This window comes from Fusarium falciforme, chromosome 13 (genome assembly GCF_026873545.1).
Source record: "Fusarium falciforme chromosome 13, complete sequence".
NCBI lineage: Eukaryota > Fungi > Ascomycota > Sordariomycetes > Hypocreales > Nectriaceae > Fusarium > Fusarium falciforme.
Window position 1 is genome coordinate 925,974 of NC_070556.1, and position 55,236 is coordinate 981,209.

The 55,236-nt window shown below is 51.2% G+C and overlaps 9 protein-coding genes across 9 annotated transcripts; 4 read left to right on the forward strand and 5 right to left on the reverse strand.

The window, feature by feature from the left end:
* Positions 1 to 2,198: 2,198 nt before the first annotated feature.
* Positions 2,199 to 2,999, reverse strand: NCS54_01480200 (Hypothetical protein; the record flags this gene model as incomplete). Its single annotated transcript, XM_053159930.1, has 3 exons — positions 2,199 to 2,301; positions 2,354 to 2,665; positions 2,731 to 2,999. 3 exons carry the CDS (start codon positions 2,997 to 2,999, stop codon positions 2,199 to 2,201), a joined length of 684 nt encoding a protein of 227 aa, XP_053015905.1.
* Positions 3,000 to 3,816: 817 nt separating this feature from the next.
* NCS54_01480300 (MARVEL domain-containing protein) lies at positions 3,817 to 4,695 on the forward strand (the record flags this gene model as incomplete). Its single annotated transcript, XM_053159931.1, has 4 exons — positions 3,817 to 4,101; positions 4,184 to 4,369; positions 4,439 to 4,518; positions 4,587 to 4,695. The coding sequence occupies 4 exons, from the start codon at positions 3,817 to 3,819 to the stop codon at positions 4,693 to 4,695; spliced, it is 660 nt and encodes a 219-aa protein (XP_053015906.1).
* Positions 4,696 to 5,995: 1,300 nt separating this feature from the next.
* On the reverse strand, positions 5,996 to 6,521 carry NCS54_01480400 (Hypothetical protein; the record flags this gene model as incomplete). The annotated part of the gene is made up of 2 exons (XM_053159932.1): positions 5,996 to 6,099; positions 6,158 to 6,521. 2 exons carry the CDS (start codon positions 6,519 to 6,521, stop codon positions 5,996 to 5,998), a joined length of 468 nt encoding a protein of 155 aa, XP_053015907.1.
* A 2,295-nt stretch (positions 6,522 to 8,816) lies between these two features.
* NCS54_01480500 (DUF2263 domain-containing protein) lies at positions 8,817 to 9,848 on the reverse strand (the record flags this gene model as incomplete). Its single annotated transcript, XM_053159933.1, has 1 exon — positions 8,817 to 9,848. The coding sequence occupies one exon, from the start codon at positions 9,846 to 9,848 to the stop codon at positions 8,817 to 8,819; it is 1,032 nt and encodes a 343-aa protein (XP_053015908.1).
* A 4,673-nt stretch (positions 9,849 to 14,521) lies between these two features.
* Positions 14,522 to 16,273, reverse strand: NCS54_01480600 (Aldedh domain-containing protein; the record flags this gene model as incomplete). The annotated part of the gene is made up of 6 exons (XM_053159934.1): positions 14,522 to 14,817; positions 14,871 to 15,174; positions 15,242 to 15,335; positions 15,391 to 15,606; positions 15,659 to 15,891; positions 15,941 to 16,273. The coding sequence occupies 6 exons, from the start codon at positions 16,271 to 16,273 to the stop codon at positions 14,522 to 14,524; spliced, it is 1,476 nt and encodes a 491-aa protein (XP_053015909.1).
* A 10,584-nt stretch (positions 16,274 to 26,857) lies between these two features.
* NCS54_01480700 (RGS domain-containing protein) lies at positions 26,858 to 28,337 on the forward strand (the record flags this gene model as incomplete). The annotated part of the gene is made up of 4 exons (XM_053159935.1): positions 26,858 to 27,743; positions 28,069 to 28,169; positions 28,219 to 28,239; positions 28,293 to 28,337. The coding sequence occupies 4 exons, from the start codon at positions 26,858 to 26,860 to the stop codon at positions 28,335 to 28,337; spliced, it is 1,053 nt and encodes a 350-aa protein (XP_053015910.1).
* A 2,765-nt stretch (positions 28,338 to 31,102) lies between these two features.
* On the forward strand, positions 31,103 to 31,999 carry NCS54_01480800 (BZIP domain-containing protein; the record flags this gene model as incomplete). The annotated part of the gene is made up of 1 exon (XM_053159936.1): positions 31,103 to 31,999. One exon carries the CDS (start codon positions 31,103 to 31,105, stop codon positions 31,997 to 31,999), a length of 897 nt encoding a protein of 298 aa, XP_053015911.1.
* Positions 32,000 to 41,108: 9,109 nt separating this feature from the next.
* Positions 41,109 to 41,966, reverse strand: NCS54_01480900 (Helitron-like-N domain-containing protein; the record flags this gene model as incomplete). Its single annotated transcript, XM_053159937.1, has 3 exons — positions 41,109 to 41,123; positions 41,296 to 41,773; positions 41,839 to 41,966. 3 exons carry the CDS (start codon positions 41,964 to 41,966, stop codon positions 41,109 to 41,111), a joined length of 621 nt encoding a protein of 206 aa, XP_053015912.1.
* Positions 41,967 to 47,533: 5,567 nt separating this feature from the next.
* Positions 47,534 to 48,897, forward strand: NCS54_01481000 (Hypothetical protein; the record flags this gene model as incomplete). Its single annotated transcript, XM_053159938.1, has 3 exons — positions 47,534 to 48,030; positions 48,100 to 48,670; positions 48,754 to 48,897. The coding sequence occupies 3 exons, from the start codon at positions 47,534 to 47,536 to the stop codon at positions 48,895 to 48,897; spliced, it is 1,212 nt and encodes a 403-aa protein (XP_053015913.1).
* Between the last annotated feature and the right edge of the window lie 6,339 nt (positions 48,898 to 55,236).

Consider the following 55,236-nt stretch of genomic DNA (forward strand, 5'->3'; position numbering starts at 1 on the left):
GCAATTGAGACTAAGTTCGACCTAGGGGTGCCAGAAACAAAACCCAGCGAACAACGGCTATTCAAGAACGCACCGTAGATAGCGATTAGAGAAAGAGTAGAGGAATGGCTCCGATAGCTGCCATGGGATAGCGACGTGCAAACCTAAACGGACATGCTCATGGGAGTCGTACTCGAAGCAATCAAGAAGCTCGTGCCACTAGCAAAGCCATCCCCGTATACAAAGAGGTGGTAGACAACAGACCTAACCCAGCTCCGACGGGCGTACACGTACTAGAGGAATCAGGCGAGATCGCGATGTCGAAGAGGTCAACGGTCGCCGGAACTAGAACAGAGAGCCAAAGGAAGCAGAGAAAGAATTTCATGACGCGATCAGGAGGCAGAAGAAGGCGCATTGGGACGGCTTCCTCGAGGACGGAGCCAACATTTGGCAGTCAGCAAGATATCTCAAGCCGGGAGGCGATACCATAAGCGACAAGATTCCACCTCTCAAGAGGCCGGATGGAACAAAGACAAGGGATAAGGCAGAACAGGCAGAGGAGCTGCTCACTGCTATCGACACTAGGCAAGATTCTCGAGGCGGTCGTGGCGGACAGGATATCATACGCCGTCGAGACGTTCGGACTCCTACCCACAAACCACTTTGGAGCAAGAAAACGACGATCGACAGAGCAGGCACTGCTGCCCCTGCAGGAGCAGATCTACAAGGCGTGGAGAAACCGCAAGGTGGTTAGCCTCATCAGCTTCGACTTCAAAGGCGCATATCCCTTGAGTTGTGTTGAACCTCCCGGCCGTACCAGGCCCCACATGCCCACCATCTTCTAGGAGGTACATGGGTGGAACCTCGTGATAGATTGGGAACGTGAGCAGTGTGATGTAGCGATTTGTAACTCGAGAGATTGCTGGTACTTCTATCACAGGCTGAAATAGGGGGGTGACAGGTATCTTTTGATTGACGCATTTTAATTGGCTACACCTCCTTGCCGCGACCTGGCGGGAGGTTCAACACAACTCAAGGGATAATGGCGTATTTAAGGATCAACTTTTGCAGAGACTGGAGGCCAGAGGCATACCACAGTGGTTGGTCAAATGGATTGATGCTTTCTGCTCGAATCGCACAGCAAGCATTGTGGTGAACGGCCATACCTCGGAGCGACGGTAGCTACCCCAAGCGGGCCTTCCGCAGGGATCACCGCTGTCACCGGTCCTGTTCCTATTCTTCAACGCAGATCTGGTACAGAGCAAAATAAACTCAACGGGCGGCTCGATGGCCTTCGTCGATGACTACTTGGCCTAGGTAACGGGGCCAACGGCGGAGACAAATAGGGCAGGCATTCAAGCCATCATAGACAGAGCACTAGACTGGGAGCGGTGCAACATTCGAAGGCGATAAGAAAACCATCATACACTTCACGCGCAATGCCGAGCGCACCAGCGACACGCCATTTGTGATCAAAGGGAAAGAGGTCAGGCCGACACAAAGCATCAAGATCCTGGGAGTGGTGATGGATGGGAAGCTACGGTACAAGGAACACATGGCAAGAGCAGCAGCCAAGGGCCTGTCGGCGGCCATGTGCCTGAGGAGGCTCAAGATGCTATCACCTCAGACTGCAAGGCAGCTCTTCACAGCTATGGTGGCACCAACCATGGACTATACCTCCACCGTGTGGGCGCATGCGTGCGGGATAAGAAAACTGAACTGGCTAAACAGAGCGCAGAAGGTAGATGCCCAAGCGATCACCGGCGCCTTTCGAACGGCAGCGACGGCGGTGCTGGAAGCAGAGGCAAGTATCCCCACGATAGGGGAACGTCATACTCGAGCCGGCACTAGGCTCTGGATCAACCTGCATACCCTACCAAAGACGCACTCACTCGCGGGTCTCAAGATATCAAACAGCCGGAGATACTTGTCTCTGAAGAAGCAGCTCGCCCTGGCACAAAAAGGGAACACAGTTGAGCGAATGGAGACAATCCAGGCATGTACACTACCACTATGGCACAGCCGCCTACCCATTGGGTACGACCTCGACCAAGATATGGCGACAGAAACCGCCAACAGGATGGAGGGCATCCTGGTGGCAACCAGTGCCTCGGAGAAGGCAGGAAGGGTAGGGTTTTCGTAAGAAACTTCAACGGGAACACCTAGAGACCGTCGTTGCATTGTTGTGAGAAGAGAATTCATGAAGTCATAGATATGCACTACCAAACTGTATTGGATGAACCCCGTCGACTTTGTTGAGATTCAGAACGTCGTGATCGTTGCGATTCGAGCAATGATGAGGTGGCAAAAAGAAAGATTACTCTATAGCTAGGTTACAAAACAATGGTAAAAGAGAACCAAGGAGGGGGCTCACATAATTCCAGCGCGGCACAAAGCCGTTGCTTTGATTAACCTGATGCCAACTCTGCATACCGGCTGCTTTATCGTCATATCGTCGTCCTTATCACAGGAATTATCGTTGACCATTAATACGACTAAAATACTCGTGCAAAATGGACTGGCAAAGAGAAACCAAAACCACGCTTGGAAGAATTTCTCTTGCCAAGAGCTGGGGCGGCCGGTTTGGGCAGGTTCGGCGTTGAAGGACTCAGGGTACATAGAGGTGCAGATAAAGACGACAATGATGCTAAGCACCTCCAGGGTACTAATCATGCCGGCCAGCAGCCTGCGAGCCTTAGGATCACTCCCAAGAACAACCGCCATGGGTAGTTGTTCGAATGGTGTACTCACAGAAAGTTTGGCGCCTCGGAGACGCCGATCTTAGTGAATGGAATCCAAGATATCAACATGCTTATGACCCATGGCAGAGCCAGCGCCAGCGGCAGGGCTTTCTTGTTGAATAACCGTCTTAGACCCATCTCAGTTGGCACCATCGAGGCTCCTTTCTCGAGTAGAGGCTGTGTTGAGTTATCGTCGTGGTGTCCCGAGGACTGCTGAGAACTTAACGAGCTGTTTCGCCATATCGGCAGTAGAGATCTTATATCGGATGAGAGCTCCATGTTTCTATCGTGGCGTAGACGCTTGTCGCTTAGGAACATTGAGTGGTGACAGCACACATGCAGGGGCGGTGGCTATGCTGTTGACCCGTGGCGTTCGGTCTATGACGTTGTGGTCTTCGCCCAACGCTCGGGTGTGTCGAGAAGATGGGGCAATGCAGCAATAGCAAACACAGCATGAAGGGTTAGCCCAAGGTTTGAAAGTGAATGAAAGAAGGAGAAAGCAAAGAACCAGGTTCTTGGGTGTCTTCCAGTTCAAAGTACGCAGCAATGACCGAACACTTTGTTCGGACACGGCTCCATGCGCTCCGCTCCCATTCGCTGTTACCATCGCCCAGCTCCACTCCATTCCATCTGGATCTTAATCTCTTCCCGTTGGTCCTTCGCCCCTCACCAATGGGTACAATAAACTTCAGCCCACATGAAGTAGCTAGGTGCCAGTGACCGAACGTTTCTTCAAGGTTTGAGTGAGGACCGGTCTAGACCTTCACGGTGACATTCTGATTTCATATTCCTCGCCTCCTCGTTACTCTGTGGCGGTTATGTGGCGGCCAATTCCACCTATCAGACGCAATTAAGTTTCTTGCGTAAACGTCAAGGTTTAGCTTAAGGCAGACACTGGCGACACTCTTGCGTAATGAGAACCTTGCATACAGATATCAGTCGTCTCAGGAATATATACACCACGGTTCGCTTTGTATTTTCATTTCAATCCTGCCGGCAAAAACATTAGGCTACGCCGAACACACAACGGTTTTAAACCTCTGAAGTACCCTATTAACCTCTTATTTCCAATCAACTACTCTTGCTCCACTCCGAAATGGCACACACCGGTACTGCGCACAAAGTCATTTCTGTTATCCTCCGTCTTGGTGAATTTGCCTGCGCTGTGATTGTCCTTGGAATTCTCTCTCGCTTCTGTTATCTCATTAGCATCCCGCAGGCGGAAGCCGATGGACGGATCATCTATGCCATGGTCGTCGCGGGCATCGGTATTGTCTACTCGTTCTTTTTTTGTCCGCCATTCAAATCTCTCTTTTTGGGATTCCCATTTGACTTTATACTGTTTGTGATGTGGCTTGTGGCATACTGCCTGCTTCAGACCGTATGGCTCCCCCTCCCATTTTTATGCTGTTCCTTGGCAAAGACCACCGACTGGTACTAACTGCAAAACTCACTTTGAACAGAGAACGGGTAGTCACACATGCTCTACACGCTGGTATTACGACTATTGGGGCTACTATTGGGGTCGTTTCTGGCGAGTCGGCCCCATTGGGACAGTGACCATCGATGGGGCGGGATGCGCGCAGTGGAAGACGGTCCTGGCCTTCTCATTCATCGCGTGGTTCCTCCACTTCACGAGTGGCATTCTCGTGAGTCTTTTCCCTATATTCGTCCTATATATACAAGAAGGCGGAAGAAATTGACGCAACTACCTCTAGGGGATATATGTCTTCCATACTTACATCAAGCTCGAGGAGACAAGGCGCGACATCAAGCATCATGCGGAAAAACTCACCAAGTAAGTTCCCTTAGGCATAAAATATGGCGTGATTCGGATTGTGGACTAATAATTCTTGCCCTTTTAAGAGGTCATCCTCAGGCGCATGGCTACGAGCAGGGAGTCGAAGGGCAGAATGGCGCGGCAAATACCCAGTCTACAGTGCCTACCACTACAGTGCCTACCACTACAGTATAACTTGGGCTAGAGCATACTGAGGAGTCCGCTGAGAAAAAAAGCCACAACTGGCAACACCCAACTCTATTTGGTGGTTAACAAGATCTATCATAACAAGTTTGTAATTGGAGAATTCCCAGGGAACGAAGGGCCAACCAGACTGAACTAAGAATGTACGAAAGAGAGTGACTCGGACTGGCATCCCGCCAGATCATTCCATGTACCTAATGTACCGGATTTCGTCTTGCGCACCGGAGAGATTGTACAGTCCACCAGAGCCATCGCGACAGTTGTCATCATATTCTCCCATTTCCAGTTACTCAAATCACATGTACAGCACCATGAAAACGACCAACACATTAGCTCCTATCGCCCTCATAAACGGCTCTTGGTGCCTTAAGCCACTAGTAATGATCTGCTCTGGCTCGTATATACCCGGCGTCGACGAGTTCGTCGTACCGTTCCAACAGTATCTCTCAAAACAGTCTACACATTTAGATGGCACATCCGTACCTGTGCGGACCAGGCTGCGTGCCAACACCGCACAACCTACACAGGCGGGCCAGTTAGTCTACTGTGCCGTTACCCATGGTTGCGACGTTGTATCCGTTGCGAATGATCTCGTTCCGCTCCGTATTACTATATTCGAGGTCAAAGGTCGTGAAGTTGGACTGCTATGTATACTGCGCGTTGGGGAGATGGACAATCAGCGGGCCTAACGAGTTGTTGGTGTCCGTGTCACACCCGAAGAATGTCGGACACTTATTTAGGCCCAGATTGATAAACGTGTTTTTATCTGGGATCTTTAGAAACCTCTGATATGTTGCCACGAGGGCCGTGCCGTTCGGCCAGCGAGTCTTAGTATCAGCGGAGCCGTCAACGGCAAAGGTGACATCGACTTGGTGGTCAGATAAGATCAATGGATGTAAAGGAATGTTTTGCAAGTCCTCTCCACCGTCGACGAGCGTCAGGACGTGGCTTCCGCATCCTCTTTAGGCTAGACATGACACACAGTTTGTTGCGACCGCTGCGGGTCATGAATACGAGGCCGAGAGAACCTCTATACTGGCCAATGGATTAAGGGTAGTTAGAGCAAAACTTTTTTATAATGTTATCGCCTGCAGTTGGGGTCTACCATTCGCCGGGACTCCGGTAGGGTCACTGGATCACTGGCGGGGTGGTCCCGCCCGATCACGATATAGTTATGGAGCATGCTTCTTTCAGCTTGAAGGTGGCATGGGTGACAAGTTCACTACGCATAAGAAGACCATAATTGATAAGAATTCCCGGCTACCAGACCGGGGCTTGATTTGATACTGATTTAACTCTGGGGCAAACTACTTATTGGAGCCTCGGCGCACTCCACGGGACCCTCGGTGACAGCCCCAACCACATTATAACCCGACTTCGGAGTCCGCGCTGGTTCTTATTGGAGCTATGAGCCTTTCAGATATCAGGTTTTTACCATCTTGGGTCAACCTACCTAATACGAAGACAACAACAGGCTGGGTTCCCCGCCCACCCAAGACTCTGACTGTAAAAGCGTCTACCGCGCAACTGCAGTCGAACCTATTTGGTCCGACATACGGTACGTTCCATACGAATGTCACCTTGTTGTTCGCTCCATAGCCAACGATTCCGTATGTGACAGACCCTCCAACCCCGACGCCCACGTGGCTCGACTTGCAGCGCAACATGCCGCTCTCTCCCGCCAGGATCTCCGGCGGTGGCCGTGAATCTGGCGTGTCCATCCAATGGCCATGGTCGAGACTGGGGGATTCGGGCTCGAGGTCGAGCTCCTCGTTGGTGTGATTTAGGATTACCACTAAGAGCTCCCTGGTGGTCATGTTGCTGCTGATTTGGGACATAAATCGCTCGACTGATTGTGCTAATGCGAAGTGGACAAGTAATCAGCAGTGAATAGAAGACAAGAGGTCAACCTTGAAAGGATTTTTTCTTTTTTTTTTTAAAAAAAAAAAAAAAAAAAAAGTTGTGGTGAAAAGAATTGTTGACCTGATATGGTGCCTAACGTTATGCGTGAGGGTGTCCAGGCTGGCCAGGCGCCGGGAAAAGCTATACCTGCGTCGGTGCTGCGTGACCAACACCCCCTAGGCATCTCCGCGGTTGGTCATTTATAAGAGAACGACATTCAAGACCGAACATTGTTGCTAGCATCACTTGGGACAAGGGTCACTACGAGTTAGCGTCAAATATTCACCCAGATCCCTAAGACGACACATATCGACGTACAAACAAGTGCCAATTTTCTGAACTTTCTTGCTAGTTTGGTATCACACCACCAGCTAGGTACGCGTGTGAAGTAGTCTGCTGTGGTAGCATCAGTGAACGTCTTTAGCCCACCTGAGTTGCAGCAAGGATATATAAATTGGGACTTGCCTCCAAAGACTTGCTCCACCTTCATCAACATGGACTACCACGATTATCAACGTGACCGAGGTCGCCACCCCAAGCAAGGTTGGCGATACCACCCTTTCCCCGATGATGAAGACGAGTCCAAGCATCATCGTACTCATGGGGGTCCACCGGGCAACAACGTGACTGGTGAATACCGGCAGCCAAGAGGGTGGGGACGCATTGGTGACCGGCTGAGTGGGGAAAGTTTAATTAGTGGGGTGCATTTACAAACTAAATCGTCTCACCATCGTCGCGGGCACAGCACCTCACTAGCTAGGGCGAGTCGGACGAGCTGCCACAGGATTGACCCCGCTCCAAAAAAGCGCAGCAAGAGCGAGCACGCCATGGGAAATGCTATCAGCACGGCGGCGGAAGTAGCATTCCGAATTCGAAATGATTCAGGATCCTGGGTTGGTGAGAAGGGGATCAAAGTTGCCAGTGCGGCCATAGCGTCAGCAACCATCGACTTATTGCTAGATACCGATCCAAAGAAGCATCCTCTAGCGCATATGGCAGTTTCGATGGTTCAAGGAGCTGTAAAAGATGGCATTACGGATAGCAAAACGAAGGTTAGAATTGCGCACCCGTAACAGTCTCGGTGGTTGAGAGTGTGCAACATTAGGTGTAGCAGAAGAGATTGAATTAAAGCTGCTTCTTCTATCTAAGGAACGACGAAGGTCGGTCTCTTATACTTGTGCTCAACCTGCCGATCTTCCAGGCAGCAGGCTGTTGCCTGCGATCTGGCGTTCACGCTGACCGTGAAGCTATTCACGATAGTCGTGATCCTTGTCCCACTTCTAACAAACAGTATCTGTCTTCTAAAGTATACCATTCGTGGTGGCCGTCTTGAAGCAGTCACTGCAGTTATTGGATTTATAAGGCCAGGGCTAAGAGGATGGTGGCTATTTTATAGGATGCGTAAAATAATCAACCATTCCTGGTGGGCAAATTCAACGGTCATGTTTTTTGGGGTGTTCTAGGGTTGCTTCGTTAAGTTTCCTATGCCGTCATACATTGCTCACTTGCTGTCGCATATCACCACTAGGTTCGTGCGACTGGATAATCAAACGCGGCCCGTACTTTGGGGTTGTGTATCCGGTTTCACATCCAACTTGTCGCATCAAGGGTTCCAATCCTAACGACATGAGCTTAAATAGCTCTGCCCGAACACATGGCTGTTCAATTTCTTTTGTTCTTTAGATAATTCTCATCAATTGACTGGTGCCATCGATGATCCCTGTGGAGCCAATTGTCTGACACCAGGTTTAATCTTTTAGGCAGTTCAGATGCAGCATGGCATATATCAACTTTATCAAATCATGTCAACTTACAAACCACTGGAATTGATTTGATTGTGGTGATTGATTGATTGAGTTGATTTATGATGAGCGCTGTCAGGCCGTCTGAGGATGCTGCGCCATTGCCGAGTTGCCAGTTTGATTTGTCCTGGAGACCCCTTCTTCTTGATGACACCTTTGAAGCGGGGATCATTTTCAGAGAGCCCTGACATTAGCATCACAACCGGCGCGACAAAGCGAGCTTGTAGAGAGTCTGCGAGGCAAGTTTGGGTCCCTACTAGGCTCTTGAACTATCGACTAACCCAGACGGCGCGCTCTTGAGGCCGGGCTTTCCTGGCCGCCTTCCGAGTCAGGGAATCCTCTCGAGTGCTGGTGGCCGAGTTTGTAGGTCTTGCCTTGGAAACCCGTTGGGAGCTGCTGAGAGCCAGATCACGTCGTGATCATGCCGAGTCCATACCGGGGATCGGGTTGCCGAAGTACTCGGTCAACCTCAGCGGGGCTGAAGACTTGCTCGAAGATGTGTCGATCGGTGGGAGCGCTGCCATCGTCCTTGCTTGAACTCGATGAACTCGAGGATCCAGCCCGAGGCTTGGCTTTGGAGCCACTCTCGTTCTTGGTGATCCCATCGAGAATATAGCGCGTCGTGCTTTGAAGGGGGTTCTCGAATACGAAAACCACATAGGCAAATTGACCGCGAAGATCCGGGTCAAATAGAAAGACATCCCGCCAAAGCTCCGCCAACTCTTGAGGTGGGTTGCGATAACCGCTGCCCAAGCCAAAGTCGCCAATGACCACACGATCATATCCATTGTAGAGGCAGATACGGAGCGTGCCACGGAGCTTGTCGCGAGTCATCTCGCGCTCCTCCGCAAAGGAATACTTATGGCCGTTGTCCTTGAGTTTCGGCCACCGGGTTGGTGGAACCGACACAACAGGTAGGTCAAACCAGCTGTCCAACCTATCATAGCGGTCATGAGGCCCGCGACAAACTACGACAACATCGGACAGGATGCCGCCCTGCGATGGGATGGGGTAGTTGTTTGGTTCCGGCGAATTGGGCCAAGGTGCGTTGAGAGTGGCTGAGAGGTTACTTCGTCGGCAAAGCTTCTCTTCATATCCGACACGACCAATCTCCCAATCTCCCCCAGGTCTTCGTTCATTGGCGGCACAGATGAAAGGAATTCGCACACGGGGGCCACCGACTGCCTCGCTCGCTTGCGTATCCATTGCAGCGTAGGCAAGGGCCTTCATGACCGGATCGCCAACCTCGATTCTGAAGGAGGGCGGCCGGGTACTAGGTTTTGAACGCTGAATGGTGAGCTGTGCGATAGGTTGCCGATAAAGGTAGGAGTAAGGTGGAAAGATGTCACCGTAGTTCTTCTTGACAAGTGGGATGAAATTCCTTTTGGTATCGGCTGCGACTTCGGAAGGCCGTACCCGGCTAGATCTGGGTGGAGCCATGGAGAGGGCAATTATTAACCAAGCTGGGATGGAAGTGACGTCGTTACGAGTAATAAAATCGTAGTTAGATGCTTCGTGGTTAATGATTAATGATGAAGTGAGGCTATATAGAGAGGTTTCAAAGAAGCTTCGCTGGCCAAGAAAGAGAAGCTGAAAGTGAGCAACAGCGATTTGAAGTGAGCACGGAAGAGCGGTGCATTGATTCATGCTGAAGGGTGGCGAGGCCCTTATATGCACATTGGGCAGTGAGGCTGAAAAAGCAACACGGTGGAGGAGTCTGTCACAAGACAAATTCAATGTCTCAGTCTGGTTAACTGGCTGCTCTAGCATAAGAGAGAAGGGAGGGATGGCCACGGGCTGTGTGACCTACTATGTCTAAGTTCTGAACCACTTGTTTAGGATAGACTCGGCCAGAGGCGAGCCTGTAGGCCAAAAAACGGAGAGAGGAGAAAGAAACCAGCATGGCTTTTACGGTTACGAGAAGACATAGGTACTGAGATGGGATCCCGTCGCTTGATGACCGAGCCTAATAAAGACATACTCTGTATATACAACTCGGTATAAGCAACAAAGTGCACAGCGCAAAGCCAGACATGGCAACGCAAAGTAAATGCAAGGCCAGACGAATTAAGATAAGCCAAAAGCAGGGACAAGGATAGGACCAATCAGAAAGAGGGCCCAGGGACTAGGGACTATCAGTCGCCAGCCGCGGGTACCAGATCGTGACCACCGTAGACGTAGGGGCGCCGGCATCTAAGTTGACGGAACCAGGGTGGGATACACTGAGTGTCAACTGTCGGGAACCGTGGAGCAGCTGTAAGATCTCACGGGAATGCAGACGACGCCGCCATTTTAGACGGGGCGAGTAATCATGCTGGTTGGGTAGTTTGACGATCGGGGCCGTGGAGCATTGCGATATCCATCGGCGGGCGTTAGACATGGTGGCCGGGATCTTATTGCGAATCAAGATCTGTGACGCCCCTTCATCTCGCCTGCTCGAAGTGTTCAAGCGGACAGTCGGGGCTGCGGAGCAGTTGTGGAAGACAAGTGTGTGGGTGGGGGGGGGGATACGTGACGAGGCGGCCCGGCGATGAGTCCGAGCACACGGAAGAGTCGAGAGACTGTGCGTTGGGAGACTGAGGGCATAGGAAGCTCGAGGTCACAGTCAGCACTACTCGATCTCCACCTCGCCTGGCGCAAGAGGCGGAAAAGGTGAGGAGTGCGCAATCGATCGGTTCACGATGTGAGACATGGAAGACCGCATCGGGCCCAGTCACGATGCTTGGTTTAAGACAGTGACGTAGCCGGCGCTCGAAATGGTGAGGGAGATGCGATGTAGACTTTCTTTTTCCTCCCGAATAATGTCGGGGCTTGAAAACTTGGGAGGAAATCGGTGAGTTTGCGTTTTGGCTTTAGCCCAGTTGAGAGAAACACGCTTGTGTGTAGGTGGACGTCTCGCTCAGTGTCTGTGAGATGCAAAGGTCTTGGGCGCCTCAACGTCGTAATCTGCCATAAATCGTCGGGGCTTCTCGACTTGGATGTGAGATCGCGAAGAAGATGAATTGTTGTTGAGGATAAGTTGCAAGAGAAAAAGAGGACCTGCATTGGTAACTGTCCATGCCGTTGAATCAGCGCTCGCAGGTGCTATAGCCCTGTGCGCCTGCCTTGCAACTTTGGTGCCTTAGCTGTGGTAAGCTTTAAGCATGGAAGGTCCGTCCCGGTGCATTGGCTTGTGCACCTGCGCACACTAAGCCGTGATCTGTATCGGGAAGCGGCCTGTTAAACCACCCACAGAAGCAACACAAAACATTCAGATGTTATTTTCGGACACTTTAATGTGAGGCTTTGGCGAGATGGAAAAAAAAAAAAAGGTCAGTTGCCCCTGAATAAGGAATCACATAAAGTCAATATCTTCAATCAAACTAGTATAACTAGCCAAATAAGAAAAAAGAAAGATAAAAATGGAAAAGAAAAGGAAGAGCCCCAAACAGTCATGAGACATGGTAAGGCTGTAACTAATGGAGCACGACAGAATGAAAGTTTTCCGTTGCCGGTGCAGGTGACAGCTGCAGATGTTGCGCGTGAGAGAAGTGAAAATTCGGTGCGAGGCCCCAACCGTGGATGGATTGATTACATAACAAGATGCCTCGTGGATTGACGTTGACGTGGGATGGAAGTCAAGAGATGGGAAAAAGAGACAATGAATCAAGTAATTACCTGCCGGCGATTTCGGGTGACCTGGGTGAACCCCATGGCGCGGTGACTCCAATCACCTAGCTGGTGGGGCAGACCACTTAGTGCCACATGATTTCACGGGGGAAGGGGATGAGTTGGTCCTTGCTACAGGGACCCTGTCATGAACGTTATCTGATTGGTAGCTGGTGAGCGAGACCACCCATTGCATGACCATAACCCCTCTCGTTCCAAGATACACATCGTACCCACGTCCACACCAATGGCATCTTGGCACTGGACATCCGCCGACACTTCAATCCCGGGCAAGACTATCTTGCACAGTCTGAATCAGGAAGCAATGACGAGGTGATCGATCAGCATCATGACCCGAAGGGCATGCAGACCGCCATACCTATCAATGGTACGGTATTGCTCTCACATTCGTAGCATCGCTCGAGTGCCCTGTAGCCAGCTTCCAAAGCTCTCAGGCCTTGGCTTCGACGCGGAGCGGGAGAACCAGGGACCCTGATGGGAGATCTACGTTATCTCCTCTCCGGGAAAAGAGAAAACTGCGTCGATGTATTGCCGTTTTTGGTCTTGATAGAAACCCTTGTCGAAGACCCCATTGACGGCTTGTTTGACCGGCCGCAACCACAACAGCCCCGTCGGAGGGGTCTTACAAGCAGGGCGGATATGAGCACACGCCAGATTGGTGCCTAATTGCAGGCGACTGATCAAGTCGTGGCGGGGACACATGGGTACCAGACCTTCGGTGGCGCTTGATCAACAGACAAATGGAGAGGTGAGCGACCCTAAAGCCAAGAAAGCGTTTATTAAGCTTGGCCGGTTACATACCGTGGTGTGAGGGGGTAAGATATAATTGTCTTGAAGGAAGGTGCACAAAGAAATCGTAGTGGGGCAGCGAGGGGAGAACCGTCGACTAAGCAACAAGTGCAGGTATTGGTTGTACCGAGCTTCCTGTCTTACCTCACCGGTACGAAGACCCATGGGTTGCTTGTCTACCGGCAGCAGCCAAGGCGGCAGGATGCGGTGTTTTTCTCAGCCAACGTTGCCGGAAATGCATTGACCCATGGCTGCCTGATGCTCAAACCTGCAGCAACAGCAAAACAGTCATGCACTTTGCCGTCCGAAATGCACGTTGCCTTGGTCGAGCTGAGGTGGCTTACTGTGGGGTTGCGGGGGCGCCTGATCGGCCGTGCTACGTTTGAGGGAGGCCCGAGCGGTGCTCTGTGTTGTTCCAGACGTGCATCCGAGAGAGGCCGGACCGCCGAAATGGACAAGTAGGGTTTTAATAAAAATTTATCCCGCCCAGCAGAATTAACCTCATCTCCTGAGCTGTCCGAACCCTCCAAGCCGGTCACGGCGGTGGGTCCAGACCAACCAGAGCACTCGGTAGCCACGACACCTTTATCATCTGCGATATTCTACCCGAGACAAAGGTAGACCTATAATAACACCTTAACAGTCACGCGCCTTATGACACCCTATAGCAGGTGCTAATCTGTTAAGGATCTAACAATGGGGCGAGGTACGGCTTGGAGAGCTCGGACAGCTCAGGAGGTAATGGGGTTCTGATCAAAACAGCGCATCTGCGATTAAAGGTAATCGCGATTTTATAAAAAAAAAAAAAAAAAAAAAACGTAAATTTAACAAGCTAAGCGTAAAATGGATAATTGTCAGACAGTACGTGTATTCGGTTCATTGGTTAAATCAGTGTATTCGTGTTGTGTTCGTGTTCTGGTTCAGTATCTGCCCCTGAAGGACCTGCTTTTCATCTTAAGATCCTTGACCCACACGTGACACCCCACATATTCAACAGGTATTACCGGCAGGTGGGTACTGCATGGTAATCGTAGGGCTGCTGGGCCACCAGTTTAAGCAGAACTCGGGCACCAGTACTCGCTGAATCCCGAACAAGGGGTCGCCATGATGAGTGCCTCGTACTAAGCGGTATAATATAAAAAGAGACCAACTTTAGTCATTCATTTAATTAGAAACGAGGAAGCTTCAATTTCAATCTCTTCTGGCTACACCCAATGTTGCACAATCTCAACCTTCGAGAAAACTGATTCTACTAAAGTTGATTTTGGTTTGCAGTAGTAGGCAAGCTCAGGTCCGCTTGGACAAGCTTCGTCTAAAGCAGGAAGCGCTCAGGGCAAGGGGAGGAAAGAAACATTCTCAATGTCAGTTTTGAAGTCGCGTGTTCGATGCTATATGAGGTTGCTTGGACCACAACATGTTTAATTTGCGGTGTTCTTCTGGATCGGATTGGGTCATCACTTATCCAGTTGTTATCAAGGTTAATCACATACACGAAGTACTTCAATATGCCACAACCAATCCCTACAGAAATGAACGATACGAAGAAGCATTACCAAACTGAGCTTGGAAACGAACTCAATCCGAAACAGATCAAATACCTCCCATGGAGACTGGGGCCCGTAGCAGATTTATAGCGCATCCTATCCTCCCAGCTCTCAAGCAACAACATGTTTGTTCAGAAAGAGGGTCTGCACATTGCATAGTTCCTTCAAACCATTCTTCCCCCATTCGACTCCCAAGCCACTCTCCTTGTGCCCGCCGAAAGGTGCCATAGGGGAGAGATCGAAGTGAGTATTAACCCACACGCTTCCGGCTTGGATCCTCCTCGCAACCCTTTCAGCCTTCTTAAGGTCGTTGCACCATACAGAAGCTCCTAGTCCCATGAGAGAATCGTTGGCTCGAGCAATGACGTCGTCTACATCCTTCCAGGACAGAAGGGGGACAATTGGGCCTGGTGATTTGATCGTTAGCTACGCTCTAGTGAACGATTGAGCAGTCCCCTACCAAAAGGCTCCTCAACCACGATGCGAGAACTGTCCGGCGGCCTGTCAATTACCGTTGGAGTGATGAAGTACCCCGGAGAGGGATCAATCTTGCCGCCTACAGCAACCTTCCAGCCCTCTTTTTCGATGTCTTTGAAAAATGTCTTCACTTTTTCGTATTGCATAGAATTCTGCAGGGGCCCATGGCTGATCCCTTCTTGAAATCCATCCCCCAGAGTATAGGCTTTGACTTGCTTGACCACGGCATTTCTGAACTGTTCGTAAATAGACTCATGGACATAGATGCGTTTCAAGGCAATGCAGATCTGGCGTCGACAGATGTGAGCTAGAAGTCTTGCATAAGGTTTTCAGCAGCGAAGGGCTGTTTCATACCTGGCCCGAGTTAAGGAAGGAATAGAAGGCGACTTTCTCTGCAACCTTATCCACGTCAACATCGGGGAATATAATAGCAGGGTCGTTGCCACCTCTAGGCATAGTTAGTATGACTGACAGTGCAAACAAAAGAGCGCATTAGAACGGACAGCTCGAGGGTAACTCGCTTCAGAGTTTTTGCCGCACTCTGAAGAACTAGTTTTCCAGTTGTCGAAGATCCTGTGAAGCTGATCTTGTCGATGCCCGGGTGACTTGTCAACCACGGGCCAAGCCTGTCATCTCCGCTCAATGACTGCGCGACTCCGGGCGGGAAGAACCCCTGAGCCAGCTCGACGAGTTTGAGTCCGCAATAGGGAGTAAATGGACTGCCGCTCAATGAGTATGTCATGCCGACATTCAGTGTTTGAGGGATCCCACGAAGGTTTGAGAATGGCCACGTTCCCCGTCAACAAAGCCGGGATGAGCTTGCTAGCCGCCAATAGAAATGGAAAGTTCCACGGAATAATAGCGCCAACGACGCCAATCGGGACGTAGCGTGTGATGACCGTCCGCTTGTCGTCGTCTTCGATTACCTCTTCTGGAAGCTCGATATGCGCAAGCTCTCGAATCAATCCAATGGTAAAATCGGTTTCCACATCAGCTTGAGGGATCTAAACAACGAGACTTAGTCAAGGTGTATCAATAGACGGGGAGACTTGCAGGCTTCCCCTGCTCGGATACGAGGAGGTCTCTGAAAGCCGTCTTGACTTTCTCTACGGCGTCCGCAAAAGCAAGGACAGCGGCGCGGCGGTCTTCGTATGGCACTTTGGACCAAGTTCTGAAAGCTTTTCGAGCCGCATCAACGGCACAATCAAGGTCGTCCTGCGTCGCGACGGGAACCTCTTCTTTTGGCTGCATATTGGCCGGGTTGACGCCATGACGAGTTTCCTTTGTTGTGGAGGGTTTTCCATCAATAATCTGAACAAAACTGCCTGTAAAGTCCAACATAGGATTTTTGGCAGTCTCAGAGTCGTCAATTTCTGCAGGAGCCATAGTGATAGGAGAGAAGCGAATCCGATAGTAAGTTCGTGAGGGTTCGAAGTCGCACGTTCACTTGCAGTTGGGCTCAGACTATATACTCGCCCTCTCTCTTGCCACCTAAACACACTCAGTCTGCCTGTGCCGGATTCCGAGGATGCGGAGCGTTGGCGCCGTGGGATGCACACAACCTCCGATAACCAGCGGGAAAGAAGAGCCCAGGATGACGTGGCTACTTTTTAGACAGCTAGATGTGATTGACTGATGTCGTATGTGTTAACCTTATGTCTGTGAAAGTTTCGAAGGCGCCACCGCTTCGGCTTCTGCCGTTGTCTTTGAGGCAGTAGACGCGTGATTTGACAATGTCTTAGACCTAACAGCATGAATGAATAACGTATGTGATAAGCGAGCGGCGCAGACAAGCGAGCGACGCAGTTAAAATTTCTTAGTATTTACACTTTAAGCTTAAAAAATTCTTAAAAATTGAAGTTAAGCTTAAAATAGTTATAAATTAGTAAGTAAGACTATTAATATATTAGTAGCTTAAAAATGATTTTTTTTAAAGTTTTAAAAAAATTCTTTATTAAGTTATTAGATAAAATTCTATTCGCACTGTCTTTATTAAGCTTTTTATTTTTTAAAAAATAATCTTATTTTTTAAAAATCTAAAAAAAATACCTCATAGTTTTCTTTTTAGTTAAATAGCTAAAAATACTATTTTTAAGTTCCTAGCAATTTTATAGCTATTTTTAAATACTTAAGGTTTATTATTTTTAAGTGCACAGTATAGGTGCGCCGCTCGCTTATCATATACGTTACACATAAAGGCGGATTTTTTATCCCAATTCCATGTATTTTACCCTTTAATATAAAAGTAACTTCCAGGCAAATACTTATGTTTGACAAGGGTACACTTGGTTGTTGTGACCCAATCAAAAATACGCGGCCTTGACGAGACCGGCAGCCTTCTCGCCGATTCCATACGCTAGCATCTAGGTGTGGCCATTGTTCACCTTGGGCATAATACTACAATCCGCAACTCGGAGGCCCTTGACGCCCTTGATTACTAGCTTCTCGTTGACGACGGTATTGGGGCCGGAGGCCTTGCCCATACTGTAAGTACTGGTCGCATGGTAGCCTTGTAGAGTAAGCATTGAATCCAGTGGAGAGTCCACATAAGTCAGATGACCGGGAACCCGCCACCCCGGGAACCCGCCAGCCCCACTTTAAGCCACAACACCAAGGACCACGATCATAACGATCACTCATATCATAACAAAGAGAGCCAATAATTAGCTAATTTGAGCAAATTAGTAATATAAATAGATCAGATGATAAGAAAATTAGCTCCTTAATAAGCGTCCTTTTCCTGCTCTTGCCGCATTAGGCTCCTTGTTGCATATACCTCCTTCAGCTCACACACAACCTGATGAGGCGGTTTCTCAACCTTCCGTCTCTTTGCAACACGTGATTGGCTCACACGAGCTTCTAATTGGTCGGCTCCATCTGATTCCATTACCCTTTTGAGGGTCTCTCTCTCTAGCCCCTTGCCAATCGTGCGGCAAAAAAGCCTCCTAGTTGGGGTCAATTCCTCAACGTGGAAGGTAGCCCTTGCAAGGTCAGCCACATCTTCGGTCCGCTTAGGCGTATGAAAGAGAGATAATTCAGGCTCCTGATTTGCTGCTCGTGGGGTCAAATTACCTTCTTCGGCAGCTTGAACCTCTTCTTCATCCGGTATCACATACGGGCTCGAGAGAGGTTTTTGAATATTAATTGGCCACAGGCCTGATCCTCGCCAGCCACTCTTGATATTGGCTTCCGTAAATGCAGCGGCCCGAGCCTTATAATAACACCGAAGGAAGGTTGCCTTTGCCGTTGGGCCTTCTTCAACCAATGAGGCCACAAGAGAGAGTTCATTTCGGTAATTCCTCTTGAGAATACCGAAGCATGATAGGTCAAGAGGCTGAAGGATATGCGATGTGTGTGCCGGCAAGTGACAGGGGTGTATATTCGCTCTGAAGCAACCAAAGATGAAAGCCTCAGATAGGTGGCTATCGTGCCCATCTAGGAAAAGGAGCCTCTCCTCATTAGCCTCTTCCAGCTCGGTACACGGGATGAAGACCTTCTCGAGCCACTCGGGGCTAATCACGTTATTGGTCCAGCCCTTTGGAGATGCCGTAAAGAACCAATTACTCAAAAAGGAAGGATCCTCTGGAAACCACTGTTGTTGGCTCCTTGGAAGATGCCAATTTCATCCATATTCCAACGATAACAACATCGGATAATAACGACCTCTGTGTTGAAGCAATACTGCGGGAGTAGAAGGTGTTATGTTGTTGAAAGGTCTAAGTTACATATGTCTCAGAGGAGCACAGCTCCTCACATAGTATCCACATCCCAGCCACCAGCAGATCGGACCATCTTAGTCATACGGTCTCAACACTCCCACTCGAGCTGCTGTTGGACTTGGTGTACATGCCTGTCGAGCCTCGTTAAAACCCCAAAAACACCTTCGTGGGTGAAAACTGCAGGGAAAGAGCTATCTCGACCCAGGCACTCGAAAAATTCTTGACAGCCTCGTGCAATCTTGGGACAGTGGGTCTTCTTCTATCCGCGGAAGATCTCCCACCTAGGTCCACCTTTGCACCTTTCTTCTCAGTCCAATGCAATCTTGAACCCATGGGTCTTCTTCCATCCATAGAAGATCTCCTGCGGAGGCCCATCTTTGCAAGGCCTTGCAATCTTGGGACCGCAGGTCTTCTTCTGTCCGCAGAAGATCTCCCTCCAAGCTCATCTTTGCACCTTCCTAGTCCAGCGCAATCTTGAACCGGTGGGTCTTCTTTCTGTCCACAGAAGATCTCCTGCCTATACCCGTCTCTGCAGGTTCTGCAATCTTGAGTCCATGGGTCTCCTGTCCATGGTAGGTCTCCCACTTCAGTCCATCTTTGCACGTTCCTCACGCTTCAGTGCAATCTTGGATCTATGGGTCTCCTATCTGTCCATGGTAGGTCTCCCATCCATGCCCATCTTTGCACCTCCTCACAAACGTCGTTCTTTAAGACCCAATGCTTCTCGAAATAGTAAGAAGCGATCCTTCGGCAAAGCCTTCATCAGCCCATCAGCGACCTGCTTGCCTATTGGAATATACTGGAAGTCAACGGTTCCATCATTAACCTTCTCCCTGCAGTAATGATATTGAATATCAATATACTTAGTTCTTACATAGAACTAGGGATTCTTCGACATTGCGATCGCTCCTTGGTTATCTCCGAAGATCACAGTCGTCTTCAGTTCTGGGACCTCCCTGTATTCTTTCAACAGTTCCTGGAGAAGGCTTCTCAACCAGACTGCTTCCTTTGCTGCTCCCGTTTGCCCCATATATTCTGCTTCACATGAGGACAGGGCAACAGTCCTTTGTCTCTTCGAGCTCCAGCTAATAGCGCCCGTGCCAAGGTTGAACACGTATCCAGACGTTGACTTTCGAGTCTCCAGGTCTCCCGCCCAATCCGAGTCGGTGTAGCCGAGAAGAGGTTGCAGCTTTCCTTAGTACACCAGTTCCAGATTATGCGATCCCTTGAGATATCAAAAGATACACTTGACAGCCATCTAATATTCATTGGTTAGGTTTCCCAGGTTTCAACTACATAAAGAGACGGCAAAGGCAATATCAGGTCTCATCCCAAGCATGAGATACATCAGGGATCCAATCGCCTTTGCATACCACTACTTAAGTTTATCAGTTGCCTTATAGTCGGGGTCTGGCTCTCCGAACTTGCTTATAGCGACTGGTATGGCATTAGGGGCGCATTAGTCCATTCCATTCCAAAGTCTCGAAGTATTTTCTCCAGGTACATTATCTGCGGCAAAGAAATCAATCAGTTCGCCCTATCTCTTCTCAAGGACATACCTAGGTAATATTTACACGGGCCCAAGTCTATCATCTTGAACTTATTGCACAGAGCTTGCTTAACCGCTACGATCTCGTCCTTGGAGGGTCCAGCAATAAGCAGATCATCCACATATACCACAATGAACATATGACCTTTCACGAAGATCCCCATGTCTAAAAGTAAAGGCTTAAACCCGAGTGTCTCGAGGAAGGTCGAGAGGGTCTCGTACCACACTCTTGGAGCTTGCTTCAGTCCATACAATACTCTCAAGAGCTTACAGACTCTCCCACTTCCATCGTTAAATCCTTCGGGCTATTCCACGTATATCTCCTCAGTTACGAGGCCATAGAGGAAGGCTATCTTGACATCCATTTGTTCCAGTTCCAAGTCGAGTGCCGCCGCAATGGCAAAGATCATCTTATAGCTCATCGGCTTGACAACAGAGGCGAAGGTCTCATTAAAGTCAATTCCTTCCTTTTGTTCGAATCCCCTTACGACAAAGCGGGCTTTGTACCGCAGAACCTCCCCATTTTCCCCTCGTTTGAGCTTGAATACCCATTTGCCTCGAAGGGCCTTACGTCCTGGTGGAAGCGTAACTAGGGTCCAGACACCATTCTCGATTAGAGATCCGTGTTCTTCCTTCAGTCCTCCCCACTAGAGTCTTCCATGAGGACCCTGAATGGCTTCCTTGAAGGTTCTTGGTTCTGACTGGTCGATATCGCGAGCAACTAGGTACAGTTGTCTTGCAATCGTTGCGAGGAAGGCGAAGTTTGTGCTGGCCAGTATGTATCTCGATGGTAGCTGTCCTCTGGTCGATCTTTCGGGCAGTCGAGACTCTGCGTGCCATTCTGTTGCTTCTGGTGGCACTTCGTGCTCGTCTGTGGCAACATAGATACTCGATCTGGTTGACTCTTGGTCTGGATCCCATCCTGGATCTCCCACCGAGGACCTATCCGAGGTCGTCTCTCCATGGCCAATCTCCTCGGTTCCATTGGCCTCTCTGTTGTTGAATTGCGCAGTGATGCTGGGTGTGATTGATAAAATCAAGGTTATTATTATTATTGTCATGGTGAGAGCTCCCTAGGGGTTTATATCCCATGCGATTCCATCTAGGACTTTCAACTTTCAATCTAGGACTTTGTGATGTGACCCTGAAGTGAGGGGGAAGCTCCCAATTATTCCAACACTCTCTTGACGCGATCGGAAGGGGCGATGGTTCTAGAATGAGAGGATTTTCTACGTCGGTGTTCTGTTCTCGGTCTACCCGTCGCCGTTGCGATGATCTCTGGTCACTCATCTGATGCGTGAGATTGTCGAGTGTTGGTTCGATACTTTTGATGTTTTTAGAGAAGACGACATTATTAGACACAAAGACTTGACCCCTTTCGTCAAGGAGAATATAGTTTGTATTGCCCTGATAGCCGAGAAGCTGGCAGGGAATACTCCTGGATTGCATCTTCTTTCGTTTAGAGGATAGAAGAAGAGCCTATCCTCGTAAGCCAAGGACTCGCAGGTGACTGAGGTCGGGAACATCTCCATACCAGGCTTGGTATGGAGTGGTGGAAGTACTTGCCGTGGGGCAGAGATTTCGGATGTGGTTCACTGCCTTGAGGAAGTATGGCCACCATTTCAAAGCAAGTCTAGATTTGAGCAGTGTAGGCGTGAGCTCTTCTAGGATGATTCGATTGAGAACCTCTGCCAATCTATTTTGTTCGTGTTGCTCTGTCGCCGTGTATGAGAGATGAATTCCTCTGTCCCGGCAGAACATAATCAGGATGTGGCTTCGATTTTCTCCTCCTCGATCAAGATGCAGGAAGTGGCATCGTCTTTCTGGTCTTTCGAACTGCTTCAATAGATGCTGGAAATATTCTTCGAACTCTGACTTTTCTTTGATTGGATATACCTAGGATATATGAGTAAAGTTATTAATAAAGTAGGCCTAGTACCGGCTCCCGTCTACTCCTACTTCCGGGAAGGGCCTAGTAATATCCGTATGAATGTACTCCAGGGGGTAAGTTCCTTTCTTGACCGGTCGAACGTGAGGGCATTCCTTGAGTTTGCCTTGTGCATAAGCTCTATATGGATTTGGTGTAGACTGATCCGGTCGAATTCCAGTAGACATCCTCATCAGTCTCGTAATATTTCTCTGTCCCAAGTATGCAAGTCATTCGTGCCAAAGATGTAGTCGAGGGTCTTCTACTGAAAAGGAGACTAACGCGGTTTGAAAGTGATCTTCCTTAGCTTCGTCGACCACATAGACGCCTGAGATCCTTGTTGCAGTGAGGACGACTTTTCCTTTGTTTGTGACCACTGCCTTCCCATTTCGGAAAAGAATTTCTGCCCCCTTTTTCTCTAGTGCTGACACGGACAACAGGTTTGAGTATCCTTCCGGAACGTAGAGAGCGTTATCGAGAGTAACATTCTGTGGCCCCTTGGGTCCTTGCACTCGGAGGGAGTAGGTTCCACGTCCTCCTGGCATAACTGTTGCGTTTGTAATGCCATTGATCGGGAATCCCTGGTACTTGTGGAGAACTGTAAAGTTCGTATGGCGGCAGAAAATGTGTGAGGAGGCACTACTATCTAAGACATGGATCCGTTCGAGGGCCTGAGCTTGGGGGGGTGTCTGGGATCCAGAGAGTCCGAATGACGAGCCAATTAATCCAAGGTGGCCTTGGAAGTCATTTTGCTAAAGAGCCAGTCTCGCTTGGTCGGGTTGGATGTATATAGGAGTCGCAGCCGCAGTAGATTCCGGTTTATCATTCGTCTTCTCCTTTTCTTTCTCTCGTCTCTGCGTTTTTTGTTGTCGTCTCTCGTGAGCCGTCCTTTCATGCTCTCTTCTAAGTTCCGGGTGAAGTTTCCAGTAAGTTGACTTGTTAGGTCCGTTTCTTCCATAGTGTCCATAACCTGAGGTATCTTGGGCCACTATGGCTCTATGTGTAATCCTTGTAGTGGCTCCTCTTTGTCTGTCCTCTTCTTGGGATGCGGCAAAGATAGCGGTTTCGAACATAACGGCCTCTTTGAGAATAACATTGCGATTATTTAGATCCCAGATAGGGAGAATATTATGGCTCTAATTAAAAGCAATGAGGAAGACTTCATAGTCTAGCCCAAGTCCGCAAAGGAACTTATTGACAAAGTATGGTTCCCCAATCTGGCAGATTTCATCCATCTCTAAGAGTTCAGCCCTTACTTGACGAAGCTTATTTGCATATTCCATGACTAAATCACAAGAGTCAAGGGTAAGTTCTTGATATCTTCGGTCGAGTTCTTAAAAGATGGCGCTTCCAACGGGCCGATAACGGGTTTCAAGGTAATTAATCATGCCCTGGGCCATTAGTATCCCCGTGGTAAATACTCAAGCGTTATATCCAAGCCGACTTCGGATGGCGCCGCATGCTCGATCCTGACGACTCCTCCAGGCCTCAATCTATGTTGTGAGGTTATTCCCTTCCATTAGTGGTTAAGCATTCCTAGTCAAAAGGTCCCCGTATCCGCACATGTCCAGTAGGTCCAGCATTTCTCTCTTCCAAGTCAGCCACTGGCTGGTTTGCTCCAGCTTTGGAATAGTGCTAGAATTGCTAACGAGGTTGAGCGATTCCTTTGAAAGTGACATGGCGAAATTTCGGAGAGGCTGATGTTCGAGGTACAGAGGGGACAGACAGCTTTCGACAGGTTTTAGGTCGAGGATTGGATAGTCTTCTTGTCTTCGTTGGGCGATGTCTGCGGCGAGAGTTTATATTAGATCGGAGTCGTTTGATTCGTCCCCCGACAGAGTAAGCTTGACAGTATCACTCCCGTTGTCTGAGGAGGGGTTGATAATCTGATTTAGACCATCTGACACACCACTTCAGGCGGTCTTGCGTCGTCTGAGTCAGCCTGACTGGGCTGGTTTTCCAGCCGTTGGCTGGCTCCGCCTCGCAATGTGAACAAAAATAGCCGGGCGTGACGCGTCTTCACGGGCGACTTCCGCGCCATACCGTTCATCTCGCGGTCAGGTCTGGCAGGTCGAGGGGCTGGCCAAGATCTGTCAGCTTGTCGGCCAGGCTGCGGTCTGAGAACCCCTCAGTGATTTGGGCCAATGGTGTAGAATTTGGTATCTTGGGCTGAGGCGTTAAAGGCTCCTTCTCGAGATACCTATTTCTAGACATATCTTATCAGCTGATTTGTAAAGTCTGCGAACACCCGAGAATGAAGTAGGTCCAGGTAAGCTGAATGTTCATGCGCAGTGGAAGTAAGTCTTTCGACTTCTTGTGCTGCCCAGGGAAAGTAAAATGAAAGACAGGAGACACTCAGCTTTTGCGGTTGAAGGATGATGGCGCCCTCCGGGCTCATAACCTGTTGAAACAAAAATGGGTTACTCCCAGAAGACTGTTGAGACTTATACTTCAATACGTTGGCGTTGAACTTCCTCCACCGAAGTCATCCACACGAGGTCGGGGAAGCCGAGACAGGGGCGCAGCCAAGGCCGCAGGGAAGAAGCCTGCCAACGAGGCTACCACAGAAGAGAAGCCTATCGCCTTGAACTCGACCCAGAGCGTCGTTGTTGCCTTAGCAAATCTACTACCAAAAGCGACATATCACGTCTTTGTGGATAACCTCTTCTCGTCGTCCGATCTCTTCCGCAGCCTCCGCAAGCATGGCCACGGAGCTACAGGCACCGCTCGCCCTGGCTGCGGCATCCACAAGGAGCTACAGCAGGATAAGAAGGCTGATGGGGGGGTCAAGACCAGCTACGAATTCAACCAGGTCAAGATAATCCCGACCCCTGATAATCAGGTACCAACTTAAGACACTTCTCATATATGGAATCCTTACTAATTTATCTATGTGCCGTACTTCTAGGTTAACCAAATAGCTTGGAAAGACAACCGGCGTGTATTATTCTTGACTACTGTATTCACCGGCGCCGACGATGAGCGAGTAGAGCGGAAGAGGAAGAGGCCGTCCTCACGGAAGCCAGAGGCCAAGCCAATACGCCGTTTTTTTTTTTTTTTGGTGACGAAGCCGTCAAGGTCATAAAAATCCCGGCAGTTGCTGCTGCTTATAACGACGAGATGAACCATGTTGATCGAGGTGACCAATTGAGGTCATATTATGCGTATGATCATCCCCTCCGCCGCGGCCCTTGGCAGGCACTCTGTTGGACCTTCTTTCTTGAGGTGGCCCTTGTGAATAGCTACCTTGCTCAACTAAAGGGGCCACAGCCAAATTGGAAGACATATATAAATCATAGGGAGTGGTAAGAGTGCATTTATAACGAGATATTCAACGCCTACGGCCAAGAAAGTCAGGCAAAGAAGCTTTATCGGGCCGGAGACGAGCGTGACTTAAAAGACCCTGGATTACAGCGTAAACACGCCAATCGCCAGGTCAATCATATCAACCGGAAGGTAAAATCAGATTGCCTAGCTTGTAAGGGCCTTCGGCAGGGGCAGTCAAGGGCAAAACGCCTGAAAAGAGACCCTCTAGGAGAGGTCAGCGGCAACAAGAGAAGGCATCACGAGGCGGGCAGATTGTGTACGGGTGCAAGTTATGCGATGTTGCGATTTGTAACAATCAATATTGCTGGGACTTCTATCATCATATACTTTAGGTGAAGAATTATGTACCCTTGAGTTGGCGTATTTTAATTGGACCGAACCCCTCGTCGAGACCTGTGCAGAGGTCCTTGCGCACTGAAGAGATAGGGGGCTTCAGGGAGTGTGACTATCATTGCTTTATAACCAGTCTACTCGTGCCTGGGGCGGATGACAGTGGAGACTAAGGTATCATCGCTAACAAGTGCTCTGATTGGACTACCCCCTGTCTTGACCGTCATGGAGGCTCGAGGCAGCCGCAGAGATAAACTACTTTCCCCTCCTTTTCCCCAAGATCCCCAAACCCAAATCAGAACAAGCCAACCAGCCAACAGATCTGCCGCCCTCAACTGAACCTTAGCGCTTCTCCGACGCCTTGCATACGCCCGCCAGGCCCACATCCCCTCGTTCTTCGCCTCACCTTCACCTGGGGCCTGGACGTTTATTACACTCTGGACCCCCCAGGTCCGCATCCCTCACATGCAAACTGTCTCTCGTCCCAAGGACACTTTGCTCCAGGCACTCGGCTGTCTTGTCCGATAGACCCGCCGGCGACTGCATGCCACCAGTCTCGTCGTCTCCGTCCACCTTGACCCTCGAGCTCCCCTCGGCGTCCGGCTTGTGCCAAGCCTTCTGGCATAAACCGCGATCCGCGATCCGTTCACGACCTGTCCGTGGCCATCCACTCCACTCGCCGATTCCAGTCGCTTGAGACGTCCTGGCAGCCTCGACACTGCGATATCGATGGCCTCGACCCAACCCTGCGTCATCTCCGCTTTGGGACTGGTTACCATCCGAACGTCACGCCGGCGAACTCCTCGACAGCTTCTTTACTGTCCCGTCTGATCACCAATTCTCCTGCCCTTATCGTCCCATAGGCAGCCCTGCTTCTAGACTCCGCTCCTCTTCCTCCCTCCATCATATGAGCTTCTGTCCCAATCTAAACTGGTCAGATATCCACTACCCGCTTCGTCAGACAACTTTCACTTCACTCGGTCTCCCTCCTCTATATTACTTAACCCCGTTTCCTTCCCACCTAAAGGCTCCAGGGCGCCGTTCCGATCCTTTACTCGATCTATTCACTATTCTGCTTCGCGGCCTGAGACGCACCAGAGCGCCCGAAACCTAGAATAATGGGTTTGTCGCGTTCGCGAAGGCAATCTTCTGAGTGCCTCAGCCCCAGTACACCACCGCCATCACCTCAACCTTCCTCCGCCTTTGAGGACTTCGAAGTCGACTCTCCTCCCTCGAGGCCTATGCGCGAGACCTTCCTCTCTGGAACTTCAACACCAAACGGGCACTTGAGCTCCCGACCTCCCTCCATGACCGAAATCCTCCTCGATGTCGCCTCGCCACCGTGGACCCTCAGCGCCTTCATGGCTTACCTCTCTAGGAACCACTGCCTGGAGAGTCTCGAATTCACTCTTGACTCACAACGATATGCTGCCTTCTACAACGAAATCATTACCGAGAACCCGAACCGCACTCAAGAAAGCCAAAACCACGTCTGTGTTTTGTGGGAAAAGCTCATGCAGGTCTACATCAACCCTTGCGCTTCAAGAGAGGTGAACCTTCCTGCCCGCATCCGGGATCAGCTACTCAACCTCCCCTGTGGCCTGAATCCTCCCCACCCATCCCAGCTGGACGAAGCGGGTCAGATCATCTACGAACTGATGAACGAATCTTTGCTTGTACCCTTCCTTCAATCAGTTGCTCTCATGCAGCTTGATGAACCTTCCGGTGAAACTATTTATGAACCTCGGCGACCCTCTAACACCAGCAGCCGCATTGGTGCGCCTGCTCGCTCAATGAACTCGATGCATCACATTGAGCCCGACTCTTTGACCGACAACAGCGACCGAAACTCGCCCCCAGCAATGGAACCCGTGACTCCTCCCACTACCCGGCCCACATCAGAATGGGCCTTCATCACCTCCCCTGGCGGTCTTCAGCGTGCCGTAGCTACACACAACAAAGGATGGAAAAAGATGGGTGCCAAGCTGGGCTTCAACCGCAAAAGTTCAAGAACTCGCTCCATCCCCACATCGTCCTACCCAGCCAGAGAAGGTCTTCACTTGCATCATGACTCCTTATGAGAGTCACAGGTCATGTCGTTATGCGAATGGCCCAGCCAAACCGGCTGGACCAACAAAGACTCGCAAGAGACAGCTGGGCCAAGGAGCTCGCACCCTGGCCACCCGCTGCCTGGCCCTATCCAGACAGACGACGGTGAGAACCACAATCCTAACCTCAGACAAGATGGTGGTCCCAGGGACGGCACGACCGTAAGACAGGACACAGCATAAAGTGGTGGGAAGTCGCCTGTTTTACAGAACAAGATTAGGGTTAGAAGTGGAACCCAAAGACATCGGAATCTTTGGCTACTTTTCAGCCGACTACCAGTACTTCTACGTCCAAGTCTCAAGAACACAAGTCGCCAGTCACGTACTAGCATTCTAACCCCACTGCTGCATCACTTCAGCCACTTCTCTAGCAGCGGGTAGCGATCAAGATTGTACTTTAACACCCTTGGGCGAAGTTTACATTTACCTACTAACTCCGGCCCAGAACTGTGAGGATATGACCTCCCCTTCGACCATTTCGGATAGTTGAGCATTTACTCCATGGCCTTTCTCATGGTGGATATACATGGATGGGACGCTGAACTTGGAAGTTTCCTCCCAGCCGTTCCTCTGTGAGCTCTAGGAAAAGTTGTTACACCATCGTTCTCAAGCTTATCGACAAGACAGCGACAGCAAAGCTCGTCTCCTTCAGCGAGGTTTTCGCGTTAGCTTACTCTCCTCTCTGAGCGAGTCGAGACTGCGATCTGAGGCAATGTCCCCAAGACTGTTTCATACTGCCTTTGGACGGGCATTGCTTCTTTCGTTCTTAATACCATTTTTGCTGATTTGGCACCCCCAAGCTGGTCCGCAACGGCCTTCCGGTTAGCATGAAAGTCATCCATAACCCAATGCTTGATAGTCTCATGGTGACTAGGAAGGGCGGCGTTGATCATGTCAATCGGGGTCCGTAGCAGGCGTTGGGAGGTGTCGTGGTTGACAACATTGAGTGGTACGTTTAACTCAACGATCCAATGGACCAGGGACTCCTTGAAGTCGGAAACAGCGTGGACCTTGGGCTTTGGTGGAGGCTTGGCGTGAGACTGAAGGATGGCAAGGGCCACAGAAGCTGCTGACGAGGAGGGATCCGGGGCGTAGCCATTCGTGATTGAGTGGTGGGTTTTGAGGTGCGTAAGCGCGGCAGTCGTAACTTTCAGCTTCAGCTTGAACAAGCCGGTCTAACCCCTTCCACGGGCATCACAGTATTTGCAGAGCCAAAAGGTGTCTCCAGCGGTGTTGACAATGACTTCCACAAGGAAATAACCGTGTTCAACGACGAAGGAACGCAGCTTATTCCGGTGCCACAGCCAAGAGTAAAGAACGCAGGTCTTTGCGCCGATTCGTAAGCGGGGAAGGGTATCGATCGTCATGTGCCTCGTATCATTGATCTTCAGCTCGGCTAGCTGCTGGGCAACGGAGGGAACTTTCGAGGATAATCGTACAGGCCCGGGGGCCCAGGGGTCGAGGAGGTTCTTGACGGCGCAGGAGCGGCGGGAGGAGACTCAGAGAGGAATAAGTCATCGTTTCCTCGTCAGAGGGGGTGCCAAGCATCGTAATTGACGTCATATTCGTTGCCTTTCGTTCCTCGGCTTACTGCCACGGATTACGGCGAGTAGAGACCCAGACGCACCGGGCCCCTATCTGCGACGTAGACTTAGTGGCAATCGGATCGGCGAGAAGATAATAAAAATGATGAGAATGATGAAGACGAAAATAATAGTGAAAAAGACAATAAAACGGCGCTCAGATCAGCCAAAAAGGCGGCCTTTTGGAGGGTTAAGAGGAGGAATTTCTGTGTGTAAGAGAGGAGGGAAGAGAGGTTGAAAGGGAGGGACGCGAGCGCGTTGATTGAATCGCGAAATCACGTGACCTACCTAAACTTTTTTCGGTCATCAAAGGGTGGTCAAAAATGAAGACTATCGGAATTGGCCACAACACCTAATTCTAGCTATTTTATCATTCAAAATACCTATCTGACTTAAATGACTTGTCAAGTCACTAAATCTGACTTGAATGGAGTAAGACAGAAAACCCGGCTTGATTTGGATTGAATTAGCTGACTCGCGCTAACTTGAATTGAGCGCAGCGCTGATTGGCACGGAGGGAGTCGTCTTCATCCCTCCCGTTCTTGTGGAGACGGCGATCATTACGCTCGAACAGACGATCGCCATTTGCTTTCCGGTCGAACAAACAGATGCAGCCGGTCAAACCTTTGTGAGTATTGGTGCAGATACCGGTGTGCTTCCCACGGTTATAGCAGCAATTGTAAGTACCGCTTTACGCCAACTGCGATGAGCTGTGCGAGGCAACACCTGATCCGGCCAACCAGAAGAACCAGGTTGCATGTCTGGCTCTGAAACAAGCAACCGGTCGTGGAAGCACGTGATTTTCGATTAAAAAATGTACACCTGGACGATCGCCGTTGTTTCCTCTTTTCCTGTCTCGCCGCCTGATCCCAATGGTGTAGTCGCCTGTTTACCCCCTCTCAACCATCCCGGCTAGTCTGGAACAACCCCGCCTTAACTCTATATCGGCCCCCCGATTCAAAGACAAAGTTCCCGCAAGGTCAATCGACGTCAAGGTTGAGCCTCACGCTAGGATCGCCTGTCCCTCAGTCCGATGTGTTCCCTTTCTGGATTAGCGAGAAAAGAGGAACGGCCTTAAGCCAGCCACGGTGAGCGCACGGACAGGTCTTGATGATCTAGATTCCATTGCAGCACGTCACTCCCGAATAACGGTAGGTAGACGGCCGGTGATGGCGCGAGAAAAGGATGCCAGATCGAGGGTTCCCGGTTCAGAGCCAGGCCACCCTTTCCTTGCTCTTAGTCTGGCGTTTCAATAGTGCCCGTGAGATTGAGGCAAGGGTGAGCCACGGGCTCTTCTTATTCACGTACCGAACACCATCAACTTTGTCTTCAGCCTTCCCTCGTCGGTCCTTCGTCCACCTGCATAATTCCAAAGGGCTCGATCATTGGCTGCTCCACGTTTTGTGTCTGTTCAGGTTATATTGATGAGGCTATTCTGTCTGCAATCACTTCTGCGAGTCGGGACAGTTTCTTCTTCCATCTCCAATCATCCCGAGCTTCTAATAGGGTCCACCATTAACTCGAACCCGCCATTACTAGCGCAAACAATAGGCTAGCGGTTTATACGATACGCCTCCAGGTGTTCAATAATTCTCTTTCAGTATTGTTCCACTGTCGTGGCCAAAACTCTAGCCTCTTGCACAGAAGCATACCATCTGATCCCTGCCATCCTATGGACGACAGAGCCCTAGGTTTGCTAAATCCCGTGGAAGACGACAGGACCTTTACGACACCCTACATCTCCCAACATCTCCTATGGGAGCAATGGTGCTCGATAGACCAGCTAGGGCCATTTGGTTCATCCCAAGATGAGACTAGCACGGCAGCCATTGTCTACACGCCGACCGGTCCCTCGCCTCATGATAGCTTCGTATATCGCAGCGATATCAGCTCGACTGATCTATGGAGCGACAACACCCCTATGACCGAGTGTACCGATCCATGGGGTGCCCCCATCTCTATCACAGAGACTTCACCTTCTTTCTTGCCTTCTGACCCGGTTACTTTTGAGGAGTCACCTCCCTTCCAGGATGACAACTGGCACCGGCCCTGGATACCAACGAAACAGCGTCAAAAACGGAATCGCGACACCAACAGCCTTCCTCTTCGTAAGTCTGATAGACAAAGTCTGTCAAGTGACAAAGACACGACGTCACTGGCAAAGGAGAAGACACAACATACAACTATTCGCCCCAACAGAAGTGCCAGGGGTGACAATGCTTACGCAGGCCAACCGCGGAACGACGACATGAAAAGTGCCCGGGAACGGAACCGACTTGCAGCCAACAAATTCCGAGCCAAGCAGAGGGATGACCTGCTGAGACTCGAGTCCAGCGAGCAGGACCTGGAGCGCATCCATCGCGATCTTTCCACATGCGTGGCCGACCTGACCCTCGAGATTTATAACCTTAAGATGGAACTTCTACAGCATTCGGGGTGCAACTGCGCCCTCATCCAGAACTACCTCGTCCACGAGTCCCAGCGATATGTACAAGCGTTAGAGGAGGGGGTTCAGCGAGGGGCCACATCTTGGGAGCCGGAGCAGCCTGGCCGGACCGAGCAAGGATAAAGGCGGGATTAAAACGGGGCTGGAAGACATATGATATGACAGGACGATATTGGAGAGGCCCCTGCTGGTGGCTTGTTGAAGGCGGAGGGGGATATGAAAGCATTCGTAATGACGGGGATGCAATTGGCCTGTTAGCCACTCCATACTGAAAGAGACTTTGTGTTGCGTAGTTCATCCATGGGGGTTTACCGTTTTCAGGGTCTTTTGTGGCTGACTCGCATTTCTAAACTCTTGCGAGAATGGCTTGCGCGATGTGTCGAATGTGGTAAGCATCTCGTAGGCTGTGGTGTGGCGAAGGGGGCTCAATGGGACTGGGCACACAAATGTGTCTCCTCTTATCTCGACAATTTTTCTGAGAAGTGGGGAAATTTCGGAATGGGGTGTATGCTGAGCAGGGCAAAGCGACGAACAGATTATAGCAATTCGTGGATGACTCTATTGCAAAGGGCGACTCTTCCCCTTTGTCGGTGCCTCCGTCTCCGCCACTTGTGAAACCGGAGCTCTTATCAGCAGCCGCCGTGTTCGACCTGCTACCTGGGATTCATTGACTCTCACCGGTTGAGAACAGCATTAAAGAGCTATGTAATGTAACCAAGGAGGGGCGTATGCAGGTTTGATCACCGCGCTAACGTTGGATAGCAGTTCTCGCAGCCCTAGAGCATGAACTGGTGCGTAATTGCGCATTGATCTTCGGTTACACCACCCGAGTGGTACCCTGGCCCCTGCAGCAGCCTCCTCGGTGACGTCGCTCGGCCACGTAATGCACGATGTTGTTTTTGGACTTTTGCAACGCGTTTACCCCTGTTAGATCTTGATATGTCAATTATTCTGTAACGCCTATCGCTCTTCACCCATGGGATTGGCAGGGTTGTTCCAACACAATTGGCGACCGCGAGAACCAAGGCAAATTGCCGTGCCGCAACAGCAGCCCTGGTATTTGGTGACAACTAGTGACCTGTCGCAGAGCAAGCAAAATGCTGAGTTGTCGTCAACCTCAATCTGGCCAATCTGGCCGAGAGCTCGTGGTCCCTGTCCGCCAGCAAGGGCACAATATCAGGTCAGATGCAACTTATCGCCTGTTTCGGAGGAGTGCAGGAAACCAACAGGTGCAACGTGCTGTCAGCATCTTACATTTTGTGATGTCAGGTAGCTCTCAGATATCCGCCACCGTTATGACCTTACCTTAATTGCACTTACCCGCAGACGCCACATTCGCTCTAGCTCGTTCTAGATAATACAACCTTGAATGGCGTATTGATTGCAGAGGGATGGCACAGGGCAGAAGCCAGGTAGCTCGGATATCCGTTTCTGGCAACTTTTGGAGTACGGAAAGTCAATCGTGGGCAATGGGTAATAAAGTCAACGATTAAAACTCAATGACGAGCCTCGACAGAAGCCTGCACTCGCGGAGCCTCGCCGTCAGGGCATCTACGTGCTATAGCCGAACTACGAACGGGTAGCTGCAGACGAGTATATGGCTTACCTTTCTGTCAGTTGTTGCGGGTTGAGCAAACGAGTTTGCCAAACACATGTGCAAATCCCCTCCAGCTTCCGACCGGCCAGCCCCGCACCTGAGCTCTTGGTCTTGGCCCCTTACCGACTGGCTCCAAGTCCCTGAACCTCGTTACGCTTTGCGTCAAGTCCAGATGAAGGCGTGCAAGGCTCACTTGGTGGCGTCCTTGGTGCTGACCTCTCGTTGCCCAGACATATCGACTATCATATGTGAGGCCAAGCAAGCAATTGCGACTGCACTGGGGAGTCAGAAGGGAGTTGCTCAAAGTTGTGCGAGGCCGTGGGCCACGTTACACAAGCTTCCATGCATGGCCTTCCCATGGCATGTGATGGCAATGCGCAGCACGAGGCATATTGCGGCTGGCCAGGGCTTTGGCGCACCGACTTCGGCGGTTGGCGCAGTCTGTCTCTGAGGGACATTTCCCCCTTGAGGATAGTGCGATGACCTGGTGGATCAGAGCTCATTGCGGGAAGTCCCGAGCTTTATACCGTGCATTGATTCATACAGAGAGTGATCCACAATAATGATACACAACACCAAGAGCTCTCAGGGTGCAATAACGGCGGAATGGTGTCCCCTCCCAGACCCAACGTCCCGCCAGTCAGGATACACGTCTTGAACGACACAATGACGGTCATTTGGTCACCGACCACCGCTCGCGCATCCCTCAAACGTAGCACAGCCGATCACGCGCCCCCACAACCCCCCAGTAAGCCACAGTTCGACGAGAACAACGTGCAATTCGGACGGCAAAGCGCATGGCTGTTTGGTGTTGGTGCAGGTTTGATTATCGGGCTGCTGCCGGTAGACAAGCAACTCATAGGTCTTCGTATTGTGTGAGGCAAGACAGGAAGCTCAGTTACAACCAACACTGCAATGCAGCAACATGCTCCTTTGATAGCTTGTGGGGCCACCACTAGCTCACCTAGATGGAGAGTACTTCTGACTGCTAGGCATTATATGACATTTGTAAGTAGTCCTTAACAGAATTTTACTTATACTCATTGGCTATTGGCCTTCATGGACCCCACAAGCCTTACCTTGCCCATGAGATAACGCGGCGCTAAGCGATCGGCGCGGGCCGGCCTGCCCAACTACGACACGATACTGACAGGGTGCGCGGGGCAAAGCGACACGCTTTCAGCAAGTTACCCATTGCTGCAACCTTCCGTGTCACATCACACTGGTGAGACAAGATACCACGGCCGCACTTGCTGAGTCGACAGTTCTTCCCCTCGCTGCCCCTCCATGATTTCTTACTACGTAGCATAGGTACCTCTTCCTTCAAGACGATTGCGTCTTACCCTCCCACACCAACCAGTGACCGGCCAAGCTGAACAGACGCTGGTCAAGCAATAGTCCATTCACGTCTTCGTTTCTGTCTGATCAGCATGCATAAATGCGGGCCAACTGTCCTCATACGGTGCTACTTTTTCTTGTCACCTGGTGTCCCCCACCCTGCTTGTCAGTTCCCTTTGTGACAGATTCTTGTGCTGAAACCCTCGACTGCTATTCAACGTGGCTGCCGCCATCATGTCGGCAACTCGTTTCTCTCTTGTCATTCGTCCAGTGCTCTGCAGCCCATGTTCTACTCAGGCGGTCAATCGCGCTGGACCGTACCCATCTCGGCCCACGCGTGTGACAAGCCAGATGTGACGAGCAGCCCCAAACTCGCAGGTGCCCTGGGTTTTGAGAATCGCGGGCACTACCGGAGGAATTAGTCCCGCCGACTGAGAATTAGGGGTGCGGCAACATTGGGTTAGAATTGGGCACTCCAAGGTTACAAGACTGCACGTCCAAACCACGGCTACTCTCGAACCGAGGGCATTGAAGAATGAGAAAACATGTATACAAGCACCAATATCTTAGTCAGACTCTTCCAGCGCCAAATTCTGGCCGCTGAACAACTTGAAGCTCCTCATCGGAGCCTGCTTCGTGCCGTGCGTCACCGCGGATGCCGGCGATGATTCCTCCGACCACCTGTTCACTGACCTGCCGTAGGATCTCGAGAAATCCGGACAATCTAGCTCCTCCACTTTTCCACTTTTAACCGATAAACAGTCAAAATACCGTGAATTGATTGGCCCATCCGGGCATTTGTGGCGACGCTAGATTGTCCGGATTTCTCGAGATCCTACAAGATAGCTTCGTGCGTGTCGCTTTTATTCCACAATCAGCTTTCACGTCTCTTTCGTATTCTTGTACTGGCCATGTCCAGATAACCGAGCTTCTTCTCACTCCAGGTGCTACCGCCGAGAAGCAATGCCATGCCGGCCAAAGTCCAATGTGGTGGTCGCAGCGCGCCGGCAACGTTCTGCAAGAAGGATTTTAACGCTCTAGCTCGGCATTTGCATATTATGAATGGACCCAAAGCTTTTAAGTCGTCCTTCTCTTTGCATCTGCCTCGTGGCGGGCGACTTCAACGCTAGACATCATACATGGCAGACGGGCCCAACTACGAACCGCGGCCACGAGATTGCCTCCTGGGCATCGGAAAATAGCCTCGGCCTTCTGAACACCTTAGACATCCCCACAAACCCGCATGGAAACACCATTGACCTCGCCTTTTCGAATGCACCTCTCGCTGAAGCTAGTGTCGAGGATCACCTTGCCACCAGCCCTGATCATGTCACCCTTAGCCTAGCGCTCCCAAATGTCGAGCCGGCCCCATCACAGCCAGGCAAAACCTGGGTAACAACAGATGACGAGCTCAAACGCTTCGTCGAAATCGTAGAGCTAGGATCGATGGCGATCCCCGTCGCCGCCTCGAGCCCACTAGAGCTAGACGAGCTCGCATCCACAATAGTCAGCCTCTTGCAATCAGCAGCAAAGGCAGCGGACTGACCTGCGAGGAAGGGGGCACGCAACGCTCCGTGATAGACCGAAGAGTGCGCCCTCGCTGCTGCCGATTATCGGGCGACCAGAAGGCTATACCCTCTCGGATTCAACCAAGAGGTTCAAATAGCCAAGCGAGATTTCCACCGTGTGGTCCGCCGCGCCAAAAGGCTCTATTGGCGGAACCTGATCAACAGCTTCTCAGATAGCAGCTCCGTTTTCAAGGCCGTCCGATGGCTGAGATCGCCAGGAGCCTTCCAACCGCCTCCACTCCAAGTGGACGACGTGGTCTACGAAACCCAGCTCGACAAGGCCAACGCGCTCCGGCGAGCGACTCTAGAGCGTCGGACAGCTGAGGACGATATCCAGGATCCCTGGATCGAGGTCAGCCCTCGCAAAACGATCCCATTCCCGCAGGAAATCTCCCTAGAAGAAGCACAGGACGCGACCCTCCGTACCGGGAATACATCGCCGGGGGCAGATAACATCACAGTCAAGCTCCTCACAGCAGTATGGCATATCATCGGAACACACGTTCGCCGCCTCCTCGAGGGGTGCCTGGCCATAGGCCACCACCCAAAGCCTTTCAGAGCGGCCGAGGTGGTCATGATCGCCAAACCTGGACGCAGAGACCTGACGACCCCGCGAGCCTGGCGACCCATCTCTCTGCTCTCCTGCCTCGGCAAGGGACTGGAACGGTTAGTCGCGCGCCGTCTCGCGTGGGCATGCATCCACTATGGAGTCCTTCACCCGCAACAAGCTGGAGCGCTTGCCAAGAGGTCTGCGACAGACCTCGTAGCCGCCCTAGTTCACGACATCAAGGAAGCATTTGCTCGCAAGAAGGTGGCCACGCTGGTCACGATGGATATCCAAGGCGCGTTCGACACTGTCCTGCGCAACAGACTAATTCTGCGACTTCGGGAACAAGGCTGGCCCGAACATCTCGCCCGATGGGCCGGATCCTTTATGGATGACCGATCTGCTTGTGTTAGGTACCAAGATACAATCACCCTGCTCTCTCCTCCCCAGTGCGGTCTCCCTCAGGGATCGCCGGTATCGCCGATCCTCTTTCTGTTATATACAGAGCCCATCTACCGACTGAGCAACCCCCAAGGCCGGTTCGGCTATGCAGATGACACCGCCATCCTGTGCGTCGGCGACACGGTCGAGGAAACGGCCGCTGCGGCATCACGTTCTGTCGAAGAAATAGTCCGCTGGGGCGCCGCAAACGGGGTATCTTTCGACCCCAAGAAGACCGAAGTCATGCACTTCTCTCGGAGTAAGCTCAAGGCCGCACCGGCAATACGCCATGGTGATGTCGAGAAACACCCCGAGGCAGCAATGCGCTGGCTAGGCATCTGGCTGGACAGCAGCCTGTCATTCCGAGTCCACGCAGAGAAGTGGACGGCTAAGTCACAGGCTGTCGCCTACCATCTGCGAGGACTCACCAACACGATACACGGCCCGCTTCCCAGCGCTGTACGGAGCGCCGTCAGGGCCTGCGTTGAACCAGTCCTGCTCTACGGCACCGAAGTATGGTACCCAGGTGCAACCCGACCGCGGTGGGACCAACCGTCTAAAGACCGGCCGTCAAGTATCCAATATCTCTTGCAGAGAATGAAAAAGGCTATTATTCAATCGATGCGAGCCATACTCCCTGTCTAGAAGACGACCCCGATCGCCATCCTCCATCGGGAAGGCGGGATACCACCTATCACTCAGCTTCTTGAAGCACGTCGATACTGTTTCTCCGCCCGGCTTATCTCCCTGGATGAGGCTCACCCCCTCGCAAAGCACATGCTTCCACCAAGGCAACCCATATAACATCAGCTCATCAAGCGGAAGTACCAAGCTCCAACAGAGAGCAGCTTCAGAACCCGTCTTCGGAGGACCAATGAGCTCCTCGCACCCTGCCCGCGACCAGCCCTCATGCAGAAATGCTTCGGCAAGGGACAAGATACACCCCTACAGACAACCCCGAAAGAGGAATCGGCCGAGGCCTTCCTCCAGTGGGTTGAGACAGTAGACCCAACCACCTGGATCGTATACTCAGACGGTTCATTGTCCTCGGAGGGAGCAGCCAGCGATGGCTTCGCCATTCACTAGAAGGACCTCTCCACGCAACAGCGGCTTATGACTTCAACTAGCCGTCATGGTGAATCCAATTGCCTCATTTCTAACCCTGTTGAATACATGAAGTTTCTGTTGTTGTGTCGCGCAGGGATGCTGAATGCACTTGACAAAAGGTAGTTCTTGTTGTAGTGATTGTAATTAGTCTTGGTTAAGTTTTTTTTTTTATGATTTCAATGAGAGGCCCTTTGGGGCCTTATATCTTTGAATGCAGACCTGCGTATTTGGATATGATATATCGATATCAACTGTGCTATCTGGATATATCGATATTGATATCGATATTGATATATGCCTTTCGGTACGAAAGGTCTTCTTAAGCTCTGGGATTCCGCCCCCCCCGCATTAAGTGACTACCCGATTAGGAAGCGTAACTGCACCTCCTATTGGTCCGGATTAACCCCATCCGAATGCCCCTCAGAGGTGCCAATCTTCTCTTCCTCATTTGGCAATGCGCACATGTGAACTCTCATTCGCTCTCTGAGATTAAGTGTAAAGGAGTCTTCTTTTGAGGGTTTTCCTGTTAAGAGGCACGTGAAATGCACGTGGGAGCTCGGTTTGTGGGATCGCATTATTGCTCTTGTCTTTATATTTTATGACATTTTCTCCTATGCTTGAGTTAGGTGTACTTAATGTATTAGTTATTGTTGGATCGCGTACCGCACATTCAATCCAAGGGATTTAATGGTCAATAGAGTGTGGAGACCAAAGATGATGATTGTATTGATCTAGGATGCCTCGCGGCCCCCTCTCTTCTCGAGAGGGGTTTTATGTCATCTCACGCCGCCTCTGACTAAGGTCGGCATATCGATCTATCAGAGGTTTCGTAATACAGGGTCACAATCCAACAGTTATCTAAATTACATTACTGCTAGTATTGTGCAGATGGATATGACAATAACGATAATCGGGCCTCATTTACTGTCCTCTCGCACAACTGTTCCAGCCTAGCCTCGCCATCAAACATTTCTTGTGGTATTTTATTCCCGACTATGTCCTGCACCCGTGCCTTTGACAGCAACATAATACCATCAAGCGATTTGCACCGCGATAGCTGCACATACAGGCTGTACGGATCGCACTTTCATGGCTCGAGTTGTCCAGTTGTCGTATTCAGCTTTGTTCCGGTTCCTCGCAGCTCCAGCGCAATCTCGACGAGGGTTTCGCCTTGGATTTTGTAATCGGTGCATGCGAACGCGGCAATGCAGGGAAGTCCTCGGCGGCTCACTTCGTGCCTCTGCCAAGGCCTCTTCTTGGCCCTCTTCTTCTTCTCGATGGGTATCTGGGCACTTGTTGGAGTAAGCAGGACCGTGCCTGGTGGCATGTCATCAAACTTGAACTTCTTGGTGGACTCGGACGACAGGATGATGCCGGCAGGTGGTCCAAAGTGGAGGATGATGTTCGGGGCGAGTTGATACCCTGGGAAACTCTTGGGGTCTGGTATAACTTCCAGTGCTTTGTACTTGGCCCCGTTTACGAGCTTGAGGCCTGGGTTTATATTCTTGGTCACTACCACCGGCATGCCAGGCACGAACATGAACGTGGCCGGCACACAGATCTTGCTGTCATCTCCGACGCTGGCCATGAGCGTAGCTTCTTCCTCCGTTACCGGTAATGTACTGGGTTTACCCCAACGGTGCTGGGGTAGAAATATCCGGACTGGCTTCTGGTGGTGCCTCTGGAAGGCCAAGACCGCATCCATGTTCAGGCTCCATCTATTGCTGTTAAGGGGTGTAACTACTGTGATGCCCCTGCCCCATGGTATGGCTCGGCCTTCCTGAAAGCACCGGCTATTAAGAAGCTCCATGTCGGACTCGTCTTGCTGCCCCTGCCGGATCCGAGTCAGCAGCCGCTGCAGCTCCGGGTCCCCCGCTGCGCGCACCTGTTCGGTGAGCATAACGACGGTGGTAAATCGAGTCCAGAGTGCGTGCGCCCTCATTTCGTCCGCAATCCTGAGGGCGGACCATGGCGTCAATAGCGACTTGTTTTGCACTGGGCGGAATTGGTGGAAATCTCCTGATAGTAGCACCACTGGGATGCCGCCAAAATCTTGATTCGATCCTCGGGAGGCACAAAGCCGCTTGTTGATGTTGGAGAGCGTCTGGAGGCCCAGCATGCTCACCTCGTCAATGATGAGCAGCCACTTTTCGCTCCATCTTCTTCGGGCATCACCGTCCACGTAGGTTACCGTGCTGCCATCGTCGGCATTGCCGTCGGATGCGTTGGGTTGCATCCCACAGGCGGAGTGAATAGTCACGCCGTTGATCCGCGCTGCTGCGGCCCCCGATGTCGCCGTCATGAGCAGCCTGTGCGATATGTCTTTGCTAGCGAACAATTCCGCCAACGCCTCGATGACCCTGGACTTCCCGGTGCCGCCCTCCCCACCCAGGAACTCGCATAATTGTGCGTTATCATTGTTCTCGACATTACTGCTATCGAAATCATCGCTGTCACCTTCGTCCGGGATGGTGTCGAGATGGCGACACACTAAAAGGAAGGCAATTTCCTGCCGCTCGTTCAGGGTGAACCTGCTTGCGATCTGCCGACCGGCATGGAGGAATGTGGTTGACGGTCCAAAAGCGACCGTAGTGCTGGGTCCATCAGTGTTCCCGGTGTCTGTTTCCGATATCTCTATGCTATCTTCTCCTGCACCCGCAAAAGTATGGTTCAATAATGCTTCTGTGCCGGCAGCCGTGTTCTGAGTGTCCTGAACTCCGTCAGAACCTTGGATTCTTTGCACAATTTCCTTGTCGGCTTTGTCCTGCTTGCTCTTGATCCCCCTGAGCTGATGTTGCATTGGGAGCTCGCTTCTGGCTACCATAGTTGGCTGGTACTGCTCAAGGCTCTCAGCAGGGGCGACAGTCTCAAGATCATCTGCAAAGTCGGTGATATCTGCGTGGGCTTCATGAAGCTGATCTAGCAGCTTAACGAGAGACTCCGAACCAGCGGTCACCTGGTTGGGAGCTGTGGCACCCCGTACTGTTTCCATCAGTCGGCGAAGCTGGCCGACCTGATCTGAGCGATACGCTTTTACTGGGCCCATAGAATCTTGGATATCATCCCCCATAGCATCGATATCATCTAAAATGGCATCGTCCCCTGCAACTGCCCACTGCTTCGCGTCTCGCCGCGCATCTTCCGCTGATCGCTTCAAGAGCTGGATGTTGCCTGCGATAGTCTGAAGTCTTTTGGGGAGTCGCCGTCTCCAGTGTTCCCAGATTTCATTAATATCGCCTGATGCTGCTGTAGTGAACTTCTCCCATGGCACAAAGAGTGCGAGGTGCTGTACTGCAGCTCTGGTGCTAATATTAGTGTATGCTCCTCGTTTATCCATCCCATCTGTTCTATGGCTTGTGCTTACCTGCGGTATCTGTCTGCGTTTGTGTCAATATCAAAGTCCATATCGAGAAACCCGTTCATGCATGGCACTGCATACTTCCCCGGGGGTCTTAGAACCTGCACCCAGTCCCTTCCCGGCTTCCAGTTCATTTCAAATCCTATCCTCACCAACTCCTTGGAAGATGAATCTATCCTCTTTTGTAATTTAACAAGCGACACGTAGTCATAAAAGCACAATGTCTGCAGCACCTCTCCACGGTGGTGGTAGGCTTCAATGTATGGTAGCTTCTTGCCATCGCTTCCCACCAAGACCCTCTCCGCGCTGGCTTCCGCGTCGTTGCCATTGACATTGCCACCTATGTTCTCGATAGGTCGATCATCGCCGTCGCCTAAAGTGCTACTGCATTGCTGGAGATACTGCCAGCGTCGGAGTATTGCCCAGTATATCGTTGTCATATTCACATATGACCATTGTTTGGTACTCGAGAACTCACTTGGGTAATCCAGAAAGTGCGCAATCACCTCCACCTGCGATAATGGTCGCTCGGTGAATATTCTGTTTGCGATTCTCATCAGATACTGGCGGTTTATATTTGCCTTGGCTTCGTAGTTTGTAGTCGTTGCACCTAGCCCCACGGCGCTGGTTGTGCTGATAGTCGGAAAGAGCTCTGCTGCTATGGCCACTCTCTTCCAGATCGGATCTTCGATTTTTGTGGCGTAGTTTGTCAAGTAGTATATCAGCGCCATTGTCTTGCTTTGGGTTCCGATGAAGGAGATGTCGTGATTGTGCCGCAACCCAACCGCCATTGGCTTGTTCCATCGGTTGATCATGGGATGTGAGCGTTGGAGCCGAAGTATACCATCCGCGCCAAATTCGCTGTTTGTAAAGAGCTTCCAAGGCGCATGGAATCGACATGTAGGCTTTTTGTCCCCCTCCTTGTTGTGAGAGTATTTGACACAAGTTGCGGTATGGACGTGCATCTGGAGCCTGCCTGCGCAAAAGTGGGCTTCATCGTCAAACTGTTCAGAGAAGCGCCCTGCATCGGTCATCAGGTAGGATATGTTGTCGTAAACCACCCTAGTCTCGCTCCCCTCGCTAAAGGCAGCAGATTCGTCCAGATCCTAGATAATAGTTTAGCTTCCGACCTACGTTGGCTTTTGGTTACGTGGATACATGGATGCACATACCTCGGTAAAGACAGAATCGACATATTTCAGGATCCCTTCCCGTTCCATCGCCGAACTCTCATCATCCTCCCCGTTTCCATGAGCAACGATGAAGTTTCCGAGCTCCAAGTTCCCCTCGAGCCATAGCAAACCATGGACATGAAGAGCACCGCGTTCGTTGGTCTCGACGGCGGCGAAATACTGTCCAATCTGACCAAACACAGATTCCTCCCCAACCTTGACGTAATGCTCAAAGAACATCTCTACTTCGCGGTGGAAGAAGATGGCAGAGCTTATGGGGTCAGTTATCGCCAGCTTCACTCTCTCATACCTATCCTGAAGGGCCCGAAGCAGGGTTGCTTCCGCGGCAGCCTTGTCCTCCTTTCGGTATGCCGCCAGACGTAGTTTTACCGGGTTCGTAATGTCATTAGGGTTCAGCGTAAACCAAATCGCCGGTATACCGTATCTGATGATGAGCGCTTTGATCTTTCTGCGCATGGCTAGCCGCGACTCCTGCGACATGGCCTGTTTGTAGCCAAAGTATGAAATGTGTCGCAGGAGCTTTTTGATATCTTCATCTCGGGTGCTCCCGCCAGCCTCTAACTCCTTTTGCACTTCCGCCAGTCTCTCTAGTGTTAACGACTGAATGATCCTCTCAACCTCAGGAAAATTGTTCCGTCGCACGCTCACCATACTTACTCCTCTATTCCTAGACCGAACCTCTATGTTGAAGACTAGGAATGAAAATGCCGGATGATTGGCAAAGCGACCACCATGTCGTTGCAGCACTTTCTTCATCCATGCGCGAAGTCCGAGATTACGTGTTGGCGAAATCGCATCCTCTCCACCCTCTCCAATACCGTCTCTATTACGGATATGCCCTGTAAGCTGGACACTGTTCTTCCACAGCTCCGATTCCATCTCTTCCTTGCACCGTGGCCCACCAAAACCGAACGGGAATAGTGTCGGAAATGCTTTTGCAAGATGCCAGAGATCATTGACATCTGCAAACTCGTTGCCTCTTGAAATGTGAATGTATGGCTGAAGGTGCGAATCCTGCGCGCTCCCAGTCGGCGGGTTGGGCGGCTGTGCCTGCGCATTTGTCTGTCCACCTCTGATTGTATCAATGGCAAATTGCAGTTTATCGGCATCTGTTGCTCGCGGTGCTGTATCCAGTGGAAACATACCAGATGCAAGCATCTCATCAAGAAAGCTTCCCATGCCCTCATACTCGAGCTCCTCCCGACTGCGCTCGTCATAGAGCTGCTGATCCTCGTCGTAACTTACATCATTCTCATCATACGCTCTGCCTAGCCCGTCCACAATCTGTTCGAGTGACTGGGGCCCAGTGTCATCCATTCCACGTTCTGCCGGGGGCACAATGTGCGCTGTTCGCGTTTCTTCCCATGCCGATGGTTCATCTCTCTCTATCCTGTCATAGATCTGGCTCGGAACCCCATGCACCGGCTCTCCCCAACTATCCAACTCGGCTTTGTCGATTTCGATGTGCCGATAGTGGGGGTTAAATTCTTTTAGCCAAAGCAACGCCCGTTCCACAGCTCCTCGCCGGACTGAGAGCAACTTGGATAGATCGCTGGGGGCTGGTCTCTGCGGCCCATGCCAGGATATATGGATGTCCTCCAAAGATTGTAGAAGCGGATGTGGTAGTACTGTGGTAACCAAGTCTTGAACATTGTTTGGAAACACAGTTATATGACCCTTCACATGCCGTGCATATGCCGTACTCTTTTTGGTGCTTTTTGTGACTTTGATTCTTGCAACGAAACCGAAATGGGTGTTGAGTGCGATCAGCTTCTCCTCAACCAATGTCAAGTCTCTGAGAGCATCCGGGTACATGTGCTCGCAACCAAGTGCTTGATGCAAGTTCCCGCCCCGCGCCATATTGCATTCGCGGATTTTCATTGCACAGTTTTCGCAGCTCGGTATAGCCTTGCCAACAGGGAAGCAATCGGGACATGAATACGTGCGGCAACTATTCATCGCTGCGCTATTCGTCCACTCTTCCCAGCTAAGCTCTTTCATCTCCATGGTGCTGATCTTCTGATAGCATATCATGCATGTGTGTATGGGTAGGGTGTCCATGTTGTGAAATGCTTGATAAAAGTCCATGACTGTGGATATATTCCTCTCACGGGGGACCGGCTTACGCCAATTCTTTGTGTAGGATATTCTCTCCTTCTCTGTAAATTCATCTTCCAGATGCTTAATAGCTCTCTTGAATGCCTGGGTTTGCTCTTCAAGGTTGCTATTCTCAACCTGTCTTCGATTTTGCCTTTTGTTTTGTTCTTGTCCGTGTTGGTCAGCCTTACGCTTGGCGCCAAGTTCTTGTTGGCCATGTTGATCCGCATCTGAAAAGCTTGGAATGCTCATACATTGCTGCATGCCCAGTGCATTGTGCCGGTGATATTGGCTCGCGATGCTTATTTCTGCAGCTTGTGTGGGGTTTGGTGCTATAAGCCGTTGCACTGGTACAGGTTTTAGTTGCTGTGGAGCATTAGATGGCAACTGGGAACTGGCTGGTGGGGTCCCAACGGCAACCAGTGGTCTTTGCTGTTGGGTTTGTCTCCTTTGCCGCCAGTTTCTTTCCCGGGCATCTTTCCGTCTTGATGCACGAGAAGTTCGCGGCTTGCCTCCTGATCTTGGAGGCGCCTGTATTGGTGTCGTACTCCTTGGCGGCGGTCGACTCATCCAGCTTTCAGGTCCCTGTATTTGAGTATTGATGGTGTCGACTTGGTATGCACTTGGCTGTTGTTCCTGCACCCGATTTCCTTCTCGAACATCTCTCCGCCTTGGTGCACGAGAACCTCGCGGTCTGCCTCTTTTTCTTGGAGGCACTTGTGTCGGCGTCGTGCTCCCTGGTGGTGGCCGGCTCATCCAGTTTCCTGCCGCCTGTGTTTGCGCATTGGCATTGTCGATTTGATTTACACTTGGTTGGTATTGTTGGTGATTACCTGGTTTGCTTGGTTGGTCCGCTGATTGTGGTCCCTCTAGTACCGCGTCTATAGGTACGGGTTCTGGAATATCACCAAGTGTACTCGGTTGGACAGTAGGGAGCGACCTCCTTAATGTCGGGCCCACAAGCTGGACACCCGGAATACGACCGGGTGTGCTTGGTTGGACAGTAGAATGTGATTCTCTTGGTGTTGCGTTTGTATTCGAGTTTCCCGCACCAAAGATATCATTGTACGTCTTCAGCCCGAGACTGCTGAGTGTGCTGCCAGGCGTTCGACCACGCAACCTTTCAAATAGAGCAGATAATGACGAATCCATTACAAGATAGTGTATGTAGTGTATTCTTAGGGTGTGTAATCGTGTGTATTAAGCCAAATAGCATTATAAATATGAACGATAAAGGCTGATGCCATTTACAATGCTGTTTTCTGATCGGTACATTCTGGGGCAGAGTTCAATTCTCCCACACCAACCTGTCCTACTCTGCTCTTGATCCGATTCTATCCCGATACTCCCACGTCATCTTTATCTCTATTATACCTATCAAGCTATATGATAATATCGTCTATCGTCATTGTCTTGACCCACCTACCAATAAATGATAGGTCTATCCCACCATGGTCTTCTTTACTCTTCCAATTTCATCCCAATATCAGACTTGATTATTCATCCTATTATCTACTCGGAGCATCATCACACCGACATACCAATAGAGCATCATATTCCTTCACCCTCGTCCTTTCGTGATAATTAACTTCGGGCTTGATTATTCATCCCATCATCTGCTCGGAGCATCGTCACACCGGTATACCAGTAGAACATCATACTCTTCCACCCTCTTATTATTATAACATTAATAACATCGGGCTTGATTATTCATCCCATTATCTAGTCGGTATGCCATTATACCGAATATACCAGTACGGCATCATACTCCTCCACCCTCTTATTCATATGGCTGTGGTCGCCGCAGTATTGATATACCAATAGATCAAAATATCCCTTCACCCACTTTCATTGTAATGGTAACATCTAATATCTTAGTCAATCCTTCGTAATCGCGGAAGAAGCAATTCTGTTCAACAGCTACGTCGATTGATCAATTCCGCTGCGCAAGTATCCACTTGGCAGGGATCAAGGCTCTTAACTAAAGATGCTTTACGACGATCGGCGATATGTGCTGACGTTTTGGCCAATCCTTTAAACTCATGGAAAAAGCAAATCTGTTCACCATCTACGTTAATTGATCAATTCAATTGTGCGAGTATCCACATCGGCAGGGATAGTAGCTCTTAGCTGAAAATGTTGGATGGAGATCGGCGATGCCCATCCTCTCTGCGCAACGAAGTACTGTATCTTTACCAAGTGGTATCGATCTTCGTATTGTATATACTATATCATTTAATCGATCATAAATATCTGATGTGTTTCTTCTTTGTTCTGTACATTTGCATGCCAATCTTGCAGGCTTATCTTACAATTGCTCTCTGTCTCTCTCTCTCTCTCACACACACACACTGTCGTAATCGTAACTGCTCTCTCATTTTTTAGCGAAACATTTGCTAGTTCAATGTATCATGTCTTCATCAACTTCTACCTCAAATCCTACCTCAACTTCCACCCTTAGCGGCCATCCCCCTCCGCGCATGCCTCATGACTCTCCGAAAAACCTTGGTAGTGATATGACCATGTTCTTTTTTGGTCAGCCAGATACCCCAACGCGGTTTCCTACATCAGATGAACAACTTATAAAGAGCCTTAATGTTGAAGCTCTTGGCAGGGTTTTTCTTCCACCCCCTCCCTATATGACACTGCCTGAATATTCTGTGCTGCGTCCCGAAGGGCACCGATCCCCTGATCCACTGCCGATCTACTTTAGTCTCAACCTCTCTGTCTATAGCCAGCAGATTGTTGATTCGGAGTGGCAGAATCAGTGGTTCCATTTCACTGGCAAAGTGCACCCCTACGCACTGGAGTGGGTCCTACGGGAGCCTGATGTTTTCAGCGATGAAGGTGGTGACGGCGAAGTGTACAAGGTTCCAGTTGTTCTCATACGCGACTTTGGATACCAAGCGTAAGCAGACTTATCATTTCCCCCTAGCTCGAGTTCGACTATCGCGCTTGCCACTAATGTAACTATCAGCATTGACCCACGAACTCTTTGCAATGGTGAGGGCTTTCCACTTATCCAACCGGTTGTTTCCTTGACCGGGCAGGTTCTCGGGACAGGTCAAACCCACTTGATCAAGGACTCTGTCCCGCTGTTGGATGATGCGCAGCTGAGATGCTGTGCATTTATCCAGTGCTGTACCTACATCACGCCGGGTCAGCCATCAAAGAGCCCTTTCAAAGGCTTCCACCCCTTTCAAGTTTTTATTCTCTTTCCTATTCATGCTTTGCCATTCTCTCTCCTCTGCAAGAAGATGGCAGATAGGAAAGATAAGCAGTTTGTTCCAGGTGTTCCCTTCAACTGCGTCGGCAAGATTGTTGGCCTGCTTGACCATAGTCTTATGGTGGCTGCCCCTACAGTTGATGAGAAGGACTATGTTTTCATTGTCGTTCCCGACTCTTGGACGTTTCCGGACAAGAGCACGCCACCTGCACCTGCCGCTAACACAGTCCCCCCCTCTAAAACCGAACCTGGCCCATCCCAAGCTGGCGGCTTCGCAGCAGCGAGGTCTATGTTCAAGTCTCCCTCAAAGAAATCTTCACAGGTGCAACAGTCACGGTCGCAATCATCACAATCGCCGCAGGGAGGTCCATCCCAACAACCCGTTACTCCATCTCAGAACAAAAGGCCCGCAATCTCCGCATCTCCATCGTCTCAGTCAAGTTCGAACGACCCCGCCCCCAAGAGACTCAGGGGGTCTACTGTAACTACTGCAACATCTCCAATCATTGCAGGGTCGCCGGTCTCCCCTTTAACATCCGTAGACTCTGATGAAAACGATAACCATGAAGAAGGTGAACCGAAGGAAAACTAGGACTCTCGATCACCTAACATATCTGCCACACTCTGATCCTCCGTTCGTCCTAATATGAGGTCATCAACTACCGAACCAGGTGGCAGGAACAAGAGGCATCCGACAAAGAGACTTTAAGTAGCATAGTATAGTGATAGTGTGTGGTATTTTGGGCTGTTTTATTGGATTTGAAAAACTTATAGGTTGATATGTGGGGGAAATAAGCGTGCGGTTTCAACACCAGTGCGAGTGATAAAAGTCCGATTGTCTCAACACCAGGACATCTTGGCATGGCAGTTTCTTATACTCAAATTGGCAATTTTCCCTCTTTGGTATTGCAACTGATTGATCTCTGCTAGTCTCAGTCCCTTGGTCTACTGTCTCAATTATTCACCCTCACCCTATTGGCTAGGTCTCTTAGTTCCGCATTAAGCTCTTCAAATCGTGCCACTCAAAATGGTGCCTTCTCCTCAAAGCCTGCTGCATACGTCTTATTGGCTACGCAAAACAAAGGTAACACACACACGCCCTATTGGCCAAGTCTCTTCATCCACCCACCCAGAGCCGACCACTTAAAACCGCGCCCTCTTCTCAACACGTGCAGCAACCGACTAGTAAAACAGGCTCTTGTTGCAAGCTTCGTACCGAAAGGCTACTAAGCGCAAGGGAGCCGCCAACTTGCCCACCACGCCCAGCTTCCAACTTCCAACTTCCCCCGGCGGACGTGCGCCTTCCCCTGTGCCTTGAGGAACGAAGAGAGGAACGAACGAAGAGACGAAAGGTTGTTCCGCCTCTACCCCCGAACTTAAGCCCTTCGCTCTGGTTGGCCCAGGAAAACCTCCCTTCTGATAGGTCAAAAATCACTACTCCTTTGAAAACTTGGAACTTTTAAGCCGCCCCGGGCCCTCGTCTCTTCTCATTACTCCTTACGTGTCCTTTCCTTGAGGCTTCATATACTCAACCCTTATATGCATATCACTATTCCACTCTTTCTTTACTTTCTTTATTAGCGTACTTTGATTATTAACTTCCTTTTATTATCCTACTACTATATCCCGGTTTCATTCTAATTTATCATAGATGCGTCGTCATCCATCTAGCCAGCTCAGAGCTGTCCTGATTGTCTCCTGGCTGAGGAGTTCCAGCCTAGCCTCTGCAGCCGCCATATTAGCAGGGATTCTATTACCGACTAGGTCCCTCTCTCGAGCTTTCGACACAAGTATGATCCCATCTAGCGATGGGCAGCGCGACAGCTGCACGTATAGACTGTATGGGTCACATTGACTGGGCACCGCCTTGCCATCAATGTTTGTCGTCCTAGTCCCGCGCAGCTCTAACGCCACCCGGTTCAGTGTCCTCCCTTGCACCTTATAGTCGGTGCATGCAAATGCTGGCGTACACGGTAAACCCTTTCGGGTGACGTCGTGCTGCTGCCACGGCCGTTTTCGCTGGCATTCTATCCTGATGCTCATCGGCGTCAGAAGTATCGTGCCGGGCGGCATGCCGACGAACTGGAACTCTGCCGTCGTCTCAGAGGCTAAGAGGATCCCTGCCGGTGGCCCGAAGTGGAGTATGGTATCGGCCGAGACCTGATATCCTGGAAATGCCTTGTCGACAATGGCTTCCAAAGCCGTGTAACTGGCCCCGTTGACGAGCTTGAGGCCTTGGTGCGTGTTTTGGTTGACGACGACGGGCATGCCCGGGACGAACATGAAGATGGCCGGCACGGGGATGGCGCTGTCGTCGCTATGGTTGAGCATCATGAGAGCCTCCTCCTCTGTCGGCTGACCGTCCTTCCACTTGTGATCGGATATGAAGATGCGCAGTGTTGCTTGGTGCTGCCGCTGGAAGGCTAGCGTGGCTTCCAGATTTAGGTTCCAGCGGTTCCTGTTCAGCGGCGTCACTACTGTGATACCCGACTCCCATGGAATTCGCCTGCCTTCCTGGTAGCACCGACTGTTGAGAAGGCTGACGTCCGACTGGTCCTGGATTCCGAGCCGGATCCGCCCCAATAGAGCTCGCAGTTCAGGGTCGCCGGCAGCACGGACCTGTTCGTCCAACATGATGACGGTAGTAAATCTCCTCCACAGGGCGTGAGCTTTGTCGTGTTGGTGTCTCTGCTCTACCTGGAACGAATCCTGTTCGAACCACGAGATGGCCGTACTGGGGAGCAGAATTGACCTCTCCTGCACGGGGCGGAACTGGTGGAAGTCGCCGCAGAAGAGAACTATAGGGATGCCTCCAAAGTCCTTTGGAGACCCCCGTAGCCTACACAGCTGCTCGTTCACCATCCAGAGAGTACGTGCCCCGAGCATGCTGACCTCGTCAACGATCAGCAGGTCCCTTTCCCGCCAGTCCGTCCGCGAAGGGCCATCTACATATCGATCAGCAGGCGTGCAGGATCCGATACCATCACTACCAGCGCCCCTGCCCCCGGCCATACGTGATGTATCTTTGGAGAAGTTGCAGGCCGAGTGGATTGTGATGCCGTTGATGCGCGCTGCTGCAGTTCCCGAGGTTGCCGTCACCAACAGGCGATTCGAGATCCTCTTGCTTGCGAAAAGCTCCACGAGAGCCTCAATTATCCGTGATTTCCCGGTGCCGCCCTCACCGCCGACGAACTGGCACAGCTGAGGGATAGGTTCACTATTCGCGTCCTCGCTCCGGTGTACCAGGTCGAGCTGGCGGCAGATTAATAAAAAGGCGATTGATTGCTTTCTGTTGAGCGTGAAATGCTCTGCCAGCCGTCTCCCCGCCGCTAGGAAGGACGTTGACGGTCCAAGGCGGATGCCTATCGCAGGGCCAGCACCAAGGCTGCTCCCCTCAGGATCTGCATCCGTCAGCTGGATGTCATGGTCCCCAAACCCGCTCATCACGCTGTTGACGGCTGCGCTGCGGCTGGTCGTGTTACTCTCGGGTAGACTCTGAACTCCCTGTATCATCTTGACCGCCTCCCTCGAAGCGCTCACCTGCTGTGACTTGATAGACCTCAACAGCCTCTGTGCTGGAACTTCGGCTCCAATGAACGGGCCTTCCGGCAGAGTCGCTGTCACCGTCCTCGTTTCTTGTTCGGACGTAATCCTGGCACGTAGCTCAGCGGTTGAGCCCAACGCGGTATGCTGAAATTGGCAGAGCTGCTGCGTCATCGCCGAGAGCTCCCTCGAACCAGCCGTAATCTGATTTGCTCCACCGGCGCTCCTCAGAACATCGACCAGCCGCGTGGTGTCTCCGATGTTATCGCAGCGGTACGCAGCTGGCGCTTCGTCTTCCCTGTCGCTCACGCCGCCATTCCCCAGCGCCGTCTCCCCAGCCGCGAGCTCATCATTTGCGGAGGACACAGCCCATTGTTTGGCATCGCGCTTTGCATCTTCCGCGGACCGTCGGAGCAGCTGGACATTGTCTAATATGAACAAGAGCCTCTGGCTTAGCTTCTCCTTCTGCCTCATCCATATATTGTTGATATCGCCAGATGACTGGGATATGAAGCACTCCCATGGCACGAACAGGGCTAGGTGCTGCACAGCGGCCCTAAAGTAATGAAATCAGTTAAAGTCAAGAAATATAAAAGGGATGGGGTATATGTATATCGAGGTTTGATAGTGTTTGTGCTAACTATACGAACCTCCGGTGGCACGGCCCCTCGCCATTATCATGGGAAAAGTCCATGCTTAGATACCCATCCAGACAAGCTACAGCATGCTTGCCTGGCCTGCACAGACGCTGCACCCATCGATCCGAGAATGGCGCATCGTCTTGGAAAGGGATTTCACCCCATGCGACGGCCCCCGCGGCGTCGGACCTTCTCTCATTTCTCCTATTGCCCCTGCGCTTTAGCATCACGAGCGACATATAGTCGTAGAGGCACAGGCCGCGAAGCACTGCCCCACGGTGAGGGTATGCGTCGAAGTAGGAGATTCTCTGGCCTGCCTGCTCCACGAGCACAGCATCATTCATTAGATCGCCGTCCGCAGCCTCCTCGCCGCTCGTGTGGCGAAGATAAGACCATCGTCGAAAAATGCGCCAGTAGAGCGCAGATACGTTGGTGAACGTCCACGCGGCATTATCCGAGAACTCTGTCTGATACCCCAGCAGATGCGCCACGACCTCAACCTGCGATAGTGGCCGCTCCGTAAAGACACGGTTGGCCACCTTCAACAGGAACTGTCTTGCTTTGTTCTGTCTGCCCTCGCCTCTGTCGGTTACGTCCCCTCGGTCCGCTGTACGATCCTGCCTCTGCTGGCCGTCCAACGTATCCAACATCTCTGATGCGGCGGCCAGGCGCTTCCACACTGGATCCTCGACTTTGGTTGCATAATTAGTCAGATAATATACGAGCGCCATCGTCTTGCACTGCGTCGCGATGAACGAGATGTCGTGGTTATGTCGGAGCCCTACCGCCATTGCCTTGTTCCACCTGTTCACCATGCTGTGTGACCGTCGGATCTGTAGCGTAGCGTCCGGGTTGAACGCCGTCGTCTCGGCCAGCTTCCACGGAGCCTTGAAGCGGCACAGGCCTTGCTTACCCTCTCGCCTTCCTAATGAGTACTTCACGCACGTTGGACTGTGCGTGTGAATCTGCGTCGCGCCGGCACAGAAGTTGGCTTCTTCATCAAAGGACGCGGCAAACTGTTGACTGTTTTGAAAAAGTGGTGAGATATCTGATGTGATTGATCTCTCCGCCCGAACCGCATAAAATGCCTCCTGGTCTAGATCCTAATTGTTCATACTGTCGTCAGCCTAGGAGCGAAATTATCTCTACTTCAGGACCTCGACCGTTACTATAATGATAACGAAGACATACCTCAGAGAAGACGCTATCGACGTACTCGATGATGCTGCTGCGATAGGATGCTCTCTCCTCACCACATACATCCGTCAACACTGAATTCAGTCTCATGTTTCCTTGAAGCCACAATAGCCCGTGAACATGGAGTGCACCCCGTTCATTAGTCTCCACGGCCCCAAAATACTGGCTGATACGTCCAAAGACTGACTCCTCGCCCACCTTGACATAGTGCTCGAAGAATAATGAGATCTCCCTGTGGAAGAAGATGGCCGAGCTTACCGGATCGGAGATCGCCAGTCGCGCACGCTTGTAGGCCATATCTAGACTCCTCAGGAATGATTCAGCTTCTTCGGGATCGCGGCTGCGGTACGCCGCCAGCCTCAGCTTAACCGGATTGGTGATGTCGTTCGGATTGAGCGTGAACCAGATGGCGGGGATGCCGTACCGGATGATGAGTGACTTGATCTTGCGTCGCAGGCTCAGACGATGCTCCCTCGACATCGGTTGTCTGAATCCATATAAAGAAAGGCCTTTGAGAAGCTCCTTGATGCCCTCGTCAGCGGTCTGGCCGGAGATCTCAAGCTCTTGCTGAGCCAGCCCCAGCCTCTCTCTGCTCAAGGAGTGCACGATGCGCTCAACAGAGGGAAAGTCCTTCCTCGACACACTCAACATGCTCACTCGGCGGTTCCTTGACCTGACACCCAAGTTGAAGACAAGAAAGGCGAAGATATGGTGGGTCGCGAAGCGCCCGCCGTGCCGCCTTAGTACCGCCTCAGCCCATGCCGTGAGGCTCATGTTCCGCGACGCCAGGAGGCTCCTCGCCGACGCCTCTGCGCCGTCGTCAATGCCCACATCTGCCTCGCCGCCAGCGATGACGATGTTCTCTTCCACTAGCCGAGGGCCGCCGGTACCAAATGGAAACAGGGTTGGAAACGTCTTGGCGAAGAACGAGGGATCATGAGAGTCGGCAAAGTCATCGCCATGAGACACTGAAATGTATGGCTCTAGGCCGAGCCCTTGCCGCACAGATGCCGACCCTGCCCATCCTCCTGATCTGCCACCTTCCCCAGCAGCCCGATCTGCTTCTTGTTCGACATCCTCGCCCACGGCTTCCCAGGCGAACTGTAGCCTGTCTACGTCCGCAACATCCGGCTGGGCGTCGAGTGCAAACATGCCGGATGAACTGACTTCGTGGATGACAGCCTCAGGATTATTGATGCCAGCGCCCGGACGGTCTTCTCCCACTCCCTCGTGGCCTCTGTCGCTAAACAATGCTTCATTGCCTTGGCTCGCTTCTTCGGGGCGGCCAGCCCCTCCTTGTTGTTCACGCCTGAGCATGGCCATGACATCGTCGATGTCCACAGCTTCGTCCTCATCTATCCCGCGCTCCGCAGGCGACACTATCTGGGCTGTACGCACCTTTTCCCAGGCAGATGGTTCGTTACGCTCCATGCGCTCAAGGATCTGTGACGGCACATCATGAGGCGGAGTTCCCCAGCTGTCCATCTCGGCCTCGTCGATTTCAATGTCC